The sequence below is a fragment of the Lactuca virosa genome, chromosome 1 (assembly GCF_052849685.1).
Source record: "Lactuca virosa cultivar CGN04683 chromosome 1, Lactuca_virosa_CGN04683_v6, whole genome shotgun sequence".
Lineage (NCBI taxonomy): Eukaryota > Viridiplantae > Streptophyta > Magnoliopsida > Asterales > Asteraceae > Lactuca > Lactuca virosa.
In genome coordinates, this window is record NC_136426.1 from 249,348,865 (window position 1) to 249,420,953 (window position 72,089).

At 35.0% G+C, this 72,089-nt stretch overlaps 3 protein-coding genes across 8 annotated transcripts; 2 read left to right on the forward strand and 1 right to left on the reverse strand.

Annotated features, from left to right (window-relative positions):
* Window positions 1-11,523: 11,523 nt before the first annotated feature.
* On the forward strand, window positions 11,524-16,242 carry NIAP (Major facilitator superfamily protein). 2 transcript variants are annotated; one of them, XM_079084853.1, is made up of 7 exons: window positions 11,524-11,678; window positions 12,795-12,958; window positions 13,210-13,478; window positions 13,640-13,877; window positions 14,365-14,899; window positions 15,515-15,717; window positions 15,847-16,242. In XM_079084853.1, exons 2-7 carry the CDS (start codon window positions 12,893-12,895, stop codon window positions 16,096-16,098), a joined length of 1,563 nt encoding a protein of 520 aa, XP_078940979.1. In that variant the 5' UTR covers window positions 11,524-11,678; window positions 12,795-12,892; the 3' UTR covers window positions 16,099-16,242. The 2 variants fall into 2 exon arrangements, with proteins under 2 accessions (XP_078940979.1, XP_078940982.1); XM_079084856.1 differs by lacking the exon at window positions 12,795-12,958 and having other exon boundaries at window positions 11,525-11,678.
* A 1,751-nt stretch (window positions 16,243-17,993) lies between these two features.
* Window positions 17,994-21,401, forward strand: LOC145165960 (Pentatricopeptide repeat (PPR) superfamily protein). 4 transcript variants are annotated; one of them, XM_079084886.1, is made up of 9 exons: window positions 18,007-18,133; window positions 18,510-18,583; window positions 18,996-19,105; window positions 19,204-19,263; window positions 19,561-19,634; window positions 19,957-20,053; window positions 20,247-20,390; window positions 20,459-20,671; window positions 20,922-21,401. In XM_079084886.1, exons 3-9 carry the CDS (start codon window positions 19,055-19,057, stop codon window positions 21,111-21,113), a joined length of 831 nt encoding a protein of 276 aa, XP_078941012.1. In that variant the 5' UTR covers window positions 18,007-18,133; window positions 18,510-18,583; window positions 18,996-19,054; the 3' UTR covers window positions 21,114-21,401. The 4 variants fall into 4 exon arrangements, with proteins under 4 accessions (XP_078941009.1, XP_078941011.1, XP_078941012.1 ...); XM_079084891.1 differs by having other exon boundaries at window positions 19,008-19,105; XM_079084883.1 differs by lacking the exon at window positions 18,510-18,583 and having other exon boundaries at window positions 17,994-18,133.
* A 219-nt stretch (window positions 21,402-21,620) lies between these two features.
* Window positions 21,621-31,444, reverse strand: LOC145165946 (alpha,alpha-trehalose-phosphate synthase [UDP-forming] 1-like). Of its 2 annotated transcripts, XM_079084864.1 has the most exons (18): window positions 31,191-31,444; window positions 29,946-30,309; window positions 29,675-29,772; window positions 28,884-29,272; window positions 28,365-28,479; window positions 28,112-28,213; window positions 27,325-27,475; window positions 26,967-27,055; window positions 26,597-26,645; window positions 25,990-26,090; window positions 25,296-25,483; window positions 25,033-25,150; window positions 24,324-24,497; window positions 23,427-23,546; window positions 23,161-23,248; window positions 22,948-23,078; window positions 22,270-22,368; window positions 21,621-22,181 (listed from the first exon to the last, which is right to left on the reverse strand). In XM_079084864.1, the coding sequence occupies exons 1-18, from the start codon at window positions 31,239-31,241 to the stop codon at window positions 21,867-21,869; spliced, it is 2,742 nt and encodes a 913-aa protein (XP_078940990.1). In that variant the 5' UTR covers window positions 31,242-31,444; the 3' UTR covers window positions 21,621-21,866. The 2 variants fall into 2 exon arrangements, with proteins under 2 accessions (XP_078940990.1, XP_078940999.1); XM_079084873.1 differs by lacking the exons at window positions 21,621-22,181; window positions 22,270-22,368 and having other exon boundaries at window positions 22,953-23,078; window positions 23,169-23,248.
* Between the last annotated feature and the right edge of the window lie 40,645 nt (window positions 31,445-72,089).

The following is a 72,089-nucleotide window of genomic DNA, read 5'->3' on the forward strand; positions in this document are numbered from 1 at the left end:
ATTTGTTTCTCTATGCCCAGATCTCAATGTACAAGTGCTTTGATTTATAACCCGGAAATTGAAAAAGAAGCAAGGCGTTTGGCGAAGGAAAAACGAGTTGAACGTGGTCAAACTTCCAACCCTCACGGGAACCCGGATGTTGAAACCGCTTCCTCAAGTGACACGGAACCCGATTTAAGTCCCGACCCTCGCCAAGAAATTCCTGAAACACCACCCCTACAACAAAATCCACCCATTATTGAACCAATTGCAATGGCGGATGGAGGAGAAGTTCCCGAGAGAACTTTGAGGCAAATGATGGAAACCAATGTTACCCAAACTCCAACCGGTATCAATTACCCCGTATTGGAAGGAGGTTCGGAATTGAAGTCAAGTTTAGTTCATCACCTTCAAACTTTTCATGGATTAGAGAATGAAGACCCTCATAAGCATTTGAAGATGTTCCACATTATTTTCACTAGTATGAAGCCACAAGGGTCAACCGATGACCAAATCAAGCTAAGGGCATTCCCCTTTTCATTGGCCGATAGAGCAAAGGATTGGTTATTCTATCTTCCCCCGGGGTCGATCATTTCATGGACCGACATGGCAAGAGCTTTTCTTGACAAGTTCTATCCCGCTTCAAGAGTCTCAAGTCTCAGAAATGAGATTTGTGGAATCCGCCAAGGTCAAAATGAGACTTTTCATGATTATTGGGAGAGGTTCAACAACTTATGCTATAGTTGCCCACAACACCAAATTCCGGAACAACTCCTCATTCAACACTTCTATGAGGGATTGTTATCGATGGAGAGAAGACTAGTTGATGCCTCAAGTGGTGGTGATGTCTTTAGTAAAACTCCACAACAAACAAGACAACTTTTCAACACCATAGCCGCGAATTCTCAACATTTTGGCCCGCACCAAGATATGAAAAGAGACACACAACACAAAGTCAATGAAGTGGGATCATCAAATCTCGAGTCTCAAATCAAAGATTTAACCTCCGTTGTCCAAAAGTTAGCCATGGGAGAAACTCCACAAGTGATGGTTTGTGGGATATGTGCAACAATGGGACATCCTACGGATATGTGTCCCATTCTTCAAGAAGATGCGGAACATGTAAATGCCACGGGAGAGTTCCAAAATTACCACAACAAGCCATCCGGTTACCAAAATGCTTACAATTCAAGTTAGAAGCCAAATTCCAACATGAGCTACAACCCAAGACCATTGTCTCAAAATGCATTGGTTAGACCTTCTTATCCACCACCACAACCTCATTACCAACATCCACAACCACACTATCAATCCAAACCACACCCTCCACGCCACCAACAACCTCCTCAATCCCAACCAAGTAGCTCCGGAATGTCTCTTGAAGACATTGTCAAATCCCTAGCCACTAGTACCCAACAATTCCAAAAAGCGACAAGAACTAGTATCTCCAACCTTGAAGCACAAATAGGAGATATAGTTACATCCATAAGCAAGTTGGAGTCTCGTGGAAAGTTTCCTTCTCAAACCGAAAAGAACCCAAATGTCAATGTGGTGACCTTGAGAAATGGTAAACAAGCCGGAGAAAGTAGTACAAAGAAGAAGCCAAGGGATGAAGAGGAAGAAATATAGGTCATTCCCATTGAAGATCCCATTGTCAAGAATGCCACACAAGCTGGAATTCCAAAGAAGACTACCCCTCTAGTGACTCCAATAGCTACTCAACTGTCGTTCCCCTCTCGACTTGCAACTTCAAAGAAGAAAATGGAAGAGAAAGAGATTTTGGACACCTTTCGAAAGGTGGAAGTAAATATCCCTCTACTTGATGCAATCAAGCAAATCCCTAGGTATGCAACGTTTTTGAAAGAACTTTGTACCAACAAGAGGAGGTTGAAGGGAAATGAGAAAATTTCTATGAATGAAAACGCATCCGCGGTTTTACAAAGGAAGCTTCCACCTAAGTGTAAAGATCCGGGAATGTTTACGGTTCGTTGCAAGATAGGAGATGTCACTTTTAGTAGTGTCATGCTTGACCTTGGTGCTTCTATTAATGTCATGCCCTATTCGGTGTATGAATCATTGAATGTTGGTCCTTTAAGTGAAACCGGTGTCATAATCTCTCTTGCGGATAAGTCAAGTGTCTTTCCTAGAGGTGTTCTGGAAGATGTCCTAGTACAAGTAAACCAATTAGTCTTCCCGACGGATTTCTACGTGATTGATCTAGATGAACAAGTGTCCTCAAAATCGGGTATAATTCTACTTGGGACACCATTATTGAAGACGGCTAGAACAAAGATTGATGTATATGCGGGAAGCTTAACGATGGAGTTTGATGGGGAGACAATAAGTTTTAACATCTACGATGCTATGAGATATCCTAGTGATGTTTCATCTTTGTGTTTTGTTGATGTTATTGAACTATTAACCCAAGAGTTGTTCGATTTGTCTAATGGTGACGTGTTGGAGATGGTTTTGAGCAAAGGGTTTGATTGTGGGAAATTAGCCAAGAAGTTGAAGCTCTACTCACTAGACCCCGAAGTTGAAAGATTGGTTAACAATTTGGAGATCAAGAAAACCACCCAATTTAGTGTGAAGCAAATTGAATTACCTCAAACTCACACGAGATTGCCACCCTCCCTTGTTCAACCACCGAAATTAGAATTGAAGGTCCTTCCTCAACATTTGAAGTATGCGTACTTGGGAAACAAAGAGACTCTTCCAGTCATCATTTCAACTCACTTAACCGAATGTGAAGAAGAGCAACTCCTCAAAGTGTTGAAAGAACATAAAGAAGCAACGGGTTGGACGATCGCGGATATCAAGGGATTGAGCCCCTCCACTTGCATGCACAAAATTTTTATGGAAGATGAATGCAAGCCGAGCCGAGATGCGGAAAGAAGGTTGAATCCGCCAATGATGGAAGTGGTCAAGAAAGAGATATTGAAGCTCCTTGATGCGAGAATGATCAATCCAATCTCGGATAGAAAATGGGTGAGCCCGGTCCAAGTCATACCGAAGAAGACGGGGATCACGGTGGTCGAGAACAACAAAGGTATGATGGTCCCCACCCGTGTGCAAAACGGGTGGAGAGTATGTATTGACTACCGAAAACTTAATGCTAGCACACAAAAAGAGCACTTCCCATTACCTTTCATTGACCAAATGTTAGAAAGGTTGGCCGGGAAATCCCATTATTGTTGTCTAGACGGGTACTCCGGTTTTCACCAAATCCCGGTGGCACCGGAAGACCAAGAAAAGACAACCTTTACATGTCTATTTGGCACTTTTGCATACCGGAGAATGCCATTCGGATTATGTAACGCCCCAGCCACTTTCCAACGATGTATGGTTAGTATCTTTTCGGAATATGTCGAGAATATAATTGAAGTTTTCATGGATGATTTTACGGTATATGGAAACTCCTTTCAAGATTGTTTGACCAATCTCACCAAAATTTTGAAAAGATGTATTGAATCGAATTTGGTTTTAAACTTTGAAAAATGTCATTTTATGGTGAGTCAAGGTCTTATTTTGGGTCACATTGTGTCAAAGAAAGGAATTGAGGTAGATAAGGCCAAGATAGATGTTATTCAAAGCTTACCTTACCCGACTTGTGTTCGGGAAGTTCGTTCTTTTTTGGGCCATGCAGGTTTCTACCAGAGATTCATCAAAGATAACAAGACCAATGTGCCAACTCTTGCAAAAGGATGTTGATTTTGAGTTCAATGAGGCGTGCAAAGAAGCTTTCGACAAGCTCAAAGAGTTTCTTACATCCGCCCCCATCATGCAAACACCAAATTGGGATCTCCCCTTTGAGATCATATGTGATGCAAGCAACTATGCAATAGGCGTCGTTTTGGGTCAAAAGAATGGACGAGCCTCCCATGTGATCTACTATGCATCGAGAACACTAGACAATTCCCAAAGCAACTACTCTACTACGGAGAAGGAGCTATTGGCCATAGTGTTCGCCTTGGAGAAATTTAGACAATACCTACTTGGTACCAAGGTCATTGTGTATTCGGATCACACAACTCTTAAGTACTTGATGACGAAGAAAGATGCAAAGCCTAGACTCATCCATTGGATTTTATTGTTACAAGAATTTGATTTGGAAATCCGGGACAAGAGTGGATGTGAGAATCTTGTTGCCGACCACCTAATCCGGATCACTTCAAATGAAACACCTGTCCCGTTGAGGGACGAGTTTCCGGATGAGCATCTCTTTTCCCTTACTCAGTGTACTCCTTGGTATGCCGATATCGTTAACTTTTTGGTCACAAAGAGGTATCCCGACACATTTTCACGTGCTCAAAAAGACAAGCTCAAAAGTGATGCAAAATACTATGTGTGGGATGAACCTTATTTGTGGAAACATTGTCCCGATCAAATCATTAGGCGATGTGTGCCCCAACAAGAGCATCAATCCATTTTACAATTCTGTCATGAATTTGCTTGTGGGGGACACTTCGAACCTAGCCGGACCTTGAGAAAGGTCCTTGAGTGTGGACTATTTTGGCCAACCATGTCACGCGATTGTTACTTGTTTTGCAAAAGTTGTGAACGGTGCCAAAGGACGGGGAACATTTCACAAAAGAACCAAATGCCACAAAATCCCATCCTTGTTTGTGAAGTTTTTGACGCATGGGGGATTGATTTCATGGGCCCATTTCCCGTTTCGTTTGGCAACGTTTACATCTTGCTCGCGGTTGACTATGTTTCTAAGTGGGTTGAAGCCAAAGCTACACGATCGGATGATGCCAAAACGGTTATCGAGTTTTTGAAGTCTAATATTTTTGTGAGATTTGGTGTGCCTAGAGCTTTGATTAGTGATAGGGGGACACATTTCTGCAACAAGATGATGGAGGCCTTGCTAAAAAAGTACAACGTGACCCATCGTGTCTCTACCGCCTACCACCCTCAAACGAATGGTCAAGCAGAGGTTTCGAATCGCGAGGTGAAGAGTATTCTTGAGAAAACCGTGAATCCTTCAAGAAAAGATTGGAGTTCAAGGCTTGATGATGCCTTGTGGGCCTATCAGACCGCGTATAAGACCCCGATAGGAATGTCTCCATTTAGGTTGGTTTTTGGAAAACCATGTCATCTTCCCGTGGAATTGGAACACCGTGCATTTTGGGCGGTCAAGCAATGCAACTTCAACATCGATGAGGCGGGAAGGCATAGGAAGCTTCAACTTCAAGAGTTGGAGGAGTTAAGAAATGACTCCTATGAGAACTCAAGAATTTACAAGGAGAAAACGAAGCTTTTCCATGACAAGTCCATTACCCGCAAGCATTTTGAGTCGGGACATAGAGTTTTGCTTTACCACTCGAGATTGAAATTATTTCCCGGAAAGTTGAGGTCAATATGGATAGGTCCATTTGTTGTGCTAAAAGTCTTTGAGCACGGAGCGGTTGAGATCCAAAGTGAAGAAACGGGGCAAATCTTTAAAGTCAATGGACATCGTTTGAAATCTTTCTATGAAGGTTTTAACGCAAATGTCTTAGATGTCATCCAATTGGATGCCCCGGTATACTGAAATCGAAAGGGAAGGACGTCTCGCCAAAGACGTTAAAGAAGGGCATTTTTGGAAAACTTAAAGTTTTCATCGTTTCTAATCCCGAATAAATGTCTTAGATAGATCATTTTTGCATTTAACATTTCTTCTTCGTCCTTCTTGCGGTACAAAAGTGTTGGATTTTAAGACCCGGTGTTCGTTTTGGTCAAAGGGCGAAAATTGAGAAAATTGATGCAGCATTCACGCGGACCGCGTGTTCGTGTTGGATTTAAAAGTTTTCATCGTTTCTATACCCGTATGTATAACTCTTTTCCCTTTTTACACTTCCTTTTCTGGTTCGTGAATCAGCCAAGAACACCTCCTTTGGAGGTGTTGCTTTCCCAGTAAGAAACACAAGGTTGAACCTTTTGTTCTACATTTCCTTGTTCCTGTCAAGCAAAACAATAAACCCAAACACCCGTTCAACCATCAATTTCTGTAAAAACACTCAAAACCAAACATCCAGTTCATCCATTGATACCAGTCACACAAAAAAAAAATGAATGAATCAAGAGTATTACCTATTGTTGCTTCGTCCTTAGCCTTCAATCCAACTATTTCCCATTTCTTCGTGTTTATTCCCATTGAATAAATGTCGTTGAAAACTCTCCCGGGGTCGTTGTCGCTTCAATCGAACCAATCCTCACACCCATCTCTTCATTTTCTCTTCACAAACACCACCGGATTTCCTCCCCGTTCGCCCCTTGCTACTGGAAACGAAGCAAACACCAGCCTCACTGCGATTCCCGTTTCCTGTCTTCGGCCTCATCGAGCCCCGGAGACGACCATTCTCCTCCCGATAGATCGTTCAGTCACTGCCTTATGTCGCTTCCTCCGCTCGCAATCGATCGGCAAATCATTGTGCCCTCTGTGAGCCTTCGCTGTGTCCGTTCTGTTCATAAGCCACCACTATGAGTGATCGATTACCACCACCGGAAACGCAACCTCGGCCTTCCACCAATCGACAACATCCCCAAACGATTCCTGCACCCAATTTCTTGAGTCTCCGTGACCTGCGCTCGTTGATCTGCCTTCGTCCATCTTTGCCCGATCAAAAGAAACACGAGTTTAAAAGCCCTAATCATTTAAGTGGATCCACTTGCAAAGACGCCCTTATTTATTTAGGTTATAAGTCAATACCATGATTATAGGGATTATTTTTGGAAGTTACTAAACAAATTACTAAATTACCCTTATTTATTTATTTATTTATTTAATTTTTTACTTAATTTTGATTGGCCCACATTGATGCATACAATAACAATAATTACTTTGAATACCTGAATCTAGCGCTCTCTCTCTCTCTCTATATATATATATATATATATATATATATATATATATATATATATATATTGGGTATTATCTCTTAAGAATAAGTGTGAGATATACACGAAGACTAGAACTCTGACAATTATCCTTGGTCAGAGAGTATGGATTAGGTATAGACATCCGTCCTTGGTCCGAGAGTATGGATTAGGCGCAATCATTTGTCCCTGGTACGAGAGTATGGATTAGGCATAGTTATTTGTCATTGATCCAAGAGTATGGATTAGACTCAGTTATTCATTCATGATCCGAGTGTATGGATTAGATATATTTATTTATTCATGATCCAAGAGTATGGATTAGGTAAAGTCATTCATTTCCGAATCAAAGAGTATGGGTTATGTCATTTTACGGGGCCCTAGCTCAGTACACGTTGCGTACCACTATATACGCCCTGCGTACTCGACTAACACCCAATTTCCTCATTAAGTGCTTATTCCTTTAAGTCCTTACATCTAAATCTCATATCTAACCCTAAATAACCTCTTAAATCATAAAGTTTCCAACTTTATAACCTTGCATGACTAGAAAGTGTAGAAATCTAAAAACCCTAACATATCATAAGATTCTAATCCCCAATACTCATGCATGGATGAAAGGAAAGGATCAAGATCCACATTTTTTATGACTCCATGCACTTCAAATCATCTGAAAAGGCTACTCATAAGGTTGGAGTAGTTGATACTTAACTAGACCAAGATTATGGGACCAAAATGCACAAAACTTAAGAACTAACAACATTTAATGAAACACTCATCGAGTTCAGAACTTTATACCTTTCGGAGGTTGCTTGAGAGGTGAAATTCCCAGATCTACTGTAACACCGAAATTTTCCAAACAAAATTTTCATTTTAAAATCGCATACTTTTCGTAACATATTGTATAAAAATCTCGTTTATTCAAATTACAAAACGCACCATTAATAAGCCAGGATCCTCAAAACGTGACTCTTTCTCTGGTGTGTACAATCAAGCCGGTGCCTTCCCGCGATCCTCTGAGATACCTGAAACACATAACATATAACACAGTAAGCACGAAGCTTAGTGAGTTCCCCAAAATACCACATATAACACATATTAGCCACTCGAGGCTATAAATCTGTGGGCCCACTGGCCCTAACTCTGTGGACCCTCTGGTCCTAACTCTATGGACCCTCTGGTCCTAACTCTGTGGACCTTCCGGTCCTAACTCTGTAAACTCTGGAATACACACAACATAAATCACATAGAAATAATGCAGTGCAACACATCACATACATAGCATACAAGATACTCTGTCACATAACTCTAATTACCACTCATGGTAAAGTATAGTGAGAAGACTCACCTGACCAGCAGCAAGTAAACACCCCGCTCCCGGATTTCGAACTAGCCTCCACCTAACACAAGGGATGAATATCTCTAAGTGATACTCTAATCACAACTCTAATGACCGAAGGCTATTCTTCCTCTCTTTAACTCTTTGAAGTGGATAAAAGACCATTTTACCCCTCCATGGTCTCTACTACTTATGTTGATCAAAGCCCCAAAGTCAACAGAAGTCAAACTCGAGTCAACAATCCATGTTTGACCCGACTCGCCGAGTGCACCCTTGCGACTCGTCGAGTCCACTTACTTTCCTCAGAAATCTCGTGACAGTCCAGCTCAGCTCGTCGAGTTGACCCCCAACTCGTCGAGCTATCGCCTGATTCGGTTCCTCGGGACAAACCCTAACCAACTCATCGATTCGGCTCATCGACTCGGCGAGTTCATTCAGAAAAATGTTCATTCAGACAATTTAAGGCAGATCCATCACCCCAAACACTAGATCTACCATCCTGAGGGTTGATTGTCACGTAAAGATGCAAGCTTTACGTTTAAACATGGCATAAAAGGCTCATAATGCCAATATAACTCTAATAAGGATGATTAACCACAATAACTCTTCTATGGTTAACTAAAGCTATAATCTTTGGACTCTTTGGACCTCACAAGGTCCAGATCTGAAGTCTAGGCCTCATGAGAGACCTTGCATACAAAGTCCCAACAATGGTGGAAGAAACCCTAATCTTCCATATCTACAAGATCTAAGCAAAATAACAAGAAAGGTGCAAGCTTTTACCTTTTACTCAAGCCCTTGCACGAAGTTACACCAGATCCACTGATTCTCTAGCTCCCTTGATGGGTGATCTCCTCTTCTCCTCAAGAGATGCACTAGTTTACTCCAAGTTTTAGCTTCTAAGACTCTCATGGCTCTCCATACACGTTTAGGGTTTGCTCTTAAGGAAGGGTAGCCGCAAATGAGGCTATAAGTTCCTTTAAATAGGTCTCAAACCCGGGAAATTAGGGTTTCTCTGCCCAGTACCTACTCGGCGAGTCCCTCCTCGGACTCGTCGAGTCCTTCATTAAATTTACGCGATCAATTCGACTCGACTCGGCGAGTTGGTCCCTCAACTCGTCGAGTCCCTCCTTAAATCTCAAGATTAACATACACGATAATGTCCCTGGAAATCTGGATGTTACATCTACAATGCTTGAAGCTTTCTAAGTGCACTCTAATGATCTTCTTCTTTCAAGGATGGATACAAAACACTCAAATAGCTCAAAAACTCTCAAATGAAAACTAGGGTTTGCAAGGGGTCGTTGGGAGGATGGAGGCTGAAAGTGGAAGGGTTTATGGTAGTTAAGGTTGCTTAAATATGGCTCAAACCCTCAATATTAGGGTTTGCGTATATGCTGAGTACGCCCTACGTACCCGTTGAGTACGCCATGCGTATTCTTAAAAATCTGCGTCCCTTTTAAAGGCTTACTCCCAACGTACGCCCCGAGTACGCAGGGCGTAAGGGCCATTTTTGCAATAATTGGTAATTTGAGACAAGAAAGGAAATTACCTAATTGGCTGGGTGTCACAGAAAAAGTCAAATTATGTGGAAATAGTCTTGTGGGTATCGACTGGATTGTTAACATTTTGATAGGTAAAAGATTTTTTTGGTATTGAGGAGTCGATCTCCATCTACGTGATCATGGTTAGACTTAGATAGCTGGGGCAAACATGCTAGTTGCTAGATAGCTTCTTCGGGAGTTTAATCTAATGTATTGGTTTTAATATTGAAGGACAATTTGGTGAATTTGTTTTTTTATAAACTAATATGATTATAAAATATAAAAATCCATTAAAAAACTTTAAAAAATAATAGGTAAATATGATATTTTAAAAGTTAAGAAAAATAAATATGATATTTAGATTTTAGGTTTAACGAAACAGTCAAATACCATATTTTGAAATTTAAATAGAATATATACAAAACTATACCAAAAAAAAAAGACAAAATTGCAAAAATGGTCCCTGTGGTATGCATTTTTTTGGGGTTTTAGTCCAAACCACGATTTTTTTTGGATTCGTGGTCCTTTTAGACTAGTTTGTATGTAAAAATGGTCCCTCCAAAAATCGAAATGACTAAATTGCCCTCTTAATATATTTTTTTATATTTTTTTCTCTTTAATTTAATGTTTTATTAATAATAAAATGGGGCCCACACCTCTCTCTCTCTCTCTCTCTCTCTCTCTCTCCTCCCCTGAACACACACAATCGTTTTTCTTGTTCTTGAAAATACACAAGTTCTTCAACACATACACACATAAAATTTGGAAAATGATTCACATGGGTTTATATTTTGGGCAGGATCTATTTTTCGTTTCGTTTTTGGAAATCAATTCACATGTTCACATGGAAATCAATTCACAGGTTTGCACTTTGACACACACTGACACACACACGAACAATCAAAATGGGGTGCGTCTTCATCTGATCGGGGGAAGAGGAAACAAATCGGCAGCAACGATGGCATCAGAGTGGCTGATGAAATCGTGAGGAGGGGCGGACATCGATCTCCGGCAACGATTTGCGAAGGAAAAGAGGCGGCGACTTCCCTTGGCTGTTTTTCTGATCCGAAGAAAATCACGAACGGAAATGGCAGAAGGAGCGGTGATTCTCACGTGGTGCTTGGGCTGTTCCGTTCGACAAGAAGGAGGAGGAGTCGAGTCCTCATTGCCGGCAACAAATAAGGGGGGGGGGGAGTGAGGGCTGTAATGGGAAACGATTCTAGTGGGGCGTCGGAGGTGCTTGCTCGAAGAAAGGAAGAGAAAGGGTAGATGTGGCAGTTGGCGTCTCCGACGAGCCCTTCGTGGCTCGTTCTTCATCTTTGGCAGCTTTCGGAGCGAATGAGAAAGTATCCGTGTAGAAAAGGGTGTTGGGGTTATTACTTGACAAGAGAAAGAGGTGGAGGAGGGCTATGGAGGGCTGTTGCACTTTTCCGGCGGCCGGTTTCCACCTCTGGTGGTGGTTCAACGAGAGAAAGAGAGAGAGAGGGCCCTCTCTTTATTTATTAATTATTAAAATAGATAAATATATATATTAAATTAAAAAAATAAAAGAAAAATAAAAAATAAATACATAAGGGGCATTAAAGTCATTTCAGTTTACCGAGGGACCATTTTTACATACAAACTAGTCCAAAAGGACCACGAATCCAAAAAAGTCGTGGTTTGGACTAAAACCCCAAAAAAATACATACCACATGGACCATAAAAAAAAAAAAAAAAATTAACCATGTTTGGTGACTGTTTATTGCATTCAACGTGTAAACTTCACACGGTCTTTTTGCCATTCACCAATGAGAAACATAAATAAAAGTTAGGTTTTCCATTTTCTATCATAGATGATCGCATAATTTTCTCAAACTCATGGAGGCTTGTCAAAGTCAAAACACATCCGAGATTCATCTACATTTTCTCCTGCTTCTTCGTTGATTTCTTCCGCTATCCTTCTGCTCTTTAAGGTTCGATTCTTTTGCAAACCTTTTATCAATGTATCATATCTCTATCTTGATTATCCATACTATACGCCATTCTAGATTTAATTTTCCTGGGAATTATTGCAACGACTCTTAACCCGTTTCAATTTTGGGTTTAATTTTCCAGTTTTTTTGGATCATTGTTTGGAAGCCAATTCATTTACATACGGTTTCCGATATGCCTTTTTATAATTTCATTTGAATCTATATTGATGGATCTTTCCGGGTTAAAGTATGATGGTTGACTATGCTAATGGCGTAACCAAATGCGGATGATCTTATTCCAAATTGCTACTTACATTCCCTATGAAAGCGATCATCTATTTCAGAAAATTATTTCACCATTTTTGAAATGTATGCTTAAAAATAAAATAAAAACTAACCCTGTGCATTTAAGTCAGCGCCCTCGATTTTTATTTTGTAACTTATGAACAGATATTGCTCTGATATGAAAACTACATTATGGGGAGTATGGTTTGCCGGATTCCTTGGGATGTGGCTGGAATTGGAATTCCATTCTATTCCATTTCTGCGATTGGTTGCAAATGAATAAGAAATTGAATTCCATTAGTTAAGGAATTCAACTTTCCCTTCATAAAGTCATGGAATTTAATGCCAATCCTCCCTCATTTGTGTAAATGACTAAAATAACTTTCCTAACCCCAAAATTTGATAACTAGTTGTCTCCTCTTTAAAGCACGTGGAGCATATAAAACAAACAATAATCTACAAAAAAAGTCAATGAAGGGTGGTTATGTCATTTCTCATTATTTACATTCTAAGCCTGTTGACATATTCATAAACAAACATAAAAAATACAAGGGATATTTTTTGTTTTAATGTGGTAATATTAGACATGAACAAACCTACATGGAAGCATGCATTTGCATTCCATGAAGAACATTAGTGTAGTGTAAGAAAACAAAATAAAATAAAAAGTTGTTATGGTAGTGCTAGTGCATACCCTGTTTAAAAACATAGGGAAACATAACAATATAAAAGTAGTTAATTTTTATTACTTTCCGATCATTTTGTGATGTTAGAAGTTGGATGCTAAAATGTTGAATTTGGCATTGTTGCATGCTTTGATGGGTCAACCAGAAGGCTGCAAAGCTTGTGATTCTCTAAATGGGCCTAATTGGGCCTGGGCTAGCCAATGTTCCCATATCTTTGGATAAAAAGTACTTCCGGTTTCCATTATGAGAAAGAATATCAGTTTCTCCTCACTAACCCAAAAAAGGAGTCAAAGTCCAAGCGCTAAAATGGTATATTATGTAGTTATTAGGGATCAATGCAAGAAATAGCAATGTACTTTCATTCATTTGTTTATTACAACATTCTACTTTCATTTCTATCTATTTATGTGATGTACTTTGAAAAATCTATCCATTTATAGCAATGTTATCCAAATACAAAGCAATTTTCACTGCTATAACTGGATAGATTTTTTGAAGTATATATATATATATATATATATATAATGTAGCTAAGTTATGGAATTAAACTGTTTGCAAAGATGGGAGATGAGAGTCGAACCTACACGGTGGATGATGCACTTGCAACGGTTGGATTTGGGAAGTTCCAAATGCTTGTGCTTGCGTATGCAGGGATGGGTTGGATTTCAGAAGCCATGGAAATGATGCTTCTTTCTTTTGTGGGACCCGCACTTCAGTCTGCATGGAATCTTTCCTCTCATGAACAAAGCATGATAACTAGTGTTGTCTTTGCTGGCATGTTGGTTGGAGCATATTCATGGGGTGTTGTTGCAGATAAACATGGAAGGAGGTATAATTCTCTTCTCTTCCCTTTCTTCCCATTGTTTCATTGTAACGGCAATGTACTTTCATATGTTTGTTAATTATAGCATCTTACTTTCATTCTTTAAAAAAAAAACCTTTTTAGTTATAATTTTATTGTTTTCTTTTTTTAATTATTTAATATTATAGGAAAGGATTTCTTATTACCGCAATGGTTACTTCTGTGGCTGGTATGCTTAGTGCTTTGGCTCCTAACTACACATGTCTCATCATTCTTCGCTGTCTTGTTGGAATTGGTCTTGGAGGTGGGCCCGTCCTCTCTTCTTGGTTTCTAGAGTTCATCCCTGCTCCAAGCAGAGGCACTTGGATGGTTGTCTTTTCAGCTTTTTGGACTATTGGAACTGTTTTCGAGGCTTCTGTTGCATGGGTATATATATATGCTTCCTTTCTTTCCATTATAACTATACCTTTCGACAATGAGGATGACAAAGGGCGTTTTCGTCTTTTGCACAGACAAGAGATCCAGAGCCGATCCCTGTCCCACCTTTTTTGTGTGGGACAAAAAATTTAAATTTTTGTTCGCTTGACATCAGTTTTAGTCATAGTCCAATGCATGTCAAATGCAGTACAAAATTGTCCTGTTCTGCACTGTCTTATCATACAAAACGGGCCCAAATGGCCCGTTTGTTATGCACAACAGGACAGAAACAGTTGTACTGTGTATGACTCACTGAGACTAGGGACTGATGTCAAGGGGACAAAAATTTTAATTTTTTGTCCCACCCAAAAAAGGTGGGACGGGGACTCGCTCTTTATCTCTCGTCTGTGTAAAAGACGAAAATGCCCTTTCCCATCTCTTGATATACTTTCTATATTTATTTTCGTAATATATTTTTAATTTTTCTTTTTTGTAGTTTGTGATGCCAACATTGGGATGGAGATGGTTACTTGCATTCTCATCTCTGCCTTCATCTCTCCTCCTTCTATTCTACCGTGTAGTCCCGGAATCACCTCGATATTTATGCTTAAAAGGAAGAACAAGTGAAGCCCTTCGTATCTTGGAAAAAGTTGCCAAGATAAACGGGAAATCACTTCCCTCCGGAATCCTTGTTTCCGACAATGAAATCGAGTTGAATGTCAAGTCAATGGAATCAGAAGGTGCACGCTTGCTCCCTCAGAGTAATAAGCACACGGATGATGAAAAAGCGGAAGTTATTGATCATAGTAAAAGTAACGTGTCAACGTTGACTATGTTGTTTTCTCCGGAATTGATAAAGCCGACTTTGCTTTTATGGGTGGTTTTCTTTGGGAATGCTTTTTCTTATTATGGGCTTGTGCTTCTTACAACCGAGTTGCATAATGGTGCGAATAATTGTGGACCAAATGGATCACGATCTCAAGGCTCAGAGGAGGTTAGCTATAAAGACGTTTTCATCACTAGCTTTGCAGGTATGCTTTGTATATGCATGTGTGGGTCCCGTGATGTTTGGATAGCATTTAAAGAAAGGGATAATGACATAAAAGCCCTTAAGTTTGCCAGAAGTGTGTGGATTTACCCTTTTATGGGTTTTAGGTTCACTAATACCGGATACTTGCAACTTTTTTTTTTTTTTTTTTTTTTTTTCAATTTTAGCCTTTTCGCAGACTTACCGGGTAAAACCGAACATTTCTACCAAACTTAAGGGCTTTAATGAACCAGAAATACACAAAAGGGCAAAATCGAAAAAAAAGTTGCAAGTATTCGGTATTAGTGAACCTAAAATCCAAAAATGGGTTTTTATATCATTATCCCTTTGAGAAAATGGAAAGAAAAAATAAATGAAGGCAAATATGTAAAAAGTTAGGACTTAACAAGGAATGCCTCTTTTTCTCGACTTAATGGAGAAAGGGTGTGAAAGAAGACTTACCTCTTAATTGCCTTGATTTTCTCAAATATTTTCTAAACAACGCCTTTGTTTTTCTTTAAGATAAAAAATAAGACATATTTTCATAGTTTAATATATTATATTGTTCATCTGTGGAAGATAATCTGGCTGAGTAGATTTACCTTTAATTTGGTTCAAGAGTTCCCGGGACTTATTATATCAGCTTTTACAATCGATAGACTCGGTCGAAAGCGCTCCATGTCAACAATGTTCTTCCTTTGTTGCATTTTCTTGCTCCCATTGACTTTCCAACAACCTCAAGCCCTCACAACATTTCTTCTCTTTATGGCTCGAATATGCATCACAACAACCTTCACTGTGGTTTACATTTTTGCCCCTGAGGCAAGTATTTTGTTCATGCTTATAGCAACATACTTTTATTTATTATTATAGAATTCTGCTTTCATTTCTTACTATTTTGTATTATTATTATATATATATATATATATATATATATATATATATATATAGATATACCCGACATCAGTGAGAACAACGGGTGTTGGGGTGGGCAGCTCGGTGGGGCGAATTGGCGGCATGATATGTCCGCTGGTGGCGGTGGGTTTGATACATGGCTGCCATCAAACCGCCGCCATCCTCCTCTTTGAATTTATTATTTTTTCTTCGGGTGTTTGTGTCATGCTTTTCCCCTTTGAGACAAGCGGAAGAGAACTCACTGATTCTACAGTCCCTGAAACTGCAACCACTTTAGAAGTGGGTTGACTCACCGATCGATTTCATGGTTGTTTGTAGTTTTTACTTTTTAGGAAAACACACACACACACACATACATACTAGCAACTTGTAATTGATTATATGATAATTGTAATAGGTTTTAAAATGGAGTAGATTTGTAATTTATATTGATATCTTGGCACTATGTATAAACAATTCAATTTGTTACATTTTTATTCAAAATGTTAACAAGTCCTATTTTTACTACATAAAATGCAAGTGTTTAAAAATCATCAGAAGTTTGATTCTCAAGCTTCATGCTAGGAAAAACATCTTGTTATTCATTCTGCAAACTTACAATCAATGCTAGCTTAATTTTCGATAGAGCACGGGAAACGAAATATGTGTCTTTGTTTCCTCTATCATTGTACCAAGTTCGGATAAAGTAAGAAATTTTCCATCTAATCGGATATAAAAGATGCGCCAAAGATTTTCATGCGCAATATAGAAGTACATCCTATCTAAATCACTGAAATCATCCATGTGAAATTCAACCAAAATCTGTAACTTTTGATGGGTTCAAGTCACAAGTCACAGTACAAATTGCATAGATTTGAACCTGCCATATATTTAAATAATTCAGAACTTACCTCACGATCACCAAACTTTCGTATTTTCATATCTACAACCATGTTAAAACACTCGAGCTTCTAATGTCAAACCTAAAATCACAATTGGGTTCCGTTTAAAACTTGCAAAAGACAAAACAACAATGATGCAGGCAACATGTTCATCTTTTATTTAAACTTTATTGTTTATAACAATATATGTTTGGGAATTGGGATACCACCCTTCGATACCAACCCATGAGCCCAATAGATAAATTTGAAGGGTGAACAAACTAATAACACGAGTAAAGCCCAATAGTAATGTCCCCTTCATGAAAGACCCTACATGGCAAATTCTTAGTGGGTTTGGACTCGAACAATAGAATTTACATGAGGCCATGGAGATATTTTTTATTTATCTAAAAATTATAAACAAATAAAAAAATTAAAAAGGAAATTACTAAGGCCAAAATAGTTTTTTTTTTTTTTTTTTTTTTTTAAATCGGAAGGAATTACATTTGTAAAATCCAACGGTATCAGGTATTGATAGTTCTTCCTTTTTGAGTTTAAGGGTTCAAGTCTCGTTGAAGACATAGATAAATTTAGAAGTAATATAATAAAAGTAGGTTAGATTTACCATTCAAAAAATAAAAAAAATTAAATAAACAAGAATTAATTTAAAAAAATAAGTACCAAACATGCTTTTTTAGTATTATAATTTACTCAAAAAAGAAAAAAAAAATCCAAACGCCGTGTTTTCAGTCAGGGGCACCCCTGATTTTTATTTTTCATTGTATTCAGGCCTGTTAGGGCCTGTTTGATTTAATATTGACTCGGTCTGGTCAGATGTTTTTTTCTGACTCGGTCTGGTCAGGATGTTTGATTTGTATATGATCCGGTCCGCATCTCTTACTCGGTCGGTAAAAATAGCTAATTCGGTCTGCATAGTTGAATGGGGGAACAAATCCTTTGTGTGCCCTTATCCAAAAATACACATGCTCCTTAATGCTTCTTCTTCTTTTGTCGCTAAGGAGATGTTTTGAGATTACTTTTGAACATCAAAAGTCATTTTTGTAGAAGAATTTTTTGTAAAAGAGTCTTTAAAATGTGTTTGAATTAACAAAAAGTTAGCAAAATGACCTTTAATTTAACTTTTATATGTAAAACAACAAAAAGTCAGCTTTTCTTTTCTTCTATACAAAAAAATCATTTTCAAAAGAACTTTTCTATTACACAGTTTTTATTTTTTATTTTTTATTTATTTTATTTTATTTATTATTATTATTATATATATTATTATTATTATTTTTAAAGTTAAAAAGTCAAAATCATTCTTAAAAACGAATCGCCTAAATTCATGAACGAACGCAAGACTACAGCTGCATCGCTTCCTCCTCCACTGTCGGCCTCCTCTATCCCCGTCGCAATCGCCGTCGCCGTCGTCGGTCTCGTCCTCCTGCTTCGCTCCCTTCCTTGTTAGTTTCTTATCTCATCTCCTCTCTATCTCTGTAAAACAATTTCTGATTCACAATGGACTTCCAAATCGATTGTTCAGAGGCTTTGTCTATTGAATTTTAATAGTTTACAAGCAGGTAGTAGATTGAGGGTTATGTAAAGAAGGAACGAAATTTCACTTATTTGTGTGATGATGTATCTGTGTGTGCTGTGTTGTATGGTTCTTCATGTTGCAATCTATTCACAACCTCTATTGATGATTTAAGTTTTTATCTCATAAGCATTTTATGTTGTCATACTCTTCTCATTGATTATGATTTAACTATTCACAACCTAAATTGATGATTTATGTGTAATCTTTATTGATATTACGTACCAACATGGGTTTTCTTGCAGAGGATTTGTAGCTTCCTGAAGGTGCTTGCATTTGATCTTGGGTCAACATTTTAGTTGTTGATACGATGATTTGAGTACGTATATCAACTGAATATTTTGGTTAAACATGGATATATTGTGATGGGATGAGTATAAAAAGATTGTATTTTTTACAAGTTTCTTGATGTTTGAGTTCATTGATGTGGCCAGGAATGGGAAATAGCCTTCAATGAAAGTGACATTAATCTCTTTTGAGTTCATTTATGTCAGATGTATGAATTTTGCAAATTAAAAAAAAAAAAAAAAACTTGCTAATTAAGTAGTGTGTACTGTTTTCTTGTACGATTCATTAAGGTTAAAATCTAGCTGCTAATTGTTTTTATATGCTAAAAATTAGTATGAATTTGATTTTGGTAAAAGTGCAATATGATTATGTACTATTATTTGATGATATATGTTTATAAGGTGGTGTTGATTTTTAGAAAGTTTAACAATTCATTTCAAAAGCTTCATATTCAGATCCACCAAAAGAAGTTTATATATCGAAGGTGGTGAAAGCACAAAGCATGCTGACAACTCAAATGTCATTTCCAATTTCATCAGCTAAACAAAATCAGGTCAAAAGAATAGTCTTTTTTTCTAAGCTTCCTTCTACTTGTCTTCTCATTTTAAATCTTATATTCATTTTGTATTTGTTTCTTATTCTTGTTGTTAGATAGGCGTGTTTGGAATCCAAGATTTCTCTTTTATTAAAACCCCTTCCATTAGACAAAAGGTAAACATACATTCTTACCATTCAACCCTTTGTTTGTTTTCAATTTTCTTGTTTTTTCTCTTTGATGCCAAACTGAGTCCTTTATAAATACAAAATTTAGAGGGTTAAATGCAAAAAGTAGCAATGTATTTTATTTGATTCTGCTTGTTTTGTCATTTTGATAATCACTATTAACCATCAAATGTATTATAGTTCAAAAGTAATTGTTTGGGTACAAAAGTTGAATTGTATATAGCATCGAATGTTAATTGTTGCCTTTGTTTCCTCTCTTAAATTCATGATTGAGACTTTACACAGGAAATTTGGCATGTTGTCAAGTGTTCCAAGAATCAAAGTTCTCGACAGCTCATCAAGTTAAATGATGTGGACAGGTAAGCTTAGCAAGCTACTTCTTTGTTTTCTTTATTTTGATTTATGATTAATTACTAAACCACCCTTTGGAAATCTTAATGAACTATTTTTCCCCTTTTAACTATTTACCAAGTTTTTCTGTCATCAAGATCTATACAACAATTTTGAAATTATCTTTTATTCCTGCCATTTGTCATCATGCATTTTTCTTTTTGTATATTAAATAATCTATTGAGACATGTTGTGGCTACCTATCCTATGAATTATCATAAGACTTAAATTAGTTTGTTGTTTTAAGGATTTTGATTGTTGAGGTTAAAGTTTTATAAACAAATATTGCAGAAAAGTTGCCAAAAAGCCAAGTAAGACAGAACACCACTTATGGAATAAGAGAGATTCTGCTGCATCTGGGCAAAAGGCATTGAATCTTGTTCGGATTGTAAGTGCTTATTATTATTATTATTATTTTTTATTGTTACTGCTTCACTATCATTATTACTATAAATAATTGCTTTTGAAATGAGATGATGCTCAAACATTACTAAATTGATATTTTCTTTGACTTTTCAATCTTTGGGATTATTATGGTAAATTGAGTTTTAAAGTTATTAAATTTGTGAATTTACTTACAGGTTTGTGGTTTGCCAAATGAGAAAGAAGCTGTTTATGGAGAACTTGATAAATGGACAGCTTGGGAGTCAGAATTCCCAGTGATTGCAGTTGCCAAAGCTCTTAATATCCTTAAACAACGCAAACAATGGAAACGAGTCATTCAAGTATATATATTCTAAAAAGCTTCCAAACACATGGCATGGTAGATTATGATTCCTATTCCATTGTACAGGTGGCGAAATGGATGTTTGGGAAAGGTCAAGGAATGACAATGGGAACATTTGACACCCTCCTACATGCATTTGATATGGAGCAAAGGGTAGATGAAGCAGAGTCTTTTTGGAACATGATTTTGCATACACATGAAAGATCAATCTCAAAAAGGTTGTTTTCAAGAATCATATCCATTTATGCTCATCATAACATGCCCCAAAATATTATAGAGGTAAACAATTCCTGTTGCTTTCCAACATACATACTGCTTAAATTATTTTTGTCCTCAAATTTCAGGAAATATGATAGCAATGTACTTACATTTTTTTTTTACTGAAAATAGCAATATGTGTAACAAATAAAGTAAAATGTCCATATTGAAAGCGAATTGCCCATATTGATACAGAGACTAAAGTTAATTAGTAAGTATATTGTGTAAGTTGTAGTAAAGTTTAATGAATCTCTTGTAAATAATGAATCAGGTGTTTGCAGACATGGAGGAACTTGGAGTGAAACCAGATGAGGACACCACAAGGAAAGTTGCACGTGCTTTTCAAATAGTGGGTGAAAAGGAAAAACAACAATTAGTCCTTAAAAAGTACTTAAGTCAATGGAAATACATTCATTTTAAGGGTGAACGAGTTAGGGTTAGAAGATACACATCAGATGAATAGAATCTATAACAACTCATTGGTAAGTAGCAATACAGACATAACAGGTTGTACTGTGTTTCTGTTTGTCTGACATGGGACTCAGATTAATGTCAATGGGACAAAAGTTATATTTTTTTTTGTCCTACTCAGAAAAGGTGGGACATTGTTGTAGATCTCTCGTATGTGGAAAAGACAAAAATGCCCTCGTTATCCTCATCATCAAATTAGCCCTATAACTCATCCCCCTTGTATATAATTGGAAATAACCCTTGGATTCATTGTATTGTATGTTATCCATGTTTACAATAATAGTTTGTACTCTGTCTTTTTTTTTTTTAAGAAAAAAAATCGTTTTTAAACTTTCACCAAATTAATGTAGTACACAATCAACAATACCATTCTCATACATTAATACATAATATAATGTTTCTTATTTCCCCACACGATCTATAAACAAATTCCAATATTATTGCACTTAAAATAATATGTAAATAGCTCAGCGAATTTTTCATACAAGGAGATGACTGCTTTCCACATCTTGAAAGCTACACAAAAATTTGCTATCACCAAGTGTAGAAAAAATTGGCAAGCCGACAATTTTAAAAAAAAAATGTGCAATCCGCCGACTCGAGGGGCCCTACAGAAGTGCATTTTTCTAGCTTTTGAGATTTGTAACATGAGTTACTATTGCAAGAAATACCTTTTATCCATGCTAGCAATGTATTTACCACTGTTAACATTTTGTGTGTGTGTGTGTATTCACTATTATTACGACTATAAAACATCTGCCATTTGTTTCAACAGCGAGACAACATCGGCTGATGAACTTAAGAGATACCTAGCACTCGATAGCTTTCTTTTGACGGAACAAGAGAAGTAATTATTACTATTGAGATCAAGAATGGATGGTGTGGCATCTTTTTTGTCCCCATTGCTAATATGATTGCTGTTGGAAGGAGGAAACGGATGAGATTTTTTATGTCCTGTGGACCCGTTTCGATCCGAAGATGATCTGTTGACCGGGGTCGATAAGCTTGACCTCACCGGAGTAGGTGGCTCCGGCTCAAAAAATGTGTAAAGATCTTCATCCTAATACAACAAGGATTTAGATAGATTATAGAGATAGTGAGTTGTATGTATATGATATTTTGGATAGATGGAAAGGTATATATTTTACCTTGGGGAGGAAATGTCCCACACATAGAACATAGTCGATTGGTTCCCTTGTGTCTTTATAATGTATGACTTGTCCTAAAATACGTTTAATTCCTGCACCCTAAAAAGGATTGGAGAAAAAGGGATCACATGATACATGGATGCGTGCCATAAGTTGTACTGCGTTTATTGGACCGGGAATGGGATTAATGTCGACGGAACAAAAAAGTTGCAAATTTTTGTCTCATGAAAAAAAGCAGGAAGGAATCGCTCTTGATCTGTTGTATGTGAAAAAGACATGAATGCCCTTCTTATCCTCATCATCAAACATAGCCCTAAAAAGCTTGTCCAATCTGTCATTTCCTATCGAGTGTAACAAAATGCATTTTGTTACATGGGACGAGACTAGACAAGTTTTCTAGGGCTTTTTTCAATGATGAGGATGAGGAGAGCATTTATGTCTTTTTGCAGAGTCGAGAGATCCCGAGCAAGTCCTTGTCCCACCTTTTTTGGGTGGGAGAAAAAAATTTCAATATTTGTCCCTTTTGACATCGGTCTCAGTCCAATGCACATCAAACACAATATGTCATGTCAGATGGGATATATATATATATATATATATATATATATATATATATATATATATATATATATATATATATATATATAAAGAAACAAGTAGAAGGGAAAAATGAGAAACCTTGGTGACTCCAGTTGTGCGAACCTCAACGGACCTGCCACCTTGAACAACTTCTACGGATGCATTTGATATGGGTCCTGTACAAAGGTGCTGCAACATGTCTTTAGCTTGAAGCCTTCCAAACTCGATATCTGTAGCCCAATAATTAAAGTGAAAATTGAATTAATCTAAAAACATATATAAAAGGAAATATAAATTGACGACGACAATAACCTGCATACTTATAATTCCAAACCAATGATGTCTCACGAAGCTCAAACTGAGATCGAGGAGTTCTCTCGGTGAAATACTCAAACACGTGCTGAAATCAACATCATAAAGTCTCCCAAGTATATGATTTTAATACAACAAAATTTCGATTGTATAATCATATTCAACACACTAAATATTTATAAATAGTTTAAATTTTAGACAAAAGTGCACATGCTGATGATGATGATGTCGAAAAGGGGAAATGTTGGGTGGATGGATGGACTGACCTTGACACTATCAACCCAATCCATGTGTACTTGGGGCATGTTTCTTGTCCATTTTTTATTGGGTGTTCTTAAAAACACTCCATGTTCTGCAGCCAACCATATGTTTAATTCTCCAAAGTTCTGCACATTCATCAAATAAAACACCAACATTTTATTTGCTAATGATATAAAACATGATGGGATGGCTATTTCGATGAGGGATAAATGCAAGAAATGGCAATGTACTTTCTATTAATTTATTATAGCATCATACTTTCATCTATTACTATTGCAACATTGTACTTTTTTTTTTTGCTTATTAAGGCATCCTACTTTGAAAATTCTACCTAATGATAACATTGTACTTTCAGTTTTATTCTTATTAGGACATTATATTTTGGAAAATCTACCCAATGATAGTAGTGAAGTTTGCTTTGTATTTGGATGACATGCCTTATTAGGTAGTTTTTTTTAAAGTACAATGCTATAACAGAAAGAGATGAAAGTAGGATACTATAATAAACAAATTGATAGAAGTACATTGATAGTTCTTGTATTTAGCCCTTTCGATGATGAGGATGAGGATGAGGAGGGCATTTAGGTCTCTTTCACAAACAAGTGATGGAGAGAGATTTAGGGATAAATGCAAGAAACTGCAACATACTTCTATTTATTTGTTTATTATTATCATAGCATCCTACTTTCATTTATTTCTGTTACAACACCATACTTCCAATTTTGTTCTTATGAAGGCATGGTAATTTGAAAAATTCTACCCAATTGTAGCATTGTATTTTAAATTTTTTCTTATTGGGAAATTATACTTTGAAACTTATACCCGATTATAGCAGAAATGAAAGTAGGATGCTATAATATGCAAATTAAAGGAAGTACATTGCTACTTCTTGCATTTAATACCTTATCAAGGACTGAATGGTGGCTTCCACTTAGGATGACTATTGTAGTCTTTGGATCATCACAAAGTCTCTTTAAAGCTTCTTTTGCTTCAGGGTGTAGTCTCGGTTCCATCTCTTTGAATTGATCGAATCGTCTACCCGTATCCACGGGTTCGGTCAGTGTTGAATTAAACCCCTATGAAATTAAATTACAACCAGCTTTAATTATATTACTTGAAATATACAAACTATTAAAAAAAAAGTATATAAACAGTTTGGATGTGACAATTTTGGCACTTAACCATCAATCCTTGAGAGTCGCATTTTTTCGTTAGATTTAACAGAAAGTCATGCATGTTCCTTCAAAAGTTAACAGACTTGCCGTTAAATCTCCCTTACAACATTGTTCTTTAAAAAATCTACCCAATCATAGCATTGTACTTTCTTTCTTTTTTTCTTATTAGAATATTGTACTTTGAAAACTCTACTAATTTATAGCAATGAGAATTGCAAATTTGAATAGCATTGCTATAGTTGGGTGTATATCTTTTTTAATATATAACAAAAGACTTAGAAAAAAAGGTCACAGAAACGAGTCTTCTCCGTTAAGTCCCTAACATATTACAAAACTTCCCCTCATATTGTTTTTTTTCCCAAGAGTCCCGTATTTTTCTCAACTAATTTTAGAACAACATTTTATTTTTTCTATTTAATTTAAAGGGAGAGAATACCAAAATGAGTAAACGGTTGCTTGAATCCAAATATCGTTCAACTGCTTCATTTGTTTCAAGTAGAGGTGGAATCTGTCTAATCCTCAATTGAGCTTCCACAATCGTATCATTCAATTCACTACACATCAAGACAATAAACCACACGCTATTGTAACAAACAAATGGAGCAATGTACTTACAAGTCCTTACACATAATAGCAACATACTTACATTTACATTTATTTAATTGATAAAAAAATAAAGTGCATTGATAACATACATACCTAACAAATGTTTCAGCCCATTCTTGGGATGTATGACTAGTGACATGCACAAAGTTATGGTGGTGTCTTTTTTCCCTCTCCTCAGCAGGCATATTTAGAGCATAACCAATTGAAGAAGCCACTTCTGTAATGTTCCATGGATTTACCAAAATTGCCCCTGCACCCAGAGATTGTGCTGCTCCTGCAAACTATGTGTATGAAACATATACATCATCCATTCCATGAAAATTGCAATGTTTAATAACTATGCACATACTTTTTTTTGGAAAATTAGAGAAAAGAAAACCCAAAATGTACTTTTACCAAATTTTTCAATTTACCCACTTGACTATCTTTTTGTAGTGATTGAATAGTTATACCTTTTTTTAACGTATAAAAAAAACCATTTTTCCCAGTTATGCAGTTTTGGTATCATGACAAAATACAGAAGAGCACAATGCGCTTTCGCCATTTTATGATAAAAAAAATCCAATAGTTTAGTGGCTAAATTGATAAAAAGGTGAATGTACATTGTGATTTTCTATAATTTTTCCTTTTCTTAAAACAGGGTACTCAGTAAAAATGGATTTTCTTTTTCTAAATAGTAAAAAAAAATGAATATTGGTTTAATAATTATAAACAATAATAAAGTGGTTAAACCGATAAAATGGTAAAAGTAATGAGAGAATGTAGCCCACTAATTAGGAATAAATACCTCACTTAAGATTAGAACGCCTTTCTTTGAAGCTTGACAAGCTACAAATTCATAGCTCACAAGATTCATTCCATCCCTTAATGATGTAATAAGAGCCACATCTATGTAAAAAAAATTGTATATCACTTTATCCACCAATTCGAGAAAATATGATTGTGTTAGGTAGCAAAAAAGACTTGTTAATTGAGATTTTTAAAGGGAGAAGCATAGTTTAGCATCTATGAGTAAAGTACAAGTGCATAACATAGGGTTAAAATGCAAGAAAGAGCAAAGTACTTTCAAGTATTTGTGTGCTATAGTATCCTACTTCCATTTCAAACTATTTCAGCATTGAACTCTGAAAAATCTACCAGTTGTAGCAATGCCAACCAAATACGAATAAATTTGTACAATACCCTAATAAGGGAAAAAAAATTGAAAGTATAAAGCTATAATTGGGTAGATTTTCAAAGTACAATATGTTAATAAGAAAAAAAAAAAAAAGGAAATACAATGTTGTAATAGAAAGAAATGAAAGTTAGATGTTATAATTGACAAATAAATAAAAGTATATTATTTCTTGCATTCAACCAGCATAACACATGATTTGGTAGGGGTTAAAGCATACCTGTAATGGCGTATAGTGCACATAATTCATGAAAGTCAAGAGAGCGATCCTGTATAAAGAAAAGGAATCACAGATTTCAAGGCTAAAAAATCATGGGATATTATTCTATTGATGCATCTACAAGAAGAGAAGAATCTTTCACACAATCGTCATCTTGTATTTTTGTAGTTTAATTAACCTTTTTCTCCCATTTGCATGAGTGTACTCTTATTAGTATTGCTCCCAAAGGTATAACAGTATTTGTAGAGAGAGAGAGAGGGGGGGGGGGGGTCTTGATAATATAATAATCAACCATTATACATTGAATCAATATCTTGTGTTTTAACTCAAGATTCAACAAGATGTTTTTCAATTAAAAGAGAAGACAAACCAAATGATGAATCGGGACAGTTGTAAGGCTCCCAAATCTTCCATTAATTCTTCCAACAATTTCATGAACTTGACATGTGAGCTTTTGATCTGTTAATCCATAAAGAACAAAAATAGAAATAACACGAGTTTCATGCTTCGATAATTGAAAAACAATATAATTTCAATCTTTTTATTATTAAGGCATTGTACTTTAAAAGTCCTACCCAATTTTAGCATTTTAACTGGGTAGCTATTTCAAAGTACAATGTTGTAATAGGATAAAATAAAAGTAAGATCCTATAAATAATAAATACACAAATAAACAAAAGTATGTTGTTATTTCTTGCATTTAACCCTTAAAATGATTAAAAGCATACACTCGGGAACATCTGTTCTTGTTGGCACTGCAATCTGAAGCAACACTACTTTGTCATGCCAATCCGGATTTTCTTCCAAGAATTTTTCAAATGCCAAAATCTTTTGTGGAATTCCCTTAATCATGTCAAGGCGATCGACTCCTAACATTACCTTCATATAAAAAAAAAACCAATGAGAAATGCTAAGATATACATGTGCATACCATGAAAAGAAACTTTTAGCTTTTTGTAGTGTAACAAATTATTGAAAATTAGAAATTCCATATTGTATTGCATCCCTTGAAAAAGATTTGTTTTGGTAGTGCATAGTATACACAGGTAGAAAATCTTGGAAGCACTTTACTTGTTATTTATACATCCGATTGATTAGATTTTTTGTGTTTAATGCCGTATAAGAAAAATTAACTATAAAATGATAAGATAGACAAATTGGGTCGTGTTTTGAAATATGATGGAATTAGGGAAGGAATGGAATTGTTCATTCTATTGTAATGAGAAAAGGCTATTTGTTTTGTTTGATGGAATGTGATTCCTCCCATTTTATTACTTTTCATCAAGGGATTTTTTTTTTTTTTTTTTTTTTTTAATTAAATTCCATCATGCAATGGAATGGAAAATTGCAATATAACTTATTTCTGTTAAAGTAATTTTTATTGGCACAAATCGTTTTTTATGAGAATTCCATGATTTTAATCAAATCAGAATTTTATTTTCTAAAACTAACTAGAAAATATATATTTTGTGCTATAATCTTATTGGGTTTTAATGAGTGTTTATTATGATTTACCTTTCGACCAGCAAATCTCTCCTCCAATTCTTTTATATGTTCTTTGATTTGAGGAAGTTGAATTGCTCGTATAAACCTACTAGGATCTATCCCAATAGGAAACTGTGCTTTCAAAACCCAATATATGAATCTGAATCAGTAGCTGCTTCAAGATTCTAAGTTTTGTGCTCAAAAAACATAACAAAATATACATAAGTGAATATATATATATATATATATATATATATAAACGAAAGATGATCAAGTAATTTACCGCAGCAACACGAGTAAGTTTCCCTTGATCCTCCACTCCATCAGGAGTACCCTCAAGCCCAAGAATTCGAGTACATGCACTCACAAAGTGCCTTGCATAATCATAGGTGTGGAAGCTGATATATAGCACATGTTAGCATCAATACTATCTCTGTTAGGCATAGGACTGACAATTTGTCCATACACTGTCTGTCCCTGTCCCGTCCAAAACAGACGTGTGTCCCATCCAAGATAGACTCCAGGACGGGACAGACAGTCTGCCCATCTGTCCAGGACGGGACACGGGACTGGGCAGACTTTTTGCCCATGACAGATAGTCTGCCCTAAGGCAGACTGTCTGTTCAGAGTCGTCTGCCCAGAGTGGGCAGACAAGCAGATAGTGTTTTGGCCTTTGGGTTGTCTTCCCGCCAGACTGTCTAGGACATAGTGTAACAAACACAGCTTTAGGGATGAAAGTAGTGATTGAGTCTGAAAGGGGCTAATATTTTTATGGAACAAATTTTAGAATGTAAGTCTTTACCCAACAAGATCGGCTACAAGAACGGCTCGTAGCAGCTCAGATCGGGAAGGCAGTGTTCTCTGAATCTCGGAGGAAGGAAACGGTGTGTGTAGAAACCAACCAACTTTCATCTTATTATTACGTTCTTTCAAATATTTAGGTAGAAACATCAAATGGTAATCATGACACCAAATGACATCCCCTTCTATATAATGCTCACTCACCACATCAGCAAACAACTGATTAGCTTTCTTGTAAGCATCAAATTGAGATTGAAAACTACGAGTAGTAGCAAGGCGATCCTCTTGTGGGAGACCAAGGTAATGGAAGAGAGGCCATAAGATATTATTACAATATCCATTGTAATACAGATTAACAAGATCTTCATCAAGAAAAACCGGGACACACCTCTGCATACCAACAATTGCTAGAGTAACAACCTTGTTTTTTTTTGTTCAAAATATTAAACATCTTCTATAAACATGAATAAATGGAAGAATAGCAACCTACTTTAATTTATTTGCGTATTATAGCATCATACTTCCATTTCTTTCTATTACAACATTCTAATTTAGTTTTTCTCTTATAAAGGCATTGTATTTTTTATATCATTGTACTTTCGGGTTTTTTTTCTTATTAAGGCATTGGATTTTTAAAAATCCACTCACAAAAGTAGGATGCTATAAACGTTGCTATTTTCTTCATTTAACCGTATATATATAGACACAATCTATAATAGAAAGAAATGAGAGTACGATGCTATGAAGGTTGTTTTTTTTAACCCTTTATAAATAAATTTACATACAGTCAACCTTGTCAGCTAAAGCTTTGGTCAATGATTTCTTCCCGATTTCATCAGTTACATTTACTCCAGCCCATCCGATCCATCTTGTTTCAAATTCAGTTATACCTTTATCAAAGCTTTCCCCCTTTAGAATCTTTTCAAATATAAACATAAGGAAAACACTTTATCTAGATAACACTTAATTTGGTTATTTTAACGGTGTTTAGAAAAGAAATAATAATATGTTACTATTTACTGTAATTTTCCCTGATAATCACCATTAGTAAAGAAAAACTCACCTAAAAGTGCACTGACTAAACCCCCAACACTCATTTCAAGTTGCCATGATGCATCACCCTTTCTAGTGGCAGAAACAGGTAGACGATTTGCTACTACTAATAAACGTTGACTGTTTGTTGGAGGGCGAATTCGTAATTCTTCATCAGGATGGGTCCCTGTTGAAAATATTTTGCGATTCCCAATCGTATTATTATTGTTATTATTATTACTACTATTATCATTTCCATGAAAATCATCAGTTTGAGTACTCCTGGAAGATTTTCTTAACTCTCTTTCCTTCAACAGTCTTTCGAGTCTTGTTCTAAGTATAGCTGATGTGTTTTTGTAATCATCTGCATGCATATCTGATTTTTGTAACTCATCCTGCAATTCATGTTGAAATTTAGTTACTCATTCTAGTCATTGTAAATCATGGTTAAGGAAAGCAATTGTAATCTTCTCCATCAAATAATGGTGAAATAATTCAACTTTAAGAACCAAATTTTCATCAAACAATGCAACGAATTTAACACTCCAAAAGGGAATAGAATGATTTCTAGTTGGAAAATACAAGCCTCAAACCATGCTTCAATTACTTAGTCCCCTTGACATTAAGTTGGAAATTTTGAGTCTTAAAAATTTGGCATAATAAATAATTTGGACTGATTCTTATTGTCATCGGAGATAACTGATAATAACTGTTTGCTTTTATAAAATTTGGACACAATTATTTGTTATGTTCTTTAAGCTAACAAACTTATTAGTGAAAGGAAGATTTTACTTTATAATTAAATAAAATAAATTGGAGCTTTGATCAAATGATTATAATGTTGAGGTTTAACTATAAAAAGCTCCTTTATTTTGAATTTCTCTTTGATTTAAGTAAAGAAAGAGAGTCTCCATTAAGTTCATTAAATCGTGTCTCCATTAAGGTTCAATTCATTAAGACCTGTTTGAGAAAGTAAAATTGAGGATAAAAAACAAACACAAGCATGTTTTTGGGGGAAATTATTACCAAAAGAGAACAAGAGAATAACTAGAGTAAAGAAAATCCTACTCACACTGAATCATTTTGTGAAATGTCGTATAAGATTCATGAAAAGAATGCACTTTTTTCATTGTTGAAACAATTGATTTCAAATTGAGCTTAAGATTTTAAAAACTCAAATCAACAAAAATCCATCGAAAACTGAAGTAGGTTTACGCAGAAATTGACGAAACACAAGCACGAATTAGAGAAAAACAAGTAAGGGTTCACGTCTTACCAAATCGTGTTGCAGAATGCCGATCTCTTCACACGATCTAATGTTCTTCATCTTTTTATCAAGAAAATCAAAACCTAAAACGTTTCTTGTTATTTATACAGAGAATTTGTATCCATCTAGATAGAGAGTGATGAGGAAACATGAAGATGGCGTTGGGCGAAAGGTGGGTGTTCTGTGGTTGGAAGATTCGACGCTGAAGTGTGTATTGGCGGTGATATGATGTAAATGTTTAAAAGATAATGGGAGAAACAAGAAGGAAGATTTTCTGGGCTACAGCTATGGTATGGTATCGGTTGGGGATTTTATACTTCTCACGACGCAGCTTTTAAGCCATGCATAAATGCTGACGCACAGGAAAGGGAATTTCCCCTTAATTTGCATAAAATCAACTATAATAAATGAAGATACATTTTGATACATGTCAATCTCTCATAATTTTTTACAGTTGTCATTTTATGATATTTTTGAAATAAATAATATCCACACGTCAATTATTAGGTTTTTCAAATTTTAAAACTAAAAAGCCACATAATATTTATATATGTAAAATATTAAATGTCATAAATATGATATTAAATTGCAATTAATACATGTATTTATTTCTTATTTCAAAATTTGATTTAAAAAAATATTTATTGTTTACACTTTAATATTTAATTTCTGTTTTAATCGACCCGTGTAATACACGGGTTTTACACCTAGTAGTAAAATATAGGATCATGTGTTTAGAGTAGATTATAAATGGTGAAATGATTTGAAAAGGTAAAAAAGTTTTAAAAATACAAGGATTTGAAAAGGTAACAAGGTTTTAAAAATACTATTGTATTTTTTATAGTATAAAAAATACCAATAAACTAATGAATTCATACAAAAATAACATCTTCATGTTTTGTTCTTATCTTACCCATGGTAATATGGTAGTTTAGTTAATGGTTGACTTGGCATTATATTTGACATGTAGATTGCTTAGTTGTCATAAGAATATTTTCAGTTATATAACCCATTTTTAATGAAATGAACTATGACAAAAATCTCCTCCTTTGTGAACGACTTCTTCCTTCTTTCATGGCTTTTTCTTCTTCCTTTAAATCCATGATCTCCAAGTCAAGCACCAACATTTCCAAATCAAAGAGGACACGTGAAGATGGGAAGCTTTGTGATCGTGGGTACATTGCTCGAACGTGGTCGTCAACCACCAAGGCCAATCTTGGCAGAAAGTTTAGGGTTTGTCCTTACTCTTTGGTAAGTGTGTTTGAAAGCTTTATCTTACATTTCTCCTAAATAATTTCTTCATTATCTGATTTTTTATGAATATGAAGGATCCAAATAAGAAAAGTTGTAAGTTTTGGAAATGGGTTGATCAAGAACTAATAAACCGGACCAAGATGAAGCAGAACCACACACAAGCTCAATGGAAATGAAGATTTTAAGATTGGAAAAAGATTTCAATTTGTACAAGATGAAGACAAAAAATGATTTCAATTTGTACAAGATGAAGACAAAGAGGATAGTGTGAGTTTTAGAAAGCAGTTCGATGAAAAGACTAAGAAATTGGTGATTTATAATTTTTTTTATGGATGCTTTTTGTTATGTTTGTAGTGAAAATCATGACAAGTTAAGTTAATGGTATTTGTATGATTTTATAAAAGGCAATGTACTTTGAAAGTAGTTTTAATAAAATCAAATGGGAAATGTACTTAGGTGTTGTTCTTTTAATCACATGGTGGGAGTTGAGGCATTGTAATAATCAAAGTTCATTATAGCAAAGGGAAAATGGTCCATAAGTAGAAAAAGTATATATTCTTTTGCTTGCTAAGTTCATTAAAACGGTTCCAAGGAAATAACAATGCACTTTTATTGTCCATGATTTGACGTGAACTAGGTTGCTTTCAAAATGTTGATTTGAAGTAGAATTGTAATGTCCCATTTCACAGCCAAAATTTTTCATTTTTATTAAGGTAAAGATTTTAAATTTTAATTCCATTGTGAAGAAAACCATTTATTCCAAATACATTTATTGAAAATCAGAGTAATATTTTAAACGCAAAATCTTCGTTGCTGCTGATGAATGTGTACAGTCACGCCTTCGCCTTCCCATGCTAACCGATGATACCTGAAACGATAAACAACTGAGTAAGAACAAAACTTAGTGGGTTTCCCCAAAAATACCAACACACAACATATAACAACAAGTATCGGGTCCACAACCTATCCGGTTGGATTACCCTCGGCCCACAACCTTACGGTTGGATTGCCCAAAAAGTAATAGGTCCATAACCTCCTGGTTGGATTACCCCTGGCCCACAACTTTCGGTTGGATTGCCCAAAATGTAACGGGTCCACAACCTCCTGGTTGGATTACCCCTGACCCACAACCTTATGGTTGGATTGCCTAAAATGTAACGGGTCCACAACATCCTTGTTGGATTACCCGTGGCCTACAACCTTACGGTTGGAATGCTCGGTCAGTTGACTCTCAGCACAAAGCAATAGTCTCGACCCACTACTACCATATGTCTGATGGGTTTTGAGCACTCTAACAACCTTAAGGTGCACATACAACCATAAATGCTTTGGATCTATGTTTTATCTAATTATACATGCAATTTGATTTTCCAAAGCATTATCCTAACTAGCATACAAAACATGGGTACTTGTACAACAAAAAACTAGTTAGATGACATACCTTTTCTTGTAGCTTGTTATCTTGGACCTTTAAGAGCCTAACACCCCAAATGTGATGCCTCAAATGCTTCACAAAACACCACCAACAATGAAGGACTTGAGAGAGAATAACTTGCACACAAAAATCGGATTTGCTCTTCCAAAGATCACTAGTGGCCCATTTCATGTGCTAAGGGACTCCTTTTATAGTGTGCCAAGGATTAGGGTTACATCCATGTAAACCCTAATGTGCATGACCTTTCATCTTACTTAGGCTCCATGGGTTAAACCTCCATGGACTATCCATGGACTACCATGTTGGTTTAGCCCAACCTAAATAACCATTGGCCCACACTATAAGAATCATTGATTTACCAAATCAACCCCTTACATTTAATTAGTATCTTTTGATCACTAAATTAATTCCAAATTAATTCTTGACCTATACTAATTAAATAATATGATTTCATATTAATATATTAGAACTTATAATATATTAATAAATCATAAATAACCTCTTCTCAAAAAGTCCATCCTTACAAATTGTTCCGGTGAAATACAACCCAAATGGACCATGCTACTCTCGGGTCAAGTACATACCAATTATAGTTATGGACTTAGACACCTTATCCAACAGTCTCCCACTTGGATAAGTCTAATAACTATAGCTTCCAGTACGACTTCAGGAACCGACTAGCAATCGTAGCTATTAAAAGCCTTTGTCAAAACCTGACATGCCATTTAGATAAGGGATCATATAATCCTCTGTTCTTCAAGATATTTGCCGGACAAATACATGGAACAATGTCATACTTATTGTCTGGTAGTTTGTTTCCCGATTTCCGATTTGTTTCGACATAGAACTTAATCGAACACATCAATTGAGTTCTGATCGGGCCCGGAACATAAGTCAAAACAAAATCATCGAGGGGCCCAAGATATCGCTTTTAATCCTCCAAGGACTAAAAGGAACATATAAACTTCGATAGTATATGCTTGTACTAACTACTTGTTAAATCATACACAATAGTGCGTTTTATAACATCAAGTTACTAATGCGGTTTCGCACTATCAATGTACATCCAACTCATAGTCAACAACTGATCATATATATTGGTCTGAAGACTTATATGATATTATGTCACAACTAGCATTTTAGCTAGGAAATTCTATTCCTGTGTAATCATTCAACCATTGTAAAACATATACTCTATGTAAATATCACTCAGTGCTCATTTAAATTCACCTTTCATGTTCAACAAAGAGTCTGAAAACCCTAGAAATCCCTGTTTAACTCTATATTGGACTAGGATTTCCTTATTGGGCCTAATGGACCAATAAGTATTCCATTCAACTATTTGGGCTTGGAAACCCTATTTGGATTCTAAATGGACCCAATTCACAAATCTATAACATTTTGGACCATTTGGGCCTAGAATGATTCATTCTAACCCTAATGGGCCTTATTGGGCCATAGCTAATCCAATTAAACCTAGTAAGCCATAAATTCATTCTTTTATGCCACTTTGGGCCGTGAACTACCCTAAAGGCCCAATGGGCCGAAAACTTCTCTATGGGCCTCATGATTTCGAGTAAGGATCAAGATTGGTCCAAAATGATTCATCTCCTCCTTCTTAATGTAATTCTCGGCCCATGAGTAAATAAAAAAAAAAGAAATGAAATGGGGGTTGACTTTAGTGGTGCCACCTCCATATTATTCACCATGTAACAAGGCATTTGTTTCTCATATTTCCATGCAAACTCATCTCACCCTCTCTCTTCTTATTACATCGTCCGAGAGCAAAGACCACAGACACACACATACTTCATTTTCAAACACTCTCCAAACACTCTCAAAGATCATCCTTCTTCCTCCAAGATCTCGAAATTTTGCTAGAGTTCTAAGGATCTTCATCAAGTATTTCCAATCTTTGGTAATTTATTATCAAACACAAACATCTCCTTTCATTTTAACATGAAAAACTCCTTCTTACATAGCTTTATTCCATGATCACACCTTAGAAACTTCATAAGCTCGAAAACTACTCCAAGGTGTGGCTAGGACCAAAAATCTCTTCATCTCTTCTTCAAAACCGAAACATCAAAGCAAAGGTGAGTTCATACCCCCTTATTTCGGTTTTTACATGATTTTTGGGGGAGAATATAAGTAAAATGTGTAGATCTATGTGTTATATGCATGTCTTGTGTGATTTCTTAGTTTCTTTTGTAAAATATGTTAGATCTTAACAAATCTCGACATCTTAAGTAACATTGAGTTAAGATCCATGAACTAAGACACCTTATACGTCATCTTATCAAGTTAAAAGTGTTATATGTTTATGATATAAAAATCTAAGGCAAAAACCTTGTTAAGGGTCAAAATTGTCAAGAAAACAAAAGATAAGGGTAAAAAGTGACATTGATGTTTTTATAAGGATCAAACAGGTCCTACTTGTATAAAAATGTATTTTTATGATAAACATGTTTTCCAAAGGGGCAAAAATGTAAATTTTAGCTTAATGGGCCAAACATTTGGGCCTCACGGTTTTGGGCCCAAATTTGCGAAAAATGAAAGTTTTGGGACTAAAAATGTCATTTGAGCAAAGTTTGAGTCATAAATGTAAATAAACCAAATTTAGGGGTGAAGATAACATTTATTTCTAAATTGGACCAAAAATGTAACTTTTATCAAAATTGGGCCGAAAGTGTCAATTCTTATAAACAAGGGGCTGGAAATGCATTTTTCTGCAAACTGGGCCATAAATGTAAAAATATAAATTTTTGGATTAAATCCGTGAATTTCTAAACCTTTGGGACAAAATTACAAATTTTTATAAATTATGGACTAAAGTGTTATTTTGACAAAACTTTGGGCTTTAATTGAAAATTTGAGGCTTAATGGCCAAGAACGTCGTTTTTACAAAAAGAGGACTTTTTATAATCAATTTGGTAAACCGCGAGCTAAAATAAACAACGAAACAATAATGAATGGACGAAATACATCGATAACAAGTTTATTGAGCCTAATATTCACATTACATGGCCAATGGGCCTTAGGGTCAATTCAAATATATATTGAGCCCAATATCTTCCATGGCATGTTTATTGGGCCTTGCGACCCATGTACATGTTAATTTGGGCCGAGCTATGGGTCACATGTTTGTTGGGCATTGGTGGTCCATTTACATGCCTATTGGGCCCAAATTACCCTCTTTCATGTTATTGGGCCTTTGTGGTCCATTTACATGCTAATTGGGCTTGGTCTGAAATTCACATGTTTAGCAGATCGTAACTATACCTTTACATAATTATTGAACCTCGTATACTTATATATGTACCTTTGGATTTGACAACATACAACATACTCGTAAACATTAAACATAGTACGAAAGGTTGAGAATCTAGTGAGACGTGTCGGTTGGCACCTTTGAGTGTACAATCGTAGCTTGTAGTTATAACCAGAGTCTCCTGCAAGGAGAGCGAGATTTTGTGTATAGATCTATACGGGGTGACCCCCCCATGCCTTAGCTGTTCGCTACAGCTAGACTAGGCCATTCTAGGGCGACAAAACCTTGAGCAATACCGACACTTGGAAAAATGCCAAGACAAGCAACCTAGTCTTTATCATGTATGGTTATAACGGCTCATATAGAGATCCAATAACAATTTAACATTTCGAAGATAATCCTTTCGAGTGTGTCAATACAAAACAACTTATTTAACGATACCAGAACCTCGACATTATTATAAATCAGAAAATATCGGATTTCTAGGGAAATATTAACATTCAATTATCACTTACTTAAAATACAAAGAAATCTAAACCACCTTCATATATGTTACTACTACGAAATTCACACATGCATCTATACTTGATTATCACATCATTTTCAAACATTTTACAGAAAATATCAGATTTTCTGGGCTTTTACAAAAGATACAAAGACTTTTATTCAAACATACTTATGAACTCACCAACATTATATATGTTGACCGTTTTCAAAATAACTTGTATTCTCAGGTAATCGTTAAGCAGGAAGATTTTCAAGCATGTATGGTTTTTATTTTATGTAACATTAATCATCGTACTATTAATACTTTGAACTTATGTAATTTATAACAATGTACTTGATGTGAACAATGCTAGTTGTTATATGTAATGTTGGTGATGAATGTGTTATGCTTCATATGTATTCATTGTGATGATAATTCAATTGTTAGTCACACGAGCCCCCAGACGTTTCCGCCGTCTGGTTCGAGGGTGCGACATATTATCGTCTCACGATCACTCGAGATAAATTCCATGAAGTGATACAAGTGAGCGTGGGTTTAATCCAATACTCAGACCTTATGAGCACTCATGAATGTTGTAGCAAACTTTGCTATGTCTAATACACTTCAGATAATCTACAAGCCAAATTCATGACAGTCTTGCCTCAATACCCACTTCCAAAGTATGATCGACTGTAGACAGTTTGAATAATATAATTATTCTGGAAGTCAAAACATGCAAAATGAAACAATAGTAAATGATTGGCACAAGACAGTAACATTACCTATAAATAAAAAACACATTTTATTTAATCATCAAATGTCAATTACATTTCAACTATTACAAGTTTCTAAACAACTATCTAATCATTAAAACTAATATCCTCCTTCAGCCCGATGCGCCTCGCATGCTGTAAGTGCTTAACCCTACTCGGTCCCTTCGTGAGGGGATCTGCTGGGTTCTCCTCTGACTATACCCTCTTTGCTACGAGGAGTCCTTATTCTATTCTATGTCTTATGAGGTGATATTTTCTGTCGATGTGCCTGGATCTGCCATGATCCCTTGGTTCCTTGGCTAAGGCAACCGCACTCTCGCTGTCACAAAAAATCTCCATTGGCTCCTTTATAGCTGGTACGACTCCAAGGTCTCCGATGAAGTTCTTCAGCCATATAGCCTCCTTCGCCGCCTCGCTTGCTGCTATGTACTCTGATTCGCACGTTGAATCAGCTACTGTCTCCTGCTTGGAACTTTTCCAAGTTATTTCTCCTCCATTCAGGGTAAATACCTAGCCCGACTGAGAGCGAAAATTATCTTTGTCGGTCTGAAAGCTGGCGTCACTATACCCCACCACTCTCAAGTCATCACTCCCACCGAGGGTAAGGACCCAGTCCTTAGTCCTCCGCAGGTACTTGAGAATGTTCTTTACCGCAGTCCAGTGAGCCTTACCAGGATTCCCTTGATATCTGCTGACCATGCTCAAAGCAAAGGCCACATCAGGGCGAGTACAAGTCATAGCATACATGATCGAGCCAACTGCGGAAGCATATGGTACTCGACTCATCTCAGCTATCTCAGCCTCTGTACTCGGACTCTGAGTCTTACTCAGTTTGGAATTGCTCTGGATCGGTAAGTCACATTTCTTGGAATCCATCATGTTGAATCTTTTCAACACCTTTTCCAAGTAGGTACTTTTACTAAGTCCAATTAGTCTCTTACTCCTGTCTCTCAATATCCTTATCCCCAGAATATAGGCAGCTTCTCCGAGGTCCTTCATAGCGAAACACTTCCCAAGCCAGGACTTAACCTCCTTCAAGGTTGGGATGTCATTTCCTGTGAGTAGTATGTCATCCAAGTACAACACCAGAAAGCTAAATGTACTCCCACTATCCTTGACATACACACAAGACTCATCCTCGCTTCTCGAAAAACCAAACTCTTTGACTTTCTCATCGAAACAAAGATTCCATCTGCAAGATGCTTGTTTCAATCCATAAATGGATTTCTCAAGCTTACACACTCTATTAGGGTACTTTGCATCGACAAAACCCTCTGGCCGACTCATGTAAACATCCTCAGCTAACTTTCCATTAAGGAAAGCGGTTTTGACATCCATTTGCCATATTTCATAATCATGAAATGCAGCAATGACTAACATAACCCTAATAGACTTAATATTCGCTACTGGAGAGAAGGTCTCATCATAGTCAACTCTCAGAGTTTGAGTAAAGCCCTTTGCAACCAGTCGCGCCTTATATGTGTGCACTTTCCCATCCATGTCGGTCTTCTTCTTGAAGATCCATTTGCACCCGAATGTCTTACGACCCGGTACATTGTCAACCAAGTTCCAAACTTGATTGTTATACATGGACTGAATCTTGCTGTCTATAGCCTCTTTCCATTTAGCAGACTCGGGGCCTGCCATGGCTTCCTTGTAGTTGTTAGGTTTATCCAAATTTATCAGTGTGCTATCACTGATAAATGTATCACCCTCAAATGTTATATGGAAACCATACAACACAGGTGGAACACTAATGCTACTGGAACGCCTCAGAGGTACGGATTTGTCAATTGGCTCAACAGGAGTTTCCTCCTCAGGTTGATTGCTAGTGTTTGAGGTTCCTTCACCGCTTGAATATTAAAGCTCTTCAAGGTTAATTTGCCTCCCTTGTCTCCTTGGCTTATGAGTTCTATCTTGCGAAAGACTCCTCTCCTCGCAACGAAGACAACATTGTCACTCGGTCTGTAGAAGAGATAACCAAAGGATTTCTGTGGGTAGCCGATGAAAATACACCACTCACTTCGAGGTTCGAGCTTGTCGTGAGTTTCGCGTCTCACGAAAGCCTCACAACCCCAAACCTTGATGTGTGCTAACGAGGGAACCTTCCATGTCCACATCTCGTGAGGTGTTTTCGCAACCTTCGTAGTTGGGACTAGATTAAGGATATGGGCGGCAGTCTCTAAGGCATATCCCCATAATGAGATAGGTAACTAAGCTCGACTCATCATGGAACGAACCATGTCCAACAAGGTTCGATTGCGCCTCTCATCCACACCATTAAGCTGTGGTGTCCTAGGCGGCGTCAACTATGAAACAATTCCACATTCCTTAAGATAATCAAGGAACTCGATACTAAGATACTCACCACCCCGATCGGATCGGATCATCCTTATCTTCCTGCCCAGCTGATTCTCTACTTCTTGTTTAAACTCTTTGAACTTTTCAAAGGTTTCTGACTTATGCTTGATTAAGTAGATATAGCCATATCTACTGTAATCATCAGTAAAAGTCACATAGAAGCGGTTAGAATCCACTGTGACGGTTCTGAAGGGCCCACACACATCGGTATGTATGAGATCCAACAAACCGTCACCCCTTTCACAAGTACCAGTGAAGGGTGACTTTGTCATCTTTCCAAGTAAGCAAGATTCGCAAGTGTCATCTGACCTTAAGTCGAATGACTCCAAAACTCCAGCCTTTTGGAGTTGGCATATGCGCTTCTTGCTGACATGTCCAAGACGACAATGCCACAAGCATGCCTTATCCAATTCATTGGAAGAATCAATGTGCAACACATTATTTCCTAAGTTGTCTACAACCATCACAGTTTCATATACACCATTACAAGGTAATGCTTTAAAATAAAAACACCATTATAAAAAGCATTAATAGCACCAATTCATTATCAAATGAAAAACTAAAACCTTGTTTGTAAAAACCATGAAAGGAAATAATATTTCTTGCCATTTCAGACGAGTATCAACAATTATTCAAATCTAATTCTAACCCACTACTAAGCAATAAAGAATAAAATCCAATCTTGGTGACAGGTGAAACCATCCTATTCCCCATGATCAAGTTTATCTTCCCGTGCTCCATATCCTTACTTCTTTTTAGGCCCTGCACATCAAAACAAATGTGAAATCCACAACTTGTGTCAAGGACCCAAGAACAAGAATGTGACGAGTTATTAGATAGAATAGTATAAATACCTGCATGGGTGGCCTTAACCTTCTCATCTTTGACATCCTGCAAGTATTTGGGGCAGCTTCGCTTCCAGTGCCCTTTATCATGACAATAGAAACACTCTGCTTCCTTAGGAATGGAAGAGGGAGCAACAGAACCAACCTTGGTCCCACTTGAAGAGGATCCATCAAGAAACTTTCCCTTATGGCTCTTAGAGGGAGCCTTCCTCTTCTTCCCCTTCCCTTGTCCAATTGCCAGAACAGGGGTAGTAGCAGTAGGAGTAGAACAACATTTTTACCTTTGAGACTACTTTCAGTAGTCCTCAAAAGGCCCTGAAGCTTGCTAAGAGTGACCTCCTCATTGTTCATATGATAGGTCATTCGGAACTGATCATAACATGGAGGTAAGGAGTGTAGAATGATATCTATGGCTAACTCCTCATCAAAGTTCACATTTAACTTTAGCAACCGGTCCACAAACCTTTGCATTTTTTGCAAGTGGCCCGTGATGGGTTCACCATCCTTCATCTTTTTTGTTATCATGGTGGCGATGATTTCATACCTCTCTTGACGAGCACTCTGATGGTATCTTTCCATCAGGTCTTGGTGCATCTCAAAAGGGTAGAAGTCCTCATAGGACTTTTGGAGTTCAGCTGTCATGGTGACCAACATGATACAAGACACCTTGGTGGCATCCTTCTTATGAGTCCTAAACTCAGCGATCTCCTCAGGAGTAGCAGAAGACTCATCGATTTCCTTAAGCTCCTTGTCAAGGACATATTCCTTGTCCTCATAGAGAGTGGCCATCCTGATGTTCCTAATCTAGTCATTGAAGTTAGTGCCATCAAAGATGACTCTCCCACACAAGTTCATGAGAGAGAAGGAGCCAGTAAGGTTTGAGCCAGAAGCAGTGTTGGAAGACATCTGAAAAGAAAGAAAGACAAAGTTTAGATTAGATAAGAGCCCTTAATATAACACCCAAATGAAAAATTAAGGGTAGGACCCAACACAATATTTTACAATTTGGAAGAGGGATGCCATAATCCAACTTGCAAAATATTTGAAGGTAGGTAAATGACGATTTACCAATTTCCACCATGAAAAACGAAATAGATTATTAAGTTTTAATTGGATTGAAACTCCTAGATTCTTTTGAGATTCATTGAACTTTTCAACGACATGTTTAAATCTCGATTATGCCCTTCAAGTTTGTGACTGGGATACCGAGGATCACAAACAAGGTGTGAATAACCATGCAAATGTGCTTGGTACACTTGATGTCATTTATCACCTAATCAATGTGTCGGTTAACCACACACGCTCCATCGATCTATGACAAACATCAAGCTACCCTTTTCCATCCTTACTAGTCCAAGTTAATGTGCCGGTTAACCACACACGCTCCATTAACGACTTGGCAAGGTGCAAAGTGCAATTTCATGGATTGGCATAAATTTCACATTTCCTAAAGTAACTAAGATTGAGAATTTAATAAAACATTTATTTACTTTATAATTTTCATTATACTTTTAACGAGAATTAATGTCCTATCCTACCCGTTCGGCTAATGACCCTCAACCAGTCAAGGAAGCGGTGGGTGAGAGTGGACACCCATTAAACCACCATTTTATAGGCAGTAACCTTATACCCCCCTTATAAATCGGCTTCGTGAATGAGGCATACTAATGGTAAGACTGACTTGTCTTATATATATAATAATTAAACTTTTAATATTATAATAGTATAAGGGTTGAATTTTAAACTTTTAAAATTCTAGGGTTTGGAATTAAAGTATTTATAAGTGTGACTTTACAAATTCCAAAACTTGAGGGCAAGTTTTGAAACTCTTCAAAACTTTTCATTTCCATAACCTATGAGTTTAATGACTTTTTTAAAGAAAAGACTTTTCATTTTCCATAACTTGAGGACAAGTTATGGAGTCCATTAAAAACATTTAGATCATTTTTTTAATTAACACAATAATCAAATAATACATACATGATCTAGTTAAACTCATAAGAACAAGATAATTAATATAAACAATCTTCAAGAAATTAGCCTAATCATATAAACTGATACAAATCTTGAAATTATGACAATTATCTTTTAATTGGACAAGCATGATCATTACCTTATGAAAAAATAGATTCCATGGTTCAAAAAATAGTTTGGGGTAATGATCCTAATCTAATTTCTGGCCAAATCTCGAAATTCTACACACTGGAGCACCAACTCGGCGAGTGCATGATCTGGACTCGTCGAGTTGGTCAGTTTCTGAGTGGACTCGTCGAGTCACCCAGTGGATTCGGCGAGTTCACCAGTCAGAATGCAGAAATTCGATTTTTTCAACTTTGAAAACCAATAAACATCAAATATAATAGAAAACAATCCTATGCTCTGATACCACTGATGGGTTTTGAGCACTCTAACAACCTTCAGGTGCACATACAACCCTAAATGCTTTGGATCTATGTTTTCTCTAATTATACATGCAATTTGATTTTCCAAAGCATTATCTTAACTAGCATACAAAACATGGGTACATGTATAACAAAAAACTAGTTAGATGACATACCTTTTCTTGTAGCTTGTTATCTTGGACCTTTAAGAGCCTAGCACCCCAAATGTGATGCCTCAAATGCTTCACAAAACACCACCAACAATGGAGGACTTGAAAGAGAATAACTTGCACACAAAATTCGGCTTTGCTCTTCCAAAGATCACTAGTGGCCCATTTCATGTGCTAAGGGACTCATTTTATAGTGTGGCAAGGATTAGGGTTACATCCATGTAAACCCTAATGTGCATGACCTTTCATCTTACTTAGGCTCCATGGGTTATACCTCCATGGACTATCCATGGACTACCATGTTGGTTTAGCCCAACCTAAATAACCATTGGCCCACACTATAAGAATCATTGATTTACCAAATCAACCCCTTATATTTAATTAGTCTATTTTGATCACTAAATTAATTCCAAATTAATTCTTGATCAATACTAATTAAATAATATGATTTCATATTAATATATTAGAACTTATAATATATTAATAAATCATAAATAACCTCTTCTCAAAAAGTCCATCCTTACAAATTGTTCCGGTGAAATGCAATTAAAATGGACCATGCTACTCTCGGGTCAAGTACATACCAATTATAGTTATAGACTTAGACATCTTATCCAACAATGTCGACATATAAACAATCAAGGATCAAGCAGGCACATAATACAAGGAAACATAAATCGTATAATTCACTATCGCCTACTAGTCCCCTCTCAACATACTATCCTGCTACCGGCTAACCTCCATGTAATGCGCAACCATAAGTAATCAGAGGTGAAATAGCCAACCGAATAGATGATCCTACTCTAGAGCCACAACCAAACGAGGAACATACAAGAAAGCCTAGATCAAGAGTTCTCAGACTATCCTACATGACCACATACAGTCCCTAGGGCACTCCACTAGATGATAACCAACAAGTACAAATAAACATACAGATCCAACAGATCACTACCGCATAACAACATCCTAAATACTAGGATACCGATCTAACAAATCACTACATCGTAGCAACATCCTATATACCAGGATACCGATTTAATAGATCACTACAACATAGCAACATCCTATATACCAGGATACCAATCTAAAAGATCACTACAAGATAGCAACATCCTATATACCAGGATACCGATCTAACAGATCACTACAGTATAGCAACATACTACATACCAACAACCCAAGGAATGCATGATCGTATATACTCAGAGGTGAGATAGCCACCCGGACAGGTGATCCTGCTCCAGAACCACAACCAAACTAGGAACAGGAAAAAGAGTCTAGATCAAGAGTCCTCATTCTATCCTACATGACTACATACAGTCCCTAAGGTATTTCTAATACTAACAGATAACCACAACTAGTGGGCCGAAATTAGTGCCTTCGTCCCACGGTATGATGAAGCGAAACTCACCTGAATCGAAGAACTCTGATCACTACGATACGATCCCTTTCCCATCACTGCCTGCTCCCGCGAATCCACTAACACCAGAACCATATAGAATCTCAGTCAATAGCCCAAAATCCTCAAGTTTGACCCAAAGTCAAACTTGGTCAAAAAGTCAACGGTCAACGGAAGTCAACAGCCAACAGACCCTCACGACGTGACCATGTATGGCTCACAACGTGACTATCTATGGCTCACGTCATGAGCCACTTCAGGACAAAATAGTCGGGTCTCACCACCCTCACAACGTGACATGCATCTCCTCACGTCGTGAGATCCGTCTGAATGCCATATTGCTCCAAAAACTTCTTAATCCATTAAGCCACTAATCCATCTGTTCCAGGAGACTTCCTAACACTCCAAGGATCATAAAAATCGACGCCTTAAGGTCTTGTATGTCCAATACAAGACTTGAGATCAAGCTAGGTCCTTTATGAAGAAAAGGAAGTAATTTCTCATGTATGGACTCAAGCATCCTCCAAACTTCAAATCCATGACATATAAGCATCAAGGGACCCTAAGGACCCATAAAGTTACCAACTTTATGGAGTCCCAACAGTCTCACTCTTGAGATATTGGATAAATATGCATAAAACCTTAGATCTATAAATAAGGAAACATAAATCTTGTATCTTGATTACTCACATTGGTCCAGAAGTGTAGCTAAGGGTTGCAAATGAAACTTCCAAGCTGAGACTATGCTTCCACAATGATCTCTTCCTCTTCAAACCACCAAAACTCCACCCAAAGATCAAGAAACACAAAGAGAGACTAGGCTTAGGGTTTTACTGTGTTTAGGGATGAAGGAAGCTGGTTTAGAACCCTAAAATGAAGTTTATGGGGTTTAAATACGATGGAAACCCTAAAATATCGTGGGCATGGGATGCAACGTATCTCACGTCGTGATCTCTTATTACTCACACCATGATCTCAATTTAAATTAAAATCTTTATTTGATCACTCCTCACGTCGTGACCCTTCTATGGTGATGCCGTGAGCCTTGATTTTACCCAAAAACCATGCCTTTGACTCCTTGAAGCCCTAAGTCGACCCAATCTGGAAACGGGGTATTACAAGAATGGTATTCAAATATGGTGTACATAGATATGCCTTCTAATTTTAAATTTATAACCTACCAGAACTTATCTACTAATGCACTTATAGGCAGTGTACCTAGTCAGTTAACAATATAGAAAAGTAAGTCGGGTGTCGATCTCAGGGAACAATATTTAGCTAATAAAATAACTACTGAAAATTAATCTAAGTAAAACAACTAAAATGGGGGGGGGGTGTTATCTATTTTTTCAAGTTTAGATTAACTTAATTACTTTAAACAACTAAAACTAACGCAAACAAGTAACTAAAGCAAATTATAATCAAGAGAATAAAGACACTTCCGTTTAGCTTTGAATCCCCCTTTTTTCTATGGTTAGATTCAAGACATGGATTAATTCAGTTGGTTACCAATATAAAAGTTATTAGAAGTCTTGGTCCGATCTCCTAACGTGTTTACCAATTTATGAACTACTATGTATTGATCTTACACAAGTGTACACTAAATTGATTATTTAAGATTATTTGGCTATGTTAGATATATCTAAGATTAATTATCTTTGATCAAGAAAAATAACCAAACACAATTATGATCAAATTATGTTCTCTAGCACAGTTAAAGTTAAAATCTTTATTACCTAATCTAGGATTTGGTCAATCACTAGCTCTGGCAATTTAATGTTCATAAACAACTAGGTAAACAAGTTCATGCAATTAAAGTGATCATTCAACTACACTAAACTTGAAATCTAAGCAACAAAGTTTGGAACTTTTAACATGCAAGGCTTTGATATATCAAGAACAAGCTAAACCAACTTCATAAATCCATGAGAAGTAGAAACTAACACATAGTATTAGGGTTCATCATAGTATTAGGGTTCATCATTACTAAACAAAAGCCTAACAGTTTAGCTCATAATCACAGAAAAGAAACACATAAACACATAGGGAATTAAACTATACATGATCAAATCTAAGCAAACCAAATGAATGATGTGAAATCTTGCTACAATCTTCTAATCTCTTGATCTCCAATCTTCTCCTTTTTCCAAAGGTTGATTTTCGCAGCTTTTTGTCCCAGAAGTTGTCTAGGTCTTTCGAATTCTCTTCAAGTCGATATAATGATTGATATAAATAGTTTCCATAAAATTGAATTTCACGTCATGCCCATAAGGTTGTCACGAAGTGAACTCTGTGTATATCCCATATGCGCCAAGGAAACTGAGCTTCTCCATATAAGATTCTTCTAGGACACGTGGTCACGACATGAAAGATGATATGTCACACAGTGAACTGTACTTTTACAAATGGAATCGAGATTCTTCTAATTGCCACACCGTGGAAATCACTACTCCACGTCGTGGGAAATGTGTATAATTTGAATTTTTCTCCTTTAAGCTCCTAACTTCAGCTCCAGTCTTCCAAGTATCCAGCTTTTGTCGAATTAAGTCCTTTTTCTTCAAGAATGTCCTTTTTCGCTGCAAAATACAATTTAACTTAATAAGTACCAAATATCTTTGCATTTCACCAAAATATAGATTAAATGTATTAAAATAATGCCTTAAAATGTGTATAAATATGGCAATATCAAAATACATTTGAAACAAAGTGAAGTAGGTAGTGACCTGATGCAAATTGCAGGAAATTGTATACAAAGGTAAAATGGTCCATAAGGAATTGTCAACATGGGCATGCTTTGACATGAATATGTTTTGACATGGAGTAATACTACAGTGAAAAAATGGTCCATAAGCAGGTTTTCAGGCATACAAATTCATAGCAACAACATTGAGTAATACTACGGGGGCAAAATGGTCCATAAGCAGAAAGCGTGTATATTTCTTTTGGTTGCTAAGTTCATTAAAACAATTTCTGGGAAATAGTAATGTAATTTTATTGGTCATTAATTTGACATGAAGTATATTTTTTTCAATAGGGGCATGTTTTGATAGTATTACTACTAGGGTAAAGTTGTCCATAAGCAGAAAAAATATATATTTCTTTTTGTTGTGGAGTTCATTAAAACAGTTCCTGGGAAATAGTTCCATAAGCAGAAAAGTTATATATTTATTAATAATATTCAACAACATCAGGGGTAAAATAAGGTATATTTGATAATGAAAGGGCATAAATGTATTATCACAAAATTACAAGCTAATGTATGCCACATAAATTCTACCATTACAACATTTAAAGGTGCACATTGCATTATAAACCAAAAGGACGTGTCTTCATCAATTTTTGGCATAAATACAAAAGATGGCCTAAAAAGTTGTGCCCTAACAAAAGATTTGCCCATTTCCTACCCACTCTAAATTAAATGGGAATGAAGCATTCTTTCCACCTCCATATTTAGAAATGACCCTCCTCTTTAATTTCAACTTTATTATTCTTTCAGATGGGTACCTTTTGCACACAATACACATATGTTCGTGTTCATACACTACAACTCCCACATTAACTATCACATCAACTGCAATAGCCATATCTATTTCTTGGTCATTAAATAGATCTTGGTAACTAAACTGATCTTCATCATGAACTGCATTTTCTTCTTGGAATACAAATATATTTGTGGTACTAGTTCATGGAGAAGGATGATGAAATTAATATGTCAATGTTAATCAACAAGTTACTATTTCAAGTAAGTGTTCTTAACTTGATTGAGTGGACAATTTCTCTTGTTATGAGGTTGCTTACAAAGAATGCATTTTGAAATGGTATCCTTCTTGTTAACAAATGTATTTGTAACTTTTCCTAAATTGCATTTCTTCATGTTAACTTTTTTGTCTGCCAGACATTCTTCTACGTCTTGGTGGCAAGATGGGATAACAATCAGTTGGTGTCCATATTTCCAAGAAAAATGGAAAGAAACACTTTCTAAACTGTGTCAATGATGAAGTAGTTGGAAAATACTTCCGAACCGCAGCCTGATAATAAGGTAGAAAGTTTGCTTGTCAAATAAAAACCGTTAGTCGCCTATCGAGAATAAAAGATCCTCTAGCTTAGTCTGAGGATAAGTAGTAACCTACTTGAACAAAAGGTAATGACATAGTAATGGGTGACATTCCATACCCATCATAATATTAACACATGCACCAAAACAGGAAGACCTAAACATGGTCGCACATTCATAGGTGTGTAAACGGGTCATGACTTCCCTGCTGAGTTCAGGTTTGTAGGTTGTAGTAAGAACTGCCTTCATATGTCCTGCCATTCTATAATGAAAGAAACTTAACTTAGGCCACTGACAGTGTTCATGACACCATTCTGAACTATAATGGTTGTCTTCGAGACATCGTTTTGGAATAAGGACAAAATTATGGACTATATTCAAGAATAGTGTTTCAGAAAAATTCTACACATTTCGTACATGTTCTACGCATTCTGGATTAGTTAAGCATAATCCGGATTTGTTCCGGACATATTCAAAAGCACTTTTTTTTATTGTAGTTGTCCTACTATGCACATTGTAACGTCCAAGATTTCAAACCAAAATCTTCATTTAAAAATAAAAGCATTTTTTCAAAGTACAACTTTAGAGATCTAGATAAAACCATTTGATTCAAAACATTTATTAAATTATAGTCATGAAGTTATTAATTGCAGAAATCTCCAATGGATGCGATGCAATCGATCCGTGCCCTTTCTTTAATATAAAAAAACCTAAAATAATTTAAACATAAAACCGTAAGCACAAAGCTTAGTGAGTTCCCCAAGATATCACATACCATACATAACATAACGGGTCTATTTCAACCCCAGGTACATGCTATAGGCCAAATCATAGTCTTACAATCACTTCTTACCATGGACCAGATCATGGTCTTTATTTGTACAAGTACCAAGGGACAGGTCCTAGTCTTCCATACCATTGCTAGGGGCCGAATCCTGGTCTTCCATGAAAATTAAAGGGGCCAAACCCTGGTCTTTCATATAAATGCCAGGGGCCAAACCTTGGTCTTACATGCAAGAATCACAAAGACAACTAGCATCCTACATGATGTAGTGAGAAGACTCACTTGAACTACTTAACATAAGCTCAACATCCACCTCAGCAACTGATGGGTTTTATGTACTCTAACATCCCTATGGTGCACATACAACCCTAATGCTTTGGATCTAAGTTTTCTCTAATTATACATGCAATATTGTTTTTCCAAAGCATGAAGCCTAAGTAGCATACAACTTAGATATTTGAATAATAAAAACTAGTTAGATGATTACCTCTTGTAGTAGCTTGTAGAACTTGGCCTTATAAGAGCTTAGCACCCCAAGTGTGATGCCTCAAACAAGTCACAAACACCAAGAACAATTAGAGGACAATGAGAGAAGTTTAGGAAACACCAAAATCGGCTAGCCACTTCTAGGAATACATGAGTGCCGATTTTGGAGCTAAGGGAACACATTTATAGTGTAGAATTCCAAGAGTCACTTCTTAACCCTAATTCATACACTTAGGCCTCTAATCCAACAACACTTCATGGACTCTTATACGAACTTAGTCCATTACTAGTTAATCATGGATCATTAGCCCAAATCATATGTTTCACTGATTTACATAATCAGCCCCTATTAATTTAATCAATCTCTTTTGATTATTAAATTAATTCCAAACTAATTCTTGATCAATACCAATTAAATAATATGATTTCTCAGTTAATATATTATTCTTATAATATATTAATAAATCACAAATAACCTCTTTCTCAAATATCCATCCTATCAAATTGTTTTGGTGAAGGCAACCCGAAATGGACCATGCTACTATTGGGTCAAGTACATACCGATTATAGTTATGGGCTTAGACACCTAATCCAATAGTCTCCCACTTGGATAGGTCTAATAACTATAATTGTAAGCATGACTTGAATATCTGATTAGCAATCTTAGCTCTTAAAAGCCGTTGTCGAACTCTGATGCGTCCATTAGATAAGGGATCATATATTCCTCCATTCTACAAGATATCGTATAAACCGAGACATGGATTATAATCATTGTCTCTGTTCATGTGTTGTTTCCCGATTTGCGATTTATGACGACTGACTAATTGAACAAATCAAATCAGTCCAGGCTTGGCCAAGCGCTTAGGGTTTCATCACTAAATCATCGAGGGGCCCACAAATATCGATTTTATCCTTCTTAGGGTAAATGGAACGGATAAACTTCGACTCATATGCTTGCTTAATTTACTCATCAAATCACACACAACAATACGCTTTATAACACCAAGTTACTGGTGCGTTTACCTATCATCAATGTGCAACTAATTTGTAAACTACAACTCACATGTCTTGGTTTCTAGAATATAAGATATTATCGTCTAACAATCACTCGTGATAAATCCATGAAGTGATTCATGTCAGCTTGGGTTTAATCCAATACTCAAATCTTGTTACATGAGTACTTATGAACACTGCAACAAACTTGTGCTATGTCTAAACACTTAGACAATCTACAGTCATATCCATGACAGTCTTAGCTCATTACTTACTTCCAAAGTATGATTAACTGTGGATGTTTGAATAATCATATTATTCGGGAAGTCAAAACATGCAAAGTGAAACACAAGAATAATCTAATCCAATATGGTCTCAAAACTTTTGAGTATAAATAGAACACTTATTATTTAATCACCATATTGATTACACATTATTCATTGTATGATGTTTCGATTAATCAACTTAATACTTGAATTAAAAAAATAGTTATCCCATGATCCAAGCATGCACACTATGTTTATCTATGGTCCTTACTTTGTGAAATAGACCAATTGAAAACATTTCAATGATGCTCATTTCACAATTCCAAATCCTTAGTGTAAGAATACCTAATTCTTGCCACTATAAGAATGTGTTATATTCTAAACTATCATGTAATGTACCTTTTGTAATGTTGAGGTACCAAAGTCACAGAGACTTTGCCAACGATATTACAAAGCATTCCATTGGCGATTGTTACAAGACAATCCCATAGATGCAAAGTCTAACATTCAAAGTACATTCCTTTGAACATCCTTCTTACATAAAAGTTTCTAACTTACACATAGATTCTTAATATCCAACTCTCATTATGGAAACATTTCCATATCTGCCATATGACAATCCATTCTTAATAGAGTCCTATCTATTCATAATCATGTCAATATGGTCCATCCATTACCATACTTCCAACTGTCCATAAGCAACCAATCTTTGGCGAACCTTGGATTGTCCTTAACAGTTGTTTAACAACTTTGGTCATATACGGTTCTGGTCCATTTTCCTTCTTAATGCCCTAGGCATTTGGAAAATTCAGAACACACAAATATTATAGCATATGCAATCGATCCTATACCCGAAGCATATGGGACACGATTCATAATGTCTTACATAAAGATATGATACTTTACCAGTCTCTAGCTATAACATTTCCATATATAGAATTTCCTTATGTTAAATCATTTCATCATAACATTCATATATGTTCATGACTAAATTCTATTAAAATCTCAATCTAAGCTTTTAGATTTGAAATGAAGTATGAGTTCCTCTCCCTTATCTATAGCAAAATAATTTTTTCAAACTGTGCAACTTTGAAAACCTTTTGTTTTCTATAATTAGCATTGCTAACTCGCAATACTTAATGTACTAATTGTGCTCCCACTAGCATAATAATTACATTCTTACAAGCATAACACTTATGCTCCCACTAGCTTTGACATGTACCCAGAAATCAACTGGACTTCTAGAAATCAATACTTATTGACTTTCTTTCCAAAGTTTAGATTTCTGATATCAGATGCTTTGATAAAGACCTTATCTAGGCTTCTCAAGATCATACACCTTTCAGTATAAAGTTCATATGTGTGTCTAAACAATTTTAGAACTTACAGCAGTAAGTCCTGAATGTCACACCCCAAAACCGAGAACGGCGGAAACGTTCTGGGGTGGAGGACGTCATGTACAGTATCACAACAATGCATAATAGTAAAGACAAGCAACAACATCCATTGCATTAATATAATAATTGTAATACAAGCGTGTTCTGTATAGTTTGTAAGACACCAAAAATACAATCAAAATAAAAGAGGAGTCTTGTATGCGCTCCATCTTCTCAAAAGCTGCATCTGTACCTGTCTACTGATGACCTGAGAATACAAGTTATTTTGAAAGCGAGTATCAGCATAAAGCTGGTGAATTCATAAGTATTTAGTGTCATTGCTTGTATAAAAATGTTTACCACGAAGTAGTATAATAACTGGCTTCAATGTTTGAAAATAGTATACTCCCTAGAAAACCCTATGTTTTCCAGTAAAAAGTAGTCTTCTACCAAGACTCAATTGTTTGTATAAATGTTCTTTCATAAATGTAAAGGTTTTCCCAGTGAAACTATCAGTATAAAAATATAGTTTTAGACTTCATTTATGTAAAGTAACGGGAAAATAGTAATTTACCCCAGCAGTGTCACTGCCGGCTAAATGTAATAAAATGCAGACTCCAGGTAGTATTAAATGTACAATACACCTCGGGGAGTCTGTTTTGCCTTTAATTCTTAATGTGTTAGTTAAAGGTCTGAATGTGAACTCGTATGTAACCATGCTGATTGACGATCGAATAACTGATGACCCTCCAGGTCACACGTAGTATGGTGACATTTTGTCACCCCTGGGCCTATTCGGCTCGGACTGTAGCTAGCAGTCGGGATGTGGGAGTGTCTGTCCCGTCTAGATCTATACACATAATGCCCGCTCTCCCTCCAGGAGACTCTGGTTACACGGTGATAGCACAATGAAGTGTCGTATCGAGAAGTAGTATGTCACATTCTGTTTTATAGTATATTCTCTGGTATATTGTATAATGTATTTTCTGGTATAATGTATAGAGTGTTCCCTTGTATAGTATATAGTATTCTCTTGGTATAATATTTAGCATGTATTGACTCATAACTGTACTGACTCTGGTAGGTGTCATTGTAATAGTAGTAATGAGTAGTAGTCCTTAAGTATACCTATTATAGTTAAATAGTAATGCTGGTTTGCATGCCTTTGTTACACAAGGTACTACACTAAAGTGAAGACTTTTATATCCAACACAAATATATATGATATATAACTAAGAATTCAACGACATTCGGACAAATGACAGGATACCCTAAGTCCACAACCAAACAAGGAACATGAAGTAAGGTGAGCTATCAGTCCTAAGTCCTTCAAGTCTTACTTATATAAATATACTGGTGTAGATATGGGTTTGAAAATAATGTAAGTTTAAAAGAGTTTGAAAACAGTTTTAGCATTTAAAAAGTTTGATAAAAGAGTTTTGAAACACTAGAAAATCCATAAGTTTGATAGAAACTGAAAGTAGTAGTAAATCTTTCTGTTTGTTCTAGTTATTAATCACCTGTGATTAAAGCAATAACTAGAATGTTTCAACTTGTATTCCCCCCCCCCCATAAAAGCATTAACAATCATTTCAAAGGTTGATTAAGGGGTATGAACTCACCTGAAATGAGTGGTGCGAATGTAAGATCGGAAAAAGGATGTTAAGTGTCAAGTGAAGACTTGAGCACACACGGATCCTATTTAGCATATAAAGGCACATATATGCATGAAATTAGTGTTTATATGATTAATCAAGAGGGATAACATTCTTATAGTCTAGGAAACACTTATATGGAAGTGTTACAATCACAAATGATTGCATAAAAGGAGTGTAAGGTCACCAAATGGAGCTTTCGGTCCAAGTGGTATGTTCCTAGGAGCTTTCGGTCTTAATGGTATTCTCGGTCCAAAAAGGTTCTCGGTCCGAAGGGTTCTCGGTTCGTAGAGGTTCTCGGTCCGAAGAGGTTCTCGGTCCGAAGAGGTTCTCGGTTTTTAGGGTTTTCGGTTAAGACCGAAAACTCAGGATCCTCGGTGCATGTGGTGTTTTTCAAGGGCTTTCAAACATGCAAAGGGGTTCTAAGCTTTATCCGAAGTCTTAAGTGAGTTTTGAGGTCTTAAAGGGACCTTTCTTTCGGGTTTTCGGTTTAAGGAGATGCACTAACCGAAAACTCCTTTTGTTCTTGGAAAAATGACGATTTCAAGGCCTTAAACAAGATTTTCAACTAGATAATAAGTGCAGAAAGTAATACTTACGATTTAGAGGTAAAGAAGGGTGTTTTCGGCCAAACACACACTAGTGTGTGTTCTTGGTGTTCTTGAAGAACACTTGAAGATCTAAGAAAAAGAGAATATTTCATGGATGAAATCATGTATAACTACTAGATGAAGTGTTGTATCAACAAATCAAGAGGAGAAACACTTACATTTTTGGAAGATTTGGAAGAAGCTCTTATGATACTTGAGAGAAAAAAAGTGGGTGTTCTTGAGCTTGGAAGTACGAAATGAGGTAAGGAGGAGTAAACTCATGCCTTAAGCATGAGTTCTCGGTCAAAGGAGGGTCTTCGGCCCAAACCCCTCATGTTTGGCCGAAAACACTTCCTTAAGGTGTTATTTGTTTTATTTGTTCCCCGATTATTCTAAAAAAAGATACTTCCTTTCGTTTATTCTCTCGAAGAATAAATATTTAAAAATATCCAAACGGACTTTAAACCGAGTTAAAAATTAGCAGAAATGAATTTGACTTTTAATTGAAGTGTTTGACTGTAGAGTTCGTACAAAAGAAAATTTCGGGTTGTCACATCATCCCCCCGTTAGAGGGAATTTCGTCCCGAAATTAGAGTTCAAGTAACTAAGTTATTACAAAATAACTAAGTAAAAAGATGAGGATATTTAAGTTTCATTTGATCCTCGCGCTCCCACGTGAATTCAGGTCCTCGCTTAGCGTTCCAACGAATCTTCACTATCGGGATACGGCTTTGTTTCGTTCGTTTGACCTCTCGGTCCATAATCTCTATAGGTTCTTCCACGAAGTTGAGGCTCTCGTTGATCTCGATTTCGTCGAGTGGGATTACAAGAGTCTCGTCGGATAGACACTTTTTCAAGTTCGAGACGTGGAAGGTAGGATGTACGTTAATGAGTTCGCGAGGTAGATTAAGTTTGTAAGCTACGGGGCCGATTCTAGCGAGAATCTCGAAAGGTCCTATGTATCTTGGATTCAGCTTTCCACGCTTTCCGAAGCGTATTAAGCCTTTCCAGGGTGAGACTTTCAAAAGGACTCGGTCTCCCACCTGGAACTCCAAGGGTTTTCGTCGTTTGTCTACGTAGCTTTTCTGTCGGTCTCTAGAGGCTTTCAATCGTTCACGAATTTGAACGATCTTCTCTGTCGTTTCCCGAATGATCTCCGGACCCGTGAGAGTGCTTTCAGGAACTCGTCCTTTAGCTAACTGAGTGTCACCCACCTCAGCCCAGCACAGAGGGGACCTGCACTTCCGGCCGTAGAGGGCTTCAAATGGAGCAGCCTTGATGCTCGTGTGATAACTGTTGTTGTAGGAAAACTCGACAAGGGGTAAGTGGGTATCCCATGCCTTACCAAAGTCGATCACACAGGCTCGCAGCATATCTTCTAGTGTTTGGATGGTTCTCTCACTTTGAAGTGTCCCTTAAGTCCTCTAGGAAAGACTTAATAATTCTTGTGATGGCTCACACAAATTATTAGTAGACATGACTTGGTTTATACACATTTTAATGCATGCATGATGGATATTTTATGATTGTAAAATAATATCACTTATAATTTGATTAAAAATTATTTAAAAGGTAACATAAGATATTTATAAAAACGTTTTACTGGTTACCGGTTAAAAATCAATTTTTTGTTGAAAATAGTTTTATTGTACAACTTATAAATAGTCAACTCTAAAATATTTAAAATGGTTTAAAATGTGTTTAAACATTATATAAACTCCATGTATTTATAATAAATATAGATTTTTTTATTAAAAAGACTAAAATCGGTTTATAGTGTTATAACGAGAAATAATAAAACTAGTTATTATATTTTACGTCAAAACTTAATATATGATATTAGTTTTTCAAGCTTAACGCAACATGTTGATATTATGTTTTATGCATGCCAAATGAGATTTAAAACATAATTCTCATTACCCAAGTTTTGGTTTATCAAAATATGACTTTTATCATAAGATGCATAAAATTGAGTTTATTAAATAAAATGAGTTTTATTATAGAAATTCATGAAGTCATAAGTTTTTGATCGTTAAAAGGAGTTTTACAATATTGATTTTAAAACTCATACAAAACTCCTAGTCTTAAGTATAAAATGAAATTTTATTAAAGACTACTACCGGTTCTTAAGCGATCTATGACTAAACTTTAAAATATCAGATTTTAGTTTATAATTGATCGCGGCTAATGGTAAATAAAATAAAGTTTTATTTGGTACCAAAAGAACCTTATAACAAGTGATATCATTTTTACAAAAGGGTACATGAATTGTTGGATGCATGTCATATTTATGATACCATGTTTTTTACTATATTTGTAAAACATATATAAAACCTTTTCTTGAAAATGAAAGTCATTGCCGTCCTTTTGAATAATACTTGGGTATTATTTGTATGGTCTTAGTGGGCGATGGGTCACCTAACCACTAGTATTGTCTTATGATGTTTGGGGTATTTTTGTATTTTCTTGTGACATAAGGGTCACTTAATCACTAGTTATTTGCAATGCTACAAGTTGTTTCAATTAGGAAGACTTGATCGGAATCTTGTTTGATAAAGGTCAATGAAGCATGAGAGGTCCGAGGCATAGATGAGATCAAACATGCCAAGATAAGCAATAGTTGTTTGGGATACCATTATCTAGTAATTACATATTTTATGCAATTCGTAATCGCTACCTACCGAGTTTGATTAAGTGGATGAGATGAATGTCACCTAACCATTTACTAGTTTCATTACTTGGATCCTAGACGTTAATAAATTAATGATTTAGAAACAATAAAAGGTATTAATTTTTAAAGACTTAATATTGAAAATACTAAATGAAAATTTTTTAAATTCTTTAAATAACTATTAATATTCTTATGCCATACAAAATCTATCTCCCTTGTTGAGTTTCAAAAGACAGTAATAATTGATGGTTATAATTTCTATAACCGGTATAATACCTTGAGGTTCTTCCTTAAGGATAAATATAAATTATATATACTAAAAGATCCCATACCAAAACGACCTCTGCAAGACAGTAAATCTGATCGTGATGCTTTGATGGAAGTATTATTGTGATGATATTGTTGTGTCTCACATCATACTGTAGTAATTAACCATGACTTGCAGAAAGTCTTGGATAATTATGAAACATATCAGATGTCTCATCAAGTAAAGCAGATATTCATTATTAACAGTAGTACATGCCTCAAATCTGTTTAAACATTGAATAAAAGGAAGATCTAAGAGATTGTGTACTCTACTAGGTGTGACAACCGTCAAAATTCGAGTTAGTTCTAGATTTGATAAACTTAGTTGCACATATAGGCACAACACATATTAGACTTAGTAATTAGAAGCTAAGTTATAACCTACTAGAAACTTGGAAACAGATAGAAACAATGGATGGTGTACTTAGATTTCACCTTGATATGTGAATTCTACATCTACTAAGCTGTAGTGACTATCCATATTTGGATCACTCTTTGACTCGAACAATATTTCATGAATCATGTACACACATCATGCACTTGACCTAGAAGTAGAAGTTAGTTCAAAGTCTCATAGAAACTTAAGTCAAATTTGAAGACTAGGACTAGTATACTTGATTCCTCAATTTCACTTGAATCTCGGAATCACTACATAGAATGCCAATAAACCGATAAAAATAAATTACAAACATTATTTATAACTATAAAAGAGTTATAATACCATAAGATAATTTAAAGTCTCAAATATTCTATTTATTTTGATATTCAAAGTTTATTAAACTCCAAAACCCTATAAGCCCTAAAAACTCATATTTATAAACTTTAACCTTAAAAATCCTATAAAAACAATTATGAACCTTATAATATTATCTTATCATAATAATTATTATGAAATAAAATTCAATGAAAAATAAAGATTTAGTTATTAACATTTACCCTTGATTTATAAGTCAAAAATCAAGAGTTTTATGCATAAAAACTAGGTTAAGGTGCACATTTTATAAAAAGTTGGATATTTTTATAAAAGATTTGAATTTTTATAAAAGAAACAAGAGAGAGAGAGCCTCTCCTCCCCTAAAATCGGATCCCTCTCTCCCCATATCTCTCTCACACTCTCATTCTCCAACATACACACATCTCTCTTCTTTCTCTCTCTAGAAAACTCTCTCTACCTTCTCTCTACTTTTTCTCTCCAAACACCACTCCATTCTCTCTTCCTCCCTCTAAGAACCAAGAAATTTTCCAGAAAACAAACCCAAGAACACTCCTCAAACTCGAAATCTTCATCATCTTGTGGTATTCTTGAAGGTAAAATCGATTTCTACTTCACTTTTCCTTCAAGTTTTGCTCTTTTTCTTACACTTTCTCCTTCTTCATCTTCTTCAAACTTGTTTTCTTTTTGTTAAAATGGTTTTTACAGCATGATGGATGTGTTTTAACACCATGCATGTATGATAAACAAGGTTGCATGTTCATGATCTTAGTGCAAAAATCGATTTTAAGGAGTAAAACATCAAACTCAAGTTAAGAGTTTTTGAGAAACAAAATTTTGTTCATAAATGCATGTATACATTTTGATAAGTTTTAATCTTTTGATCTCTGGAAACATGACTAAAATATGAGTTTATCATGATATATTTAAAATACTTGAAAAGATTTACTCAAGGAAATGATGAAAACCCACTTTTCTAACCAATCATCATGCATGCAATCTGCCAGATTTCTTTACCTGACTTTAAACTGTCATATCTCACTCATTTCTTAGCCAAAATTCGTGATTCGTTTTCTGAAATATAATATTTTGAGTTAGCTTTCAAACCCATCTGACCTCACTGTAAAATTCCAATATTTCGATTTTTACCAATTTTTACAAAACTGTTGCTCAAACAGCACTTTCCTTATGAACATTTGTTTTGTGTTGCATGTTCAAAGGACTTATTCATCACTACAAATCATTCAAAAATTATTTTAAACTCTTAATATCATGTATTAATAGGAACAAAAAGATCTTGATTCAAAAGTCTTTGTAACATGTTGCAAAAATTGTCAAAGTAACATCAATAATCTTTACATAAATCACAAGAACCAAGTTTTCTCTATACATTTTATTGAGTCTTTAGGCATGGTTTTCAACATCAAAAATAAGAAAACAATTTTTCATTGTTGTTAAATTGTATGAAGATGCATTCTGGAAATTTTCAGCTCAATATATATTTTCTTTATTTTTATATGAAAATAATAAGAAAATAGAGTGTTAAATCATATAAAATACTTACACTAGAAATAAATTCTGGAAAAATTCTTGGATGGTTCTTTAAGTTAATAAACATCTCCCATGAAGTTTCAATGACTTTTGTTACTGTTTAATATGGTTTTGAATTTTCTTTTTGTTTAGCCCCAATAAATCATAAAACCACTTTAGACAATTGGAAAAGGCTGTATAACAATTTTCGCAGCTTCTACCAGAGGTATAAGACTTAGAAAAATATTTTCAGAATTTTTCATAATGCATTCCTATTTTTCCCCGATTTTTGTATTTATAATGGCCTAAAAATAGAAAAAATAGTTCTGCTCACCCAAAATTCATGAAAATTTACCAGAACACTTTTTAGTACATTAGGACGCTACATAAATATTTTGATGATTTTTCTCTTTTGTATACTATTTTTCTCCTATTTTCTAAGATTAAATACACTTAAATACACAAAATCGGATTTCAGTATATAAAAACCACATTTGGTATTTGTCCCAGATTATTTACTCTGTAAATGAAGTGTACAAAAATTTTGGTAATTTACTTTAACTGTTTGATAATTATTCTCCAATTAATGATTATTTAAGAGGATAAAACAAAGAAAAATAGAAAGACTAATTGAAAAATATATTTTATATTTTTCACAGCTTCTACATGTATAATAAAAGTGTTACAAAAATTTTGGGCAATTTTGGAAACTGTTTTCTATTTATTTCAATTTTTATTAGAATAAATGCTCAAAAATCATAAAATTGGGTTAAACAGTTTAGAAATCAATTTTTATATTTTTCCCAGCTTAATAATGTTTAATAACAGTAATACAAAAAGTTTGGGTAATTTTGGAAACTGGTTTCTATTTTTCATGAATTTGTATCTATTTAGAGAATTAAATATATGAAAAATGGTTATACATATTCATACTCCATGAAAATTTATCTAGAAGTCTTTTAGTACATTTAGAACCAAAATCTGAAGTTTGGTAATTTTTATTAACTGTTTAGTATTTTTCAAGATTTTATGGTTATTCAAGAAACTAAAATCGTGAAAAATAGTCAGACAAATCAAAAATTCAAGAAAATTTATCTTGAGGTCTTTCACTTCAATTAAAACTGAAATGCAAACTTTGGGAAATTTTAGAACTAAATTAATTTAGTTTTTGAATATTTAATCATTGGAACACCTCTTAAATTGTTAAATATTAGCATTTCAATAATGGGAAATTTCCACTTAAATTGTTATATAACAATTGATTCACTGAAATTTAATTTTCACAGAAAAATATTTGTAACTTATCAATATTAAATTTTGACACAATATTGGCATAATTCTATTGTAGTAGTAAGTATACTAGTGTTAGATTTCGATTAGAGACTCACTAGCGAATACCATTATTGTAGGAATCGATAGTGGTACAAGTGGAACTTAGCTCAAGGCATCATTTGCATCATCTCAATGCATATTGTGAGTATTCACGCACTCCCCTATTTTCAGTTTTTATGTTTTGGGGTGGAAAAGCATGTCCCGAAAAACTATTATTTGAATGTTGTATTTAAATTGATTTGTATCAAACATGATTGCTATTTTATTGCTATGTCTCTCTATGTATGTCTATGCAACACGGAACATGAGAACTTATCGTACTAAGGCCCTTCCCTTATCTCTAACCATTAACTCTTTGAGCCAATGGTCATTATGGATAGCGCTATTAGGAATTGACAACTCCTCACTCGCCCTATTGCTGGAGTGCATGATACCATATTCATCTATGGAACGATAAGCATAGATCTTGATAGGGCTTCAGTCATAGGTTTGGTTGAGACTCATTGTTTGCTCATACACATACAAACTCGTTACTTATTATAGCAATAAAGTTGTTTATTAATTATAGCAATGAACTTTGTTTCTCATTACAACAACGAACTGTTATTACTGAAAACTTATATACATGTTTTAGCAATGAAATTGTTTGCTCCTTGTAGCAACGAAATTGATTGCTCATTTTAGCAAATGAAACTTGTTTACTCGTTTGAGTAACGAACTTTATCTTCCATGAGAACATGAATGTTGCATCTTATTTGGGCAACATACCTTATCTCTCATGATGACAAAGAACTTTGTTTTTACAAACTTATTTACCCATCTTAACAATATACTTTTATTATTGGAAACTTTTATCAAAACTTTGATTTCAATTCATGGAACCAGTATTATTTTGTTTATCTGTGAGTACTCACCAACTATTTTTATAGTTGACGCTCGTTTTACATGCTTTTTCAGGAATCATCGAGTAAGTGGCACTTAGGGACACTTCACTTTTAGGAGCATTCGCATGTGTTGTATTTCAATTTACATTGTAATTTCTTTTAAAAGTTGTTCAAACCCATTGTGAATTTGTAATGATTTTTAATACTATGGTTGGTGTTGTCTTTTAACTTTTGCGATGAAACCCTTTGTACTGCCACGCCCTGTGTTTCCGCTTTAGCGGGGTGTGACACTAGGCCTATAGTTTAGTTAAGGGAGATACACCATAAACCCAAAAATCAAGAAAGATCCATAATGATCTGTGTTGTTTATATTGTGGAAGAAACATGACACTAAAAGAGGAACTGCTCCTCTGACTTGCTATATAATGTTTTAAAGAACTATTTACTTTAGAAATATTTGTAGTTATGATCACTATAAAAACTATATATATATATATATATATATATATATATATATATATATATATATATATATATATATATATATATATATATATATATATATATATATATATATATATAGAGGAATGATCATTTGAGAACCTATACTTTCCCGAGAACCCGAGAACCAAACAAGGACCGTTAGATCAAAATAACAGAGGGTCAAGATGATTTGTGGCATTTTTGTAAAAACTTGGAAATAAAAAACACGGGGGTATCTTATTTCAATTTGTTAGAGGGCATTTTAGGGATAGAAAACTTATACCTGATCCTGTCAAACCCTTTCCTTATACTATTTCTCTATGTTCGTCATCAAATCTCTCTCCCTCTCACGTTCTTCATTGACGATAAAGACGACTGCCTCCTCCATCATCCGTCGTCGATCGCCTCCCTCCTACCTTCACCAGCCACCTCTACCTCTGTCGACCACCACACTCCTTGATCTCACATTCTTCATAGAAAAAATTCCACTGAAGATGCTTTGATTTTGAATCGTTTTATCCTCCATCAATTCGTTCCTCGGAGTACACCATAATCGCCGACTTCATCTCGGCCTCCTCTGTGGATTGAAGACCTGAACGGAGAAGAAGATCCTTTGTCGATCAAGAATCCAAATTGCAAACAATATGAAAAGTGCATCTGGTCTCGATCGCTATACTTACGCCCGAAGTACTTGACCTTAGCCTATCAGACTATCCCTAACTCTCGATATCGGTCTCAATTTTCCTCCACTAGAAGTTGCCTAAACAGAGGTTTTTATTTTTCTGCATTTCTTCGGTTTGTAGATCAGATGCCACTTTTGCTTTTCTGCATTACCAATATTAAGTTAACAATCTATATGCTTGTTCGTATTCCGATTTAGTTATCAGATTCAATACAGTATGTGATATTGAAATTACTTAGAGTTTAGAAGTTTTCTTATTAAGAAGAACATTTTCGTGAAAATATAAAACTCTAGTGCTCTTTTCCTTCATGTGTTGCCTTATGAATATTGTTGTTCTCTTTAACATGGATCTTTCTGGTGAAAATATAGTCAATTTGTATTCAAAGTGTCAGGTTTTCTGAAGTGCACACAAGTTGCTCGATGAAAGTCCTGAACCAGATTTAGTTCCTTTGCTTTAATTTTAAGGTAGATTGGCTTAATACAAGTATACAACTTTGCATTCCTTTGTTCAATTCTAATAATCCATGATATTTTCTTAGGATTTTACCGGAGTTCTATTTGTAGTTAACCTTGTTTGTATATGAGATTCTATGAACATACTTAGTGGTGACTCCAAGAAGATCAACCCATTGGTAAGTAATATTCTAATTATCCCATTCACATATTTTTTTAAAGCATGAATAGCTTTTAATTATTTCATATCTTCGTATTTCCCAGGTGCCAGTAAACCTTGTGATTGACCATTCAGTTCAAGTTGATGTTTCAAGAAGTTCAAATGGTGAACTTTGTAAATCCTTAAAGTTTTCAAATTGAAAACAGAAATGATTATGGATTTGTTAAAGTGATAAGAAATTTAAAACAAGGAAGGAATCCGGTATTCGGACAAAATAAGATTTCTACATTCAACTTGAAAACTGAAATTTTTATGCCTAGTTTGTGTTTTGAGTGAAAAAGGGATGTATAAAATATGAATGTTCTAAAAAAATTCCAAATGAAGTCATACACATGCTTTAAGAGTTTATATGCACAGTAAGGTGGAATTCAAAAAGTTGTGCATTTGATAGAAGGTCTATAGACATTTTATAATCAAAACAAGTTTCGTTTAATACATTAGATATTCTGAAAGTTGGTTAAAGAAGTGGCACCAATTGACAAGTTATCCAATGATACCTTGAAGATTTTTTAATTATTATTATTATTGGTGTTTAAAAACTGCTTTAAGTTTATTTGTAATTATAAGTTATAACCACATTTCTTTAATATATTGCAGGTTGATGTTATTATTGTTTGGATTATGAAAACTAGGAAAGTGCTGAGTCACACTCTTTTGATAACCGAACTCTTTTAGCAGGTAAATTCATTTTCCTTAGAGAAAGTTACACATTTGATCTTTGAATATAGCTGGTTTTTGCAAATATGGTACCTAATTCCAAATACTAAGACTTTATTTTTGGTACCAAAATTGCAAAATTAGCTTTACTCAGGGGATAAAGTTAGACATTTTACCGGTACGTGGACCAAAAATGTTACAAAAACTAAAATTGCAAGAAAATATTTATCAGGACCAAACTTGAAAAATTCAAATATACCTGTGGACAAAAAAGGTTGATAAAAAACTACAAACATAATAAATCTTGAAAGTTTAGTCATTTACTATAGGCAAAAAAGGTTGATAACCTGCAATAAGAACGTAACTTAATGATTTGATTGATCACTTCACCTCCTAATCACACATTTTACTTTTATTGCTGTCCTATTTCTTACCATTTCAATTTGTTTTTCAATTATAAAGTAAACAAATAAACAAAATTATGTTGTTATTTCTTGAGTTTACCCGTATCTTGAGTAGGAATGATAGTTTTCCATGTTTGATTAAATTTTAGAATTTATGATTTGTTTGTAGTTTTCAATTTTCATTATGTTTCAATCATGTACAGAACCCAAAGGCCAACTTCTATTAGTTAAAAGGCTAACTCCTATTAGTTAATGGAAACACAAAAGATGAAGTTTATAGAAATATGGAAAGAATTTTTCTTACAATGAAGATAACAAAAGAAGAACCTAAGGTAACAAATGACTTACATTTATTATTGATGCAATTACTTGTTGTGTTTGTTTGATTTAAATTTAATTAGAAGGTATGTATGTATTTTGTTGCAGGATGTGGCTTTTATGATTGATGGATAGGCTCTTGAAATTGCACTCAATTATTATCGGAAAACATTCACATAGTTGGAAATATTATCACAGACAACTATATGATGTTGGATTACACCATCCCAGAAGGCACATGTACAACTAGCTACACTTTGTTTATTTTGTGATTGCAAATTACAGACCAAATATGTATGTCTAAAGTATCTTTACGTCTTTAACTATTAGCTATTTATGATTAAAAGCTAAAACGCAGGTAATTTTCAAGTTGACTAAAAAAATTTCATTTCTTAAAAAAGAATTAAAAAAAGTTACTAAAAATCGTTCCTTTTTTTATTGATTAATTATTGTTCTTGAATCACATGTAATTCCTTTACAGTAACCTAAATAGTTAGTTACATTACGTGTCTGATTAATAAAAATCACATGTAATTCACATATGAATTATATGTAATTCACATATGAATCACATATGAATTATATATGATTCACATATAAATCACATGTTATTCACATATAAATCACATGTAATTCACATATGAATAACATGTAATTCACAAGCGAATCACATATGAATTACATGTGATTCACATATAAATCACATATGATTCACATATAAATCACATGTGATTCACATATAAATGACATGTAATTCACAAGTGAATCACATATGAATTACATGTAATTTACATATAAATCACATGTGATTCACGTATAAATAACATGTAATTCACATATGAATCACATGTAATTCACAAGCGAATCACATATAAAATATGAATTACATGTGATTCACATATAAATCACATGTAATTCACATATGAATCACATGTAATTCACAAGTGAATCAAATATGAATTACATGTGATTCACATATAAATCACATGTAATTCACATATGAATCACATGTAATTTATATGTAAGTCACGAGTGAATCACATATGAATTACACCTATATGCACACATGCATTTTGTGTGAGTGTTCTTCGTTTTTATTTTCTTATGAATTTCACATTTGAATTTTAAAAGATACATTCACATGTGAATATCACATTATATAATCGAATGTGAATCTTACATGATATATACATATGCATTTTTGTGAGTGTTCTTGCATTAATCATTTTTTTTTCTTGTAGATTTAAAAGAATTTGTGGAAAATTTTGAAGATGCAAAAAATGATAAATTGAAGAAAATATGGAAATCTTGATATGAAGAAATGATAACATTGTGAATCTTTGAAGCTTTTTTTATTTTTTATATATTATTTTGTATCGAACAAAATACTTGTACCATTATGTTTATATATTGATTAATAAAAATAAGATCTTTTATGATTTACTTACGAATATTATCGTATAATAAAAAATTGTAGTTATTTTTTGAAAAAAAATGCAGTTTTTTAAGAAAAAAATGCAGTTGTTTTTATAAAAAATTGCAGGTTTTTTTTTTTGAAATAATAGCAATTTTTTTTTTGAAAAAAAATGCAGATTTTTTAAAAAAATTGGAGTTTTTTTTTTTGAAAAAATTGCAGTTTTTTTTTAAAAAAATGCCGTTTTTTTATAAAAAAATTGTAGGTTTTTTTTTGAAAATTTGCAGTTTTTTTTTATTTTTTAAAAAAAGCAGTGTTTTTTTTAAAAAAAATTGCAGTTTTTTTTTTTGGAAAAATTTTGCAGTTTTTAAAAAAAAAATTTACATTTTTTCATTTTTTAAAAAATTCATGTTTTTTGGAAAAAAAAATTAAAAAAACTCCATTTAAAAAAAATATTAAAATCTGAAATTTGATTTATTATGTTAATTTTGTCCAATAACACAAAAAAATAAACATTAAATGAGATCGCTAAGATTACAATCATGCCCTTAATGAGTTAATTTTGATCTAACGCTCTACATTTAGTTCTCGGGAAACTATGAGTTCTCAACCGATTTCAACCCTATATATATTTCCAACCAAAAAACTAGATTAAATACTTTCATTAGACTAAGGATGTAATGGTTTATCCTTATCTAAAAGGTATAGAGTTATAAAGCTTATGTTAGAAAATAAGCTGAACCACTCTAGCATATACTAATTGCATGTATGTAGACTATCCTAAATGGTTGTTTAGGATGAAGTTTCTACAATCCCACTAATTTTCATTCCAGAAGACAAGTACTTAGAAAGTTCTTTTTCTAAGTGGGAGCTATATGGAACTTTAAGAGCTAAAGAACCATAAACTAAATCGATCATAGTTTGGAACTAGCAAGTTTTTCAACAGTTTTTGAATTTGTTCAATAGTTGATCAGAATCTAGTAAAGCACATAGAGATGCATTTTGATGAGAATTATGAGCATTGGTTTGGCATGCGGAATTAAGGAACACGGTGATTTCAGTGTTTAATAGATGCATTCGATTATGAAAGGTGTTTACAAAAAAGGATCTAGATCTAAATCTAGATAATTAACACACACTAACACTCTCAATGTTACATCTCTCAAGCACACCTCTATAAGTGGTATGAACCCACCTTATATAGAGGTGTTTACATGTCTCTCTCTCTCTCTCATGCCATAATGCTACTATACCACATGCAAGTGGGTCTACAAAAGTCAAACCATTTACAAAGTCATACATGGATAACTTTGTACCCAACATTCTCCCCCTCAAAGTTAGGAATGGATGACCAACTTCAAATCTTCCAAACTCGAGCAACTTCACGAACTGAGCCTCAAACGTGACACATGTAGAGATGAACATCAAATATTCAATTCTTCCATGACTTTTCAATCTGGGTTCTAGAATGTGAGACCATACAAACCGAGCATCAAAAGGTAATTAGGAGTTTCTCATTCTCCAAAAAATTACCCAAATTTGAGCATAAAAGCACACCCCAAAAATCTTCAATAAATCCAAACCCATCATGAACCAAAATCACTTTTGAATCTCCAATCGAATCATTTCATAAACTTCAAATACTCGAGGTCACTTCGGTTTTCAAGTCCGCGTAATATGAAAAATTCAATATTGTTTCGAATTTCCATATCTAAATCTCTCCCCCTTTTTATAATCGAAAAATGATTATAAAACCAAAAAGGGAATAAGAAAGCGCTCAATTCGGAAATTTTCTATCCAAAACTCTCCTTTAACACATAGCATAAACATTTAGCTTCAATATGGAAAATCCAAAAAGTCTTCAATTTTCAGCTTTGTTCACGGACCGGCTTTGACAAAATTTCACAAATTTGGGTAGAAATTGTCAATTTCTAAATTTTGTAGTGACCCGGTGGGCCCAAAACAGCCAAAAATGCGAAACTCTTCCTCATTTGCGAAACTGGGTAGAAAGCGTCAATTCGCATTAACTATAGGGACCTGTTTCGAAAATTATCCTATTTCTCAAAAATTTCAGCCCAATGTCGAAGTTGGGTGAATTCTGCCAAATCTTCGAAACTTCATGAACAACTTCGAAACATTTGCACTATTCTTCAAACTGTCGAAAACTAGTCCTTATTTCGAAAGTTGTTACAAACTGTCAGGTTATCGAAACTTTAAGGACCAAATTCGAAACTTTCCATTATATTCTTTAACAGTCGACATTCAATTCTTAAGCCATATATTCGACAGTCGACTTCCCGTTTCCTTCCCAACACACTTTCGAAATTGAGCTATTAAAACCTTCGACCTTCGTGATCATATAATTTCCCATTCTATTTGTTCCAGTCGACCTTCGAAATTAACATCACTTTCCAAGGACTCGACCTTCGAAATTAACAAACAATCCTTCGAAATTGATAACCCATCCTTCGAAACAGATTACACACACGAAATAATTCCAATTTTGACCTTCATCCTCTATTCTCCAATTTCAACACAGACATTTGAAATCAGCCCTTTGACCATCGACATCTATGCTCCAATCGAGACATCAACTAGCGATCCCAAAACCAGTTAATCTATCAATCCAAGATTCGATCGATTCCAATCTTCTCCTTCGATTTTGTTTAACCTTCGATATCCAGCCATTGACAATGGAACCAATCATCAGATTCAATAACCATTTCCGTTTCTATAGAAATCCTTCGATTTGTAGATCATCCACTGAAAACGTACCATCGTGCCAACATCGAAATCCCATCATCCATCGAAATTCCAATTTACATGAAGTCATCAATTCCAACCGAATCTTTCATTTTCGTTACAAAACAATAATCAAGAACATCAATTTTGACTTTTGGCGTTGACCCTTTGATTTGATTATGAGTCCATCTGAATAATAAAATTTTTTTGAAGCTTTTTTAACCACAAACGCCAAAGTCATCTTTCATCAAATTGATTTCTAGATCAAAACACAGGAATTAACCAATTCTTTCATGCTCTTCATCATGTTCATCACATAATCATCATCGACCAAAATTCTCAAGAGATTGATGTAAGTACAAGACTCGATTCACAAATCAACATATCAAATAGATTACAATCATTCATGAGAACAACAATAGATGAAAAATGATTACGTTTCGATTTAGATTAACTAAAACAAAAGTGAATCAATATCACGGACAAGAATGAATTTATAAGATCGGAAGCTAAATTGAATGGCTTATATGCCAAATGAAAACTCGATTCGAATTAGAAATATGATTCAAAGATTCAACCAAACAGAAAGGATAATGATTCAAAGACGATTCGATCGATAATCAAGAATGGATCTGATGAAGTATATGAACGTGATAAAAACTCGGAAATATCAAACAAGAAATCAGTTTCTTGGGCTCAAATAAAAGAGTCATGAACAGTAACACTCATGTGATTGGGCTCAAAACGAATTGATGAACAGTAACCATTATTTATTGATTTTGTTTTTGTTTGGGCTTGATCTAAACAAAAATTAATTGGATCAAACAAAGGGAATTGAAACGAATTAGATCCAATAAATCAAAACGATCAAAAATTCAAGAACGTAACTCACGAATCAACGAGATTTAGAGAGATCATAGAGAGAATCACCATAAATGTTCCAATTGTGATGATTGTAGCCAAACCAAGAATCGTTTCTTCAAAAAATCATGTTGATCTTCGAATACCCGCTCTGATACCAATTGATGTGGATTATGAGCATTGGTTTGGCATGCGGAATTAAAGAACACACAAAGAACACGGTGATTTCGGTGTTTAAGAGATGCATTCGATTATGAAAGGTGTTTACAAAAAAGGATCTAGATCTAAATCTACATAATCAACAAACAGTAACACTCTCAATGTTACATCTCTCAAGCACACCTCTATAAGTGGTATGAACCCACCTTATATAGAGGTGTTTACATCTCTCTCTCTCTCTCTCTCTATATATATATATATATATATATATATATATATATATATATATATATATATATATATATATATATATATATATATCATGCCACAAGGCTACTCTACCACATGCAAGTGGGTCTACAAAAGTCAAACCATTTACGAAGTCATACATGGATAACTTTGTACCCAACACATTCATGTATGATTATCATGTATGGGCTTGATTAATCTTACTCGATATATTAAGAATATAAAGAGTAAGTGAGTTTTCAAAGGAGCAA

Bases quoted from the DNA above. Each gene is read 5' to 3' on its own strand.
- NIAP (XM_079084853.1), top strand. From the start codon at position 12,893: ATGAGAAAGAATATCAGTTTCTCCTCACTAACCCAAAAAAGGAGTCAA. The intron at 14,900-15,514 runs GTATGCTTTGTA...ATTTGGTTCAAG, and splicing joins TTTCATCACTAGCTTTGCAG to AGTTCCCGGGACTTATTATA. The intron at 15,718-15,846 runs GCAAGTATTTTG...ATATATATATAG, and splicing joins TTTACATTTTTGCCCCTGAG to ATATACCCGACATCAGTGAG.
- LOC145165960 (XM_079084883.1), top strand. From the start codon at position 18,016: ATGAACGAACGCAAGACTACAGCTGCATCGCTTCCTCCTCCACTGTCG. The intron at 19,635-19,956 runs GTAAGCTTAGCA...CAAATATTGCAG, and splicing joins AAGTTAAATGATGTGGACAG to AAAAGTTGCCAAAAAGCCAA. The intron at 20,054-20,246 runs GTAAGTGCTTAT...ATTTACTTACAG, and splicing joins CATTGAATCTTGTTCGGATT to GTTTGTGGTTTGCCAAATGA.
- LOC145165946 (XM_079084864.1), bottom strand. From the start codon at position 31,241: ATGAAGAACATTAGATCGTGTGAAGAGATCGGCATTCTGCAACACGAT. The intron at 26,646-26,966 runs GTTTGTCTTCTC...TTCTTTATACAG, and splicing joins CTGTCCCGATTCATCATTTG to GATCGCTCTCTTGACTTTCA. The intron at 23,249-23,426 runs GTCAGTCCATCC...TGTTGATTTCAG, and splicing joins ATTGGGTTGATAGTGTCAAG to CACGTGTTTGAGTATTTCAC.